This window comes from Sorghum bicolor, chromosome 1 (genome assembly GCF_000003195.3).
Source record: "Sorghum bicolor cultivar BTx623 chromosome 1, Sorghum_bicolor_NCBIv3, whole genome shotgun sequence".
In the NCBI taxonomy this organism is placed as follows: Eukaryota; Viridiplantae; Streptophyta; class Magnoliopsida; order Poales; family Poaceae; genus Sorghum; species Sorghum bicolor.
In genome coordinates this window covers 54,913,960-54,985,205 of record NC_012870.2, presented here as the reverse complement: position 1 = coordinate 54,985,205, position 71,246 = coordinate 54,913,960, and the positions used below count along the sequence as shown (strand labels likewise).

Here is a 71,246-nt window from a genome sequence, read left to right as displayed (position 1 = left end):
CGAGCTTCATCTTGAGTTCTCGCAACTGCGCGAGCTGCGCGGTTCTGTCTTCCTGTGGAGGGGGGTCGACCTGTCCGCCGTTCCCAGGCGTCCTGGGGTCTTCTCGTGCCGCGGGGGCTCGACCGCCCGCAGCAGCATCCTGTGTCTCGTCGGTAGTTTCTACCGCCCCGTCGATGTGATAGCATTCCCTCGTAGGGTCGTAGCTATCAGTCTCGGAGTCGGAGTCTGGTTTGGCAGTGTAGAAACACCCATGTCCCTCCTCCAGCAATCGCTGTCTGAGGGAGGTGACCGTGTATCGTCCAGGGCCTAGACGACGGAGGCCTCGTACCTGGGAAAGGTCCGGCTGCTCGTACGCCAGCCGCCGCGCGTCAGAGCCGCGCGGGGGGACCATTGGTCTTTCAACGCTCGTCTGGGCGTTTGGGCATATCGCCCTAGCGAGCGACGCCGCGGCGTTGTCCAATCCGAACGGTAGTGCCGTTCTTGGAGCGAACAACCCGTGTGGAAGTAGCCTAGCAGCGGTGGGGGAGAACGCACGAGACGCGTCCCCTCCCGTCGTTGTGCAGTGCTGAGCCGTCGCGCTTGATGCCCCGTCGCACGGTGCTGCCGACCTGTGGCCCGCTTCCTGCCTTGCACGAGTTGTCGGTCGTGATGAGGCAGAGGGGCCACGGTGATGCTGTCCGCGCCTCTTCTTAGGCGGGGAGGCGTGGTGGTGTGGACGTCTCGGGGCCCCCGATCGTGCTGGCGCAACGCGGGCTCCTCCTGGTCTTCTGACTGAGAGCAAGATCATGTCGTAACCGGAGCCCGTAGACATGAACTCGAGACTCCCGAACCAAATCACCGTGGAGCGCGGAATCGGCGAGGCGAGAGTAGCCATCTGGAAAGAAGTGGGAAGTCGATGGAAAAAACACGCAGGACCCCTACCTGGCGCGCCAACTGTCGGTGTTTTCCCCACGGGGGGTCACACCAACGAGTAAATTTGTATGCGTGCTCCCTTTCCCAGATGGTGATGCAAGAAGGCACAGGGATTTATCCTGGTTCGGGCAAGAGAAGGCCCTACGTCCAGCCAGGGGGGAGAGTTTGTATTATCTTGCACCTAAGTGCTTGTACAGGGGCGAATACAAGCGTGGTATGAAGTGTGGAGCTCTACTACGTATGAGCGTGGTGTTCTGTCCGTTGTTCTATCCCTGAGTCCCTCCTTTTATAGTTCCAAGGAGAGACCCAGGGTACATGTATAGGTGTCAGAATAGGGGTCGACAGCTGCATGGAGCGCTGACCTACTCGAGGCGTCCGTACTGGCATAGCCTCGAGCCGTCCCGTCTGGGTAGCCTGGTGATGATTACGCGTGCCCCTGCGTTCTGCCCTGCGCGCCGTCTTGTGTTTGTTTAGCGGTCGCACGCTTGTACGGTATGGCAGCGGATCCGGCGGGATGGTTATGGCGGGGTCAGTCGACGCCCGACTCGTCTCCAAGAAGGAGCCTGGTGAAGTCGAGGGTCGGTCGCCGTACGAGGTGTCGATATCTGGAGCGCTGACCTTGGGTGTCTCGAGGGGGTCCCGATTAGACGTCCCATCCTTGTTTCCTGCGTCCTGACACGCCCTGGGTCGTTCGGTGGGAAGGCTACAAAAAGAACGATGGGACGGAAGCCGGTTCCCTATCACGCCTCCCGTGACCCGTGTGTTAGGTGAGGAAGCGTCAGGTGCATTAAATACCCTGGCTCTCGTGCGCGCGTCAGGCGGCGGACAGTGTCCTTGCGCTCGACGCCTCTCGGTTCGCTCGAGCCCGCTTCCGTGTTCGACGGCAGTTATCGCTCGAGCCCAGATCGATTCGCTCGACGCTATTTCCGTCTTCGAGGCTGCGGCCGTCGATGGCCGCACGTGTGTGCGGACGGAGCGTCGAATCGAGGGGCTAGTTTTATGTACGGATGGTCTCGTTATACGCATTGGTGAGGGTACCCCTTGTTGATACCCTCGACACCTTCTAAGGTTAAATCTGGTGGTATTTTGGTAAGAGTTAAGATTGAGTTTTATGATGTTGGCTCTTTCCAACAAGGGGAATACATGCTTTAGATGAATCTATGGGATAAGCAAAATAAAAGAAAATGGAATCTCCTGATTGTTTATGGTGCTGCTCATGATGATAGTAAAATGGAATTTCTATTTGAACTCTCTTCCTTTTGTTCCAGAAATACATAACCTATTGTAATTGAAGGTGATTTTAATATCATGAAATATGCTAATGAAAGAAATAGGCCACATGGAGTGAATAGGTTCTCTATCCTATTCAATTCCTTGATTGAGTTTTATGAGCTCAAAGAAATTGTGATGACTAGGGGTTTATATACTTGGTCAAATAACCAGGATGATCCTACATTGGAAAAATTAGATAGAATCTTGGTATCTAGAGATTGGGAAGACATTTTTCCCACAGTCATGGTAAAATACTTCCTAGAGAGGTATCTTATCATAATCCTTTAATACTCCCCTCTCGCTCTTAAAAAACCATTGAAATTCATTCAATTTAAATTTGAACTCAGTTGGCTTGACAATCCTGATTTCTTAACTATTGTGGAAAAGATTTAGTCTAAACCTTGTGTGCAAAATCTTCTCTTGATAAAATTCAACCAAAATTAAAGTTGTTTAAGCAGTACTTTAAAGGTGCGGTTCAATTTACAAGGGGAGTTGAGGAAACAAAGGAAAAACATCAGTGAGCAGATGGATGATTCAGAAGAAATTGAGGAAACATGGGACCTCACCCCTGGTCAAATGACAGAAAAAATGCAGCTGACTAAGGAATCTTTACAGCTGTTAGATCAAGAAGAGACCTATTGGATGAATAGATGTAATTAGCAATGGCTCTTGAAAGGTGATAGCAACACCAAATACTTTCATAATATAGCTAATGGAAGAAAAAGGAAAAATATTGTCTTATTCTTTGAGAGTGATGGTGTGTGAAAGCCCAAGTTTGGTTTTGGTAATTAATGACACCAAGTTGCTAATGCCTTGTGTTTAAGTGATTTGAGTTAGGCATAGCAACACATGTGATGAAGGAGCATGGTGGCATGGAAAGGTGGCCACATGATTACAAAGAAATGAAACATGAAGTGGAGATCATGGTGATAGACGAGGAGCAAAGTTATCAAGGCAAAGGTATAAACATAGGGTTTTACTTTTGCCGATCTAAGATGAGTAGAGAAGTGATTGACCGGGTTTAGGATAGATAGCCGACTATCAAGAGGGAAAATCACGGTCATCTCTCGAATCAAGTGCTACTAGGTCTACATCTTGAGCATATGTATTAGGATCTAGTAAAGTGCTAACTTAACTCCTTTGGAAAAATGTTTGTGAAAAGCTAACACACATGCACTTTGGTGGTGGACACTTGTTGGTGTTAGCAATTTTGCAAAGGAGGTGGGGTTCTTAGGGTTGAGAGGGGTTTGGGTTCCTCTCTCCCTCCCGCCGAGCTTGCGAGGCGGGATTCGGCGTTTTTGAGAAAAATAAGTGTATATTTTCTATTGCGCCGATGGGAACTTTGGAGATGTCGCGGGAGTGTTTTCTCACTGAGAAACACTCACCGGACGCTGAGTGCGGAGGCACCGGACGCTGGCCTCAGAGTCCGGTGTGCTTGACCCTGCTAGGGTTGAGCACCGGACGCACTCTAAGAGCGTCTGGTGGTTAGCGTCCGGTGTGCGGGTGTTTTGCGACCCTCTCTGCGCATGGGTCCGGTGAGCACCGGACGCTACCGGTGCTTAGCGTCCGGTGACCCGCAGGTTTGCGGAACTCTCTGCGCATGAGTCCGGTGTTCCGCAGGTGACCGTTAGGATCTGACACGCGAGATTCAGGACGGACACGTGGCCAACTCTAGTGCACTGGACGCAGGGAGTCGAGCGTCCGGTGCTCACTTAGTAGCGTCCGGTGCCCCCGTTTTCAGCCCAATGAAAGTGGCCAACGGCTAGTTTCTTTGAGGGGCCTATAAATAGTTGGTGACCGACTTTGGGAGGTTCTCTCTTGCACATTTGATTACTTGAGGCATACATTGAGCTAGAGAACAGTCTCTACACTCATCTCCTTACTTGTTTGCTAATCCTAGTGAGATTGAGTGAGATTCAAGTGCATTTCTTTGAGAGTTGCATTTAGTGGCACTTGATTCTTGAGTTTGCTGCGAATTTCTTATTACTCTTGGGTGTTTCCCGACGCCCTAGACGGCTTGGAGCAGCGGTGGTGTTGAGCTCGTGATTGGAGATTGTTTCGAGCCTCAGCAAGTGATTTGTGAGGGGTTCTTGAGCCTTCCCCGTGGGAGATCGCAATTGGCTACTCTAGTGGATTGCTTGTGGCTTGGAGGATCCCCATCTTGTGAGTGGATGTGCGGCACCCACTGAGGGTTTGGCTTTGGAGTGCCAATTAGCTCGTGATCCATCAAGTGGGTGTATCGCCACAACGAGGGCTAGCTTGCCGGGAAGCAAGTGAACCTCGATAAAAAATCTTGTGTCATCTCTTGCCGAGGATTCTCTTGTAATTGTGAGTGATTGGTTGGATATATCTCATCTCTACAATGTTGGTATAACAATCTCTCTCCACTCCTTTACTTACTTGTATAACTTGCTAGTTGTTTAGTTTAGTCTTCTTGTTTAGGAGTGTAGCAAGTTGGTAGTTGTGCTTTCGTGTTGTTTTTTGTGTTTAGCTCTCTTGCTAGACTTGTGTAGGTGGCTTGCTTAGCTTAGTTGTGCTAGTGCTAGAATAGCTTTGCCTTTTGTTTTACTAATCAACTTGTCTAGTCGAAGTTCGTAGAATTTTTAAATAGGCTATTCACCCCCCCTCTAGCCATTTGGACCTTTCAGTGTGACAATTGAGGGAGATGATAACTACTAAAACATGCTACTAAGTATTATATAGAACTGTTTGGTCCTGCTAAAGATCATAATATTCACATTGATAATAGTCTATGGGCATTTCTAATCTAAAATCTCTAAGTATTGCACTAAGAGTGAGATGGCCATGGCTCAAAAAGTCTAAACCTAATAAACCCTAGGCATATTTGCCACTGCACATTAGCAAGGATGATGAATGTCTCCTTTCTCTGGCCATTATTACTAAAATTGGTGATGGTGTGAAAGCATCTAGGCCCCTAATGAATTTTGGTGATTAATGACAATGTTGATTACTATGACTAACGTGTGTTTTGTAGAGGCAAAATCATTTGAGTTAAGTCATGGTAATGGTGATCGATGGACTAGGACATTCATGCCGACTTAATGATGGAAATTGTTTCGGTTTTCAAAGGATGGTTCGACATCGTCAATACTAGACTAGGTCTAAGTGCCATATGGTGTTGAAGGGCACTTAGAGTAGTTTAGCACTTTGTTTTTCCTTTAACCATACTATTAAGGGGGGCATTGAGCGGGTAGCTTGACCTAGACAAGGCTTTAGGTTTAGGAGTGGTGCACACTTGGTAAACCTAGCACTAGGCAGCTCTAAGGAAGTCCTTAGATCGAGACAACCAAACTTTGTTTTGGAAAGTTCGCGATTCGATGAAGTTTTGGTAGAAAACCCGCACCGGATGCTGGCACCGGACGCAGGAGTGCTACTGCTGGCGTGTCCGGTGTGTTGACTTTGAGTCAGCGCGCCAAGTGTCTAGGGTTAGGCACCAGACGCACGCACCGGACCCGACGGGGTGCGTCCGGTCCCTTACCCAGAGAGGTTTACAAACCAACTTCTCGCCGGACGCGGTCTGGATGGGACACCGGACCCTGGTTGGTGCATCTGGTGTCATTGAGGAAGCATCGGACGCTCTGCGAAGTGCGTCCGGTGCAACATCAAGCGCGTCTGGTGCACTCATTTTCTATGGAATTTGAGTAGCCGGCCCTTAGACTTGATGGGGAGTATTTATACAATTATACTCCTCCACCTCGTCCATGGGAGGTCTCTTACCCATTTGATCAGCTGAGAATCACCTTGTGGTGCAAGAGAGAAGCAAGAGCCTAGGAAAGGATTTAGAATTGAGCTATTTCTTGAGTGAATCCTTCTCTAATGAGTTCTAAGAGTTCAAGTGTGCATCAACCACTCTCTAGAGCCTTGTTTGGGTCAAATGAGAGTTCTTTGCTTATTACTCTTGGTGATCGCCATCACCTAGACGGTTCGGTGGTGATTGGAGGCACAAAGACCGTCCGGAGTTCTTGTGGGTGGCTCGTGTCAAGCTTGTGAGCGGTTTTGGGCGATTCACCACGATGGAGTGTTGAAGAATCAGCCCGTAGAGAGCACTTGGTCCTTGCATGGACTAAGGGGGAGCAAGGCCCCTACATGGGTGCTCCAACAAGGACTAGTGGAGAGTCTCTCCGATACCTCGGCAAAACATCACCACATCTTTCTAGCTCTCATCCTTTACATTCTAGCATTTACTTTGAGTACTTTACATTCCTAGAATTGCCCTGCTAGAATAGGATTGGAACTAGGTTGCAAAAACTTTTATCCGATAGCTCTCTAGAGCACACTTAGGCACAAAGGTTGAATTGGAGCTTATAGGTTGCTTAAATTTTTAGAGAAGCCCAATTCACCCTCCCTTTTGGGCATCTTGATTCACCAATACCCTTTTTTGGAAGGAAAAATGGTTGGCTGGTAAGAGTGTTTAGGATCTTGCACCCAATCTATATGCTCTTGTACCAAAAAGAAAGGCAAGCAAGCGCACTATGATGACTGCTCTTGATGAGATAAAATGGACAGAAGATATCTAGGGGAAATATCTGTGCAAAATTTAATGGAATACTTTGATTTATGGAATACGCTAGAATATATAATTCTATAGGATGGGATTCATGATAGGCATATTTGGAGGCTTTCTGCCTCAAGTAAATATACAGCTAAATCAGCCTATGGTGCACTTTTTGAGTGAGCCCTTAGTTTTGCCCCATATGAGCGCATTTAGAAATCTTGGGTGACCTCTAAGTGTCATTTCTTCATGTGGCTAGTTGCTCCCAATCGCTGTTGGACAGCAGACAGGTTGTCTCGAAGAGGTCTCCTCATCTAGACCATTGGCTGCTATGTGATCAGGAAGAGAACATCTAGCACTTTCTCTATGTGTGTGTGTGTGTGTTTGTAAGACAATTCTAGTATGTCATCCTACATAGCTTAGATTGGCAGCATTAACCCCGCAGTCAGATGTTTTTGAAGGGTCGAGATGGTAGACTAGAGGAGGGTGAATAGTCCTTTCTAAAACTTTAACAAGCTAGCTAACCGAAACAAATGTGGAATTAAAACTATCGGTCTAGCCAAGACTACACCCCTCTATCTAAGTTTTATAGCACCTTGTAAAAGATCCTAAACAAACAAACAAGGTGCTACCTTAGCAAGAGCTCGCCTAACTAATTCTAGGAGCAAGGTCACACAAACCTATGCCATTAGTACTTTGCAAACCAAGGGAGCTCCTACACAACTAGTAAGCAAAAGCACAAAGCTTCTAAGCTCACTAGCAAAGCTCAATAACAAGGCAACTAATGCCAAATTAGAGAGCAACTTACTTAGCTACCCAAACTAAGCAAAGTGACTAACAAGGTTACACAAACTAAATTAGCCACACAAGGGAACTACTTCTAGCTACACAAGCAAGAAGGTAACTAGCAAGCTACACAAGCTAACTAATTACAGGAGCAACTACACAAGCACAAGTATATAAAGAATGTAAATACAAGCTCGTGTATAGTGAATGCAAACCATCGAGAAGAGTAGACGATATTAACACGATGGTTTTTACCGAGGTTCACTTGGTTGCCACCAAACTACGTCCTCATTGTGGCGATTCACCCACTTGATGGATCACGAGCTAATTGGCAATCCAAAGCCAAACCCTCAGCGGGTGCCGCACATCCACTCTCAAGATGGGGATCCTCCAAACCACAAGCAATCCACTAGAGTTGCTCTTCGTGATCCCCGCGGGGTGAGCACCGTACCCCTCACAATCTCTTCTCCGGAGCACCGCACATTCTTCTTGTGTGCTTCGACGGAGTCACAAGCCACCAAGCCGTCTAGGAGGTGGCAACCTCCAAGAGTAACAAGAACTACCGGCTTGCAACACGAACACCTAGTGCCACTCGATGTAATCTCTCAATGCAACACACTAGAATCACTCACTCGCTATTGATTCGCACTCTTACAAGCACAAGTGAGTTGGAGGCTTTCCTAGCACTCCCCAAGCAAGGACACTAAGTCCCAAGGGTGCCAAGCATCAGCCAAGGCCGGCCACCACTTCTATTTATAGCCCCAAGGGCTGAAATAGCCATTGCCCCTTCACTGGGCAAAACTCGTGGGCACCGGACGTGCAAACAGTGAGCCACCGGACGCGCAACCCCAGCATCTGATGCTCACGAAGCAGCCACATGTCACTAGCCATTTGAACTCGACCATTGCCGCCAACGGCTAACACGCGTGCGAGCCTGACATAGTAGCACCGGACACGTCTGGTGCACACCGGACCCGTACGCAGAGAGCAACGCAAACTCTTAGGGGCACCAGGCGCATCCGATGCAACCTCACTAGATGCTCAAACCTAGCATCCGATGCTCAGCAGTCAGAATACTCTCGCTGGCATACTTGTTGTCGTCAGCTTCACCGAACGTGCAAACAGTGCCCGCCCTGTGTCCGATGTGAGCGTCTGATGCTCACTCTACGCCCGTGCTAGAGACTGATAGTACACCAGACGCTCTAGTCCAGCGTCCGATGCTACCAACACCAGTGTCCAGTGAGTATTTCTCAGCCAAAAACACTCCCATGACTTCTCTAAACTTTCCATCGGCACAATAGAAAATATGCATTTCATTTTCTCAAAAGCAATGAATCCCCAAACCCCTCTCTACCCTAGGAACTCCACCTTCTTTGCAAATGTGCTAACACCACCAAGTGTACACCACCATGTGTAAGTGTGTTAGCATTTCAAAAATATTTTGTCAAAGGAGTTAGCCTCTCAACTTGCCATGCCACTCGATCCTAACATGTATGTAAAGTTAGATCGCTCAAGTGGCACCAGATGACCGATATGCAAACAAGTTTGCCCGTCTTGGTAGTGTGGTCATCTATCCTAAATCCAGTCATAAACTTCTCTACACACATATGACTAGTGAAATGGAAATGCCCTAGGTTATACCTTTGCCTTTCGCATTCCATTCCATCTCCTCTGATGTTGATGCAACACATGCACCAACTAACCACCAAATGATATGATCCACTTCATATCATCACGTGACCATATTGGTTCATCGATCTTGACCTCACTTGCTCTTCACCATTGCCTCGGTCCATCGGCGCCAAGTCTTGCTCAAGCTTCACCGTCACACGCGGTCCCTCGCTTTAAAGCCTCCGACTTGCCCTTCACTCTTGCAACCGGTCCATCGAGCCAAGCCTCATCTTGATCTTCTCCACCTTGGTCACATGACTCCATGTCATGTCTCATATGCAATAAGCTCCTCCATCATCACATATTCACCTGTGGACTAATCTTCTGTGTATCTCACATAAACACTATTAGTCCACCTAAATTGTCACTCAATTACCAAAACCAAACAAGGACCTTTTAGTTTCATCCTTTGATGATTTGTGGAACAAGGCGATCTTGATAGTAAGTGAAGATGCATGAAAGGGACTGAATTCTCTCATTATCCTAGGAGTCTAGACCATCTGGAAACATCAAAAGAAATATGTCTTCAATGGACCTACCCCTAGAATATCTACAGCGTTGAATGTTGCTCGGGAGGAAGCCCTTCTTTGGTCTATGGCTGGTGCTAAGGGACTGTCCCTAGCACATAGCTCTTGATGATGTTTAAGGGTCTCTAGTCATGTCTATCATCTCATTTATAGGTGATTAGTTCGGGTCAGAAGTTTGTGAGTGGAGGTGTGTTAGTGTTTGTTTGTTTGTTTGTTTGTGTGTTTTGGTCTCTGTACGACTCTTTTCTCTTCTATTAATACAATGATGCACAGTTCTCCTAGTCTATTGGCTGATCTAGAGATGGTATCGAGGATGAAAATTACTTGTTAACTAAACTCTTCTCTGAACTTGAAATCAGCAAAGCTTTGTTCTAAATGGAAAAGAACAAAGCAGTAGGGCCAGACAAGATACCCATTGAATTTTATCAAACTTGTTGGCATATTGTTAAAGATGATATTGTCCAACTCTTTTGTGACTTCTATGAAAAGAAAATTGACATCAGTCAAATTAACTATGATATTATTACCTACCTGCCCAAAGTCACTAATGCTTCTAAAATTTAGTAGTTCAGGCCCATTTGCCTTCTCAATTGCCTATATAAGCTTATTACTAAAACTCTAACACTGAGGTTGGAAAAAGTGGCAGGTAAACTGATACATCAAAACCAAACAGCTTTCATGAAAGGTCAAAATATTATGAATGGTGTGATGGTGATACATGAGATGCTTCATGAAACAAAATGAAGGAAATAAACGAGATTGGTTCTTAAGCTAGAATTCAAAAGAGCGTATGACATAGTTAAATGAAAATTTCTTTTTGAATGTCTAGTAGCAAGGGGCTTTTGTCCCAAATGGTGTGAATGGATTGAACAAGTGTAGCTGGGGGGTAGTTAGTGTGAAACTAAACAATCTAATTGGTCCATACATCAAAAGTTTCAAAGGTGTTAGAAAAGGAGATCCTTTGTCCCCAATTTTGTTTAACTTTGTAGCAGATGGCCTTCCTAGGATGATACATAAAGCCCAAGCAAATAATATTTTTACTGGTTTGGTGGACCATATCATTGATAGGGGTGTTGCTATGTTACAATATGTTGATGACACGATAATCTGTCTAAAACATGGGATTGAAGGAGCTAGAAACATGGAAATTTTGCTATATATGTATGAGCTAATGACTAGTCCCAAAATTAACTTTTATAAAAGTGAGGTGTTGACTACTAATGATGAAGGGAACTATGCCAATGTATATGCTAAGATTTTCAACTATCAAGTTGGGTCTTTTCCCATTAAATACCTCGAGGTACCAGTCAGCCCAAGTCGACCTCATATGGTAGATTGGCTCCTTTTTTATTAAAAAAGGTGACAAAAAAGCTTTAGATCTGAAAAGGGGGGGCTTATGTCTATTGTTGGAAGAACAATTCTGATCACTGCTAGCTCGAGCAATATTTTTGTGTATCATATGTCCATATATCTTCTTCCCGAAACAATTCTAGATAAATTAGATAAGACAAGAAGAACCTTCTTTTGGTAGGAGAAGGTAAAAAGAGAAATAACACTTGATTAGATGGACTAAGATTTGTTAACACAAGAAAAAGGGGGGACTAGGGATTAAAGATCTCAAGAAAATGAACATCAGTCTCCTGACAAAGTGGTGGCGAAAATTAACAATGATGATTTATGGCAAGACATTGTTAAGTTCAAATACATTAAAAATATCCCATTTGTACTATGAAACATAGACAGAATGACTCTGTAATCTGGTATGACCTATTAAAAGCTAAAGATGTATATTTACAAGGGAGGAAGCTATTGTTCATGATGGTCGGGCAAATCTGTTTTGGAAGGACTCCTATGTATTTGATAAACCTCTTAGTCTCTTGTTCCCTATTCTGTCTAAATTGTGTACACAACGTGACATTTTGGTGGCTCAGGTGAAATAGAACTCAGTTAGTTTTACAAGATGGATAGTTGATGACCTAAGAACTGGGTGGGAAAATATTATGAATAAGGTTGATGAAATCAATTTATCCAATGGGATGGATTATGTTGTTTGGAAGTTTGATAAGAATGGTATATTCTCAGTGAAATCTATATATAATGCTTTAACCATATATGATGCTGGCTCATATTTCAAAAAGATCTGGAAAGGCAAAATTTCTATGGCTTGTTGCAAATAATGCAATTCTTAGAGCAAGTTTAATAATACAGCCCACTTGCTGACTATAAGGTTTCTTACAGCCTTCTTCCAGCCCACCCATACAATAGTTAGCTATTCACTATTAATACATGGTCCACTTATCTCTCTCACAAAGTTTCTTGGTTATTGTGTCTAAGCTGGCTGTAAGCTTACAGCCTGCTTCTCCTCTCTCTTCTCCCTTCTCTCCTCCACATCAGCATTTAGCCAGCTTACAGCCCACCATGATACTTGCTCTTACCAAGGATAATATGCTTCACCATAATTGGCAAGGTGACTCTATGTGTTTATTTTGTGATCAAGATGAATCTGTCACTCACCTTCTATTCTAGTTTAGTATGGCCAAAGCTGTATGGGCTATTGTCGCCTACTGTCTTGGGGCCTCAAATGTTCCTTAAAACTTTCATCAGTGCTGGTCATGGTGTGAGGCATGGCTGCCCCTTGGACAAACTTTTTATGCTATTGTTATAGCGGCGATATGTTGGGCCATAGGAAAACGCGGAATAGTATTTACTTTCAGGGCAAAGTTGTGACGAGTCCTATAAATATTATCTGCTATGCTTGTTCACTTATGGCCTATTGGGTAAGAATCTTTGGTGAAGAGGAGAAAGAAACACCGGTGAATGGTGCCAAGGCAATGCTTCAGATTGCGCTACAACTGGTGAATGAGATCCAGAGCTCCAGGAAGCGGGCTCTGGCGGAGGATGCCAAGGATGATGATCATGAGGAATGAAGAAGCAACCATCTTGGTCTTTCAGTTGCCTGGTACTCTGATCTTTGTGCAGCAGATGGTGGTGTGGTTAGGACTAGATGGGTAGTAAGCTGTCTTTCTATCATTCTCGTCTTTTCTAAAAACTCTGTGTCGGTTTCTGTTGAAGTTTCAATGGAAATAGGGAGATACCTTGTATAGGGAAAAAAACAACGATAGGCCAGATTAAGCTGTCTTTCTGTCATTCTGGTCTTTTCTGAAAACTATGTATCCAAACGATATTTCTATCGAAGTTTCAATAGAAATTTGTATCAGAAAAAAAAAAAACAACAATAGGCCAGATTGACCATGGTAGAGGACACATGGGACGGAGCGGTAAACGGTGACACCACCGCCATGGCCATGGGATGCCACGCTGGATGCGTAGGAGTAGTAGGACCATAGGCTAGGCAATTGTTAGGGTAAGATGCCGTGGTAACAAAGACCTTGTTTTAGTTCGTGAAAATTTTTAGATTTAGCTGCTATAGTGTTTTTGTTTGTATTTGGTAATTATTGTTTAATTATGGACTAACTAGATTTAAAAAATTTATCTTGTAAATTATAAATAAATTATATAATTAGTTATTTTTTATCTTTATTTAATGCTCTATGTATACCTTTAAAGATTCGATGTGACGAAATTTTTTTAAAAAAAAATAGAACTGAACAAGGTCAAAGATTGTACCGTCAGTAGGAAATAGTGGAGGATAAAGGACAAGGTAGGAGGGTGAGAGCTGAGAAGACCGCTGAGAGCCAAGTCAAGAAAGGGGGATAGTTAGTTCAGTCAGCGTCTGAGACAAATATCTTCGTCGTCCTCAGAGCATCCCTAATCCAAGGAAATTAAAATACCCTGCGTGGACAAGCGTCCATCCATGCTACGTATTTAACTGACGGGCAAATGGCAATGCTATGGTACAACTGTTACCTACTAAGAGGTAATAGTTCAAAGTAATCTGAGCCATTGGTTTATTAGATTTTAAATTAGTTAAATAAATTTAATACTAAAGAAAAGAAAAAAATCTGCCAGAATCCCATAATCACAGGGATGGAAACCCTTCCATCAGGATTTTACACAGCCTTTTTTTTCTTTTCTTTTCTTTTTTTGGTTTGTGCTTGGTGCACAACGCACATGTGCAGCAGCACGAAGCGGGTCTTTTTTTCATGCGCGCTGGTCTATTTATGTACGGAAAAGGTTCTTATATATATTCTAATTTATTTTTGACAAATAATTACATATGAAAAAAAATAGTCACGTTGCATAAGGCCAGTCTCAATGTAAGATTTCACCTCCCAGTTTCTAAGATACGAAACAAAATATGAAATTAGTCTCTCTCTCAATGCACACTTTCATATCATAGTTTTATGGGTTATTTTATCCTTTTTTAGTCCCACTGGTCACCTATATTCTCTCTTCCCCACCGTAACCGCACCCACCATAGACGAGTTCGTGATCGCGACCGGATGCTTACCACGGCAGGCGCGCCATGACCGCGGTGTTCGGTGGAGCAGCACCCATGAAGGCCAGAGCTTGTGATTTTGCGGCTGGCGAGCAGCATGTGATTCTATGGCCGGCGGAGCAGCAACCATGGCAGCAAGAGCCACGACCGCGGCATCCGGTGGAGCAGCAATCTGTGATTTTGCGACCGGCGGAGCAGCAACCACGGCAGCCGGAGCCAGCAATTTCGCGGCCGCGCGGAGCTCGCTCATGACAGGATTTCGCGACTGCGCGGAGCTTGTCCGCGACTGAGGATTTCGCAAACTGCGATGGAGGATTTCACGGCCGTGCGGAGCTTGCCCGCGACGGAGGATTTCGCGGGCGTGTGGAGCTCGCTAGCAACGGAGGCCGGCGCTCGACCAGCGACGGAGGTGGTCGCCTGTGACGGAGGCGCTTGGTTGAAAGGATCAAGATGCCCAAGAGGGGGGGTGAATTGGGCTTCTCTAAAAATTTAAGCAACCTATAAGCTCCAATTCAACCCCTTGTGCCTAGTGTGACTTAGAGAGCTACCGGATAAAATGGTTTGCAACCTAGTTCCAATCCTATTCTAGCATGGCAATTCTAAGAATGTAAAAGCACAAAGTAAATGCTAGAAAGTAAAGGAGTAGTGGAAGAAAGTGCTCGGCTATGTTTTGCCGAGGTATCGGAGACTCGCCACTCTCCACTAGTCCTCGTTGGAGCACCCGCGCAAGGGTCTTGCTCCCCCTTGGTCCGCGCAAGGACCAATGCTCTCTACGGGCTGATTCTTCGACACTCCGTCGCGGTGAATTGCCCAAAACCGCTCACAAGCTTGACACGAGCCACCCACAAGAACTCCGGGCGGTCTTCGTGCCTCCAATCACCACCGAACCGTCTAGGTGATGGCGATCACCAAGAGTAACAAGCAAAGAACTCTCACTTGACCCAAACAAGGCTCTAGAGAGTGGTGGATGCACACTTGACTCTTGGAACTCACTAGAGAAGGATTCTCTCAAGAATTCACTCAAAACTCAATCCTCTCTAGGCTCTTGCAACTCTCTTGCTCCACAACAGGTTTCTCTGATGTTCAAATGGGCAAGACACCTCTCATGGACGAGGTGGAGGAGTATAAATACTATCCACGAAGTCCAAAGGTCGGCCAACCGTTTTCCACTGAAAACGGGGTCACCGGACGCACATTATGTTGCATCGGATGCACTGCACAGAGCGTCCGGTGCTTCATAACGGCTAACTGTACTTCTCTCTGACAGGTCACCGGACGCTAACTTCAAGCGTCCGGTGCACCATCCGGTGCTCGGGGAAACATTACATGCTCCCTGCGTATGGGACCGGACGCTACCTGGCGCGTCTGGTGCTCGGGGAAGGCTTGCAACCTCCCTGGGTGTGGGACCGGACGCTACCCGGTGCGTCCGGTGCTAGCGTCCGGTGCCTCTTTGGACACCCAAACTTCGTCGAAGCGCGATCGCTCCAAAACGAAGTTGGTTCCTCTCGATCTAAGAACTATCTCTGAGCTGCCTAGTGCTAGGTTTACCAAGTGTGCACCACACCTAAACCTAAAGCCTTGCCTAAGTCAAGCTACTAGATCAAAGCCCCTCTTAATAGTACGGTCAAAGGAAAACAAAGTCCTAAACTACTCTAAGTGCCCTTCTTCACCATATGGCACTTAGACCTAGTCTAGTCTTGACGATGTCCATCCATCCTTTGAAAACCGAAACGATTTCCACTATTAAGTAGGCATGTACGTCCCTGTCCATCGAGTACCTATTTACCATGACCTTACCTATGACTTTGCCTCTGCAAAACACACGTTAGTCATAGTAATCAATAATGTCATTAATCACCGAAATCACTAGGGGCCTAGATGCTCTTTCAATCTCCCCCTTTTTGGTGATTGATGACAATCCTTGAGTATGAAAAGAGTTGAGGTTTTTAAAGTGACTTGGTTTCAATAAGCATAATACAATTAGAACAACGGGATTAGTCATGCTTATATCAACCAAGTCCAATACCCTGCATCCAAATATGTGACAGATATACGACAGGATATAAACATAAGGCTCATAAGTACATTGGAGTAAAACGCGGAAGCAAAGGTAATATGAGCCAAAGCACATGACATTAAGATATCACATTAAGCACAAGTCATGTCTCACAACCATAGTATCTCACACAAGTGCAATGCATAAAAGTAAACATGATGCATGATAAAGTAGCACACATAAAAAGTATCTCAAAAGAATAAAACTCCTAAACACCCTCACCCTCTCTAGCTCCCCCTAACTCCTAACTCTCATACGCACTCTCTCCCCCTTTGGCATCAAGCGCCAAAAACCTAAGAAGTCGGTGGAGGAGGCGGAGCAGTGGAGTCCCTCGGCACGGCCACGAAGCGAGCTGCATCATCTGAACTGTCGGCCGTCGAGGCAGAGGAGGTGGAGTGGCCCTCTGAAGCTGCAGGAGCTGGTGAAGCTGTCCGAGTCTGCTCTGGAGCTATCACAGGCTGTGCTGGCTGCTCGAGTCCGACTGACGAAGCAGGCACGGGCTCAGTCACGGTAGCTGTCGTCTCTGGAACGGTGGAAGACGGTGCAAGCTGCTCGGACGACGCTACAGACGACGACAGAAGCTCTGTAGTGGTAACTGGCGCCGTAAAGACTGCAGGAGCCTGCAGAGGAGGAGGCGTAGGGTCACCAGTCACAGCACTGTAGGTGAAGCTGAGGTGCGGATCTGTCTGCGAGTCCCACACAAGCTGTGACGCTGACGCTGACTGAGGAGTGAAGCCTGAGCGGAGAGGAGTAAACTGAGGTACCTGCTCAAAGCCTGAAGAGATAGCACTCTGAGAGACCTGGTGCTGTGGCGTCGAAAACGGCTGACTCTGAGCTGGTAGCTGGAGAGGCTGCTGAGACTGGCTCTGAGTCTGAGGCGCTGGAGTAGGTGGCCTGACAGTCGACGTGCCTGGGAGCTAAATCTGCGGTAGCTGAATCCCGGAGGCGGCCATGAGAGCGGCCATCATCGCTGTCTGCTGGGCCTGGAAAGCAAGCTGCTGCTCCTGAAAGGTGAGAAGCTGACGCTGGAGCTCATCCTGCCTGGCCTGCATGGCTGCATTGATGGCAGCTTGATCCCTGTCTCGCCTCGCCTGCTCCTCAGCTGCACGGCGCTGATCTGCCCTCATCCCCTCTAAGATAGCAAGAAGGGCGGGGTCTGAAGCACTCGAAGAACCGCCTGCCTCGTGGTCGTGTGCTCTGGGAGGGAGATCTGTCACTGGCGGCTGATAGTCATCATCTGAACTATCTGAGGCGAAATCAAACTCTACCTCTGCCTCTGCATCGGCGAAAGCTCCAATCGCGATGTCCTGCTGCTCCTCTGTCTCTGGTACTGTTGCTGTACTGCGAGTGCCCCTAGGAGAAGGTGGGGGCACCGGTCCACGTGGAGCACGAGGAGGAGGTGCAGCGCGAAGGTCGTGGTGCACTCTCAACATCTGCCTGGGGTCGTAGTGGGGGAAGACGGTGTCTGACTCTGTCAACTCCCTCTGCAAGTGAGCTTGCAGGGGCAGTGGCCTAGCACGAAGTATAAGCAAGGTGATCCAATGTGCGTAGGGCAACTGACGCCGGCCCCTGAAGCTCTCTGAGATGGTGTCCTCTATCTCTGAGACAATTAGATCCCATAGGTCAAACTGTGTCTGAGTGATGAGGTGAGCAACGAGCCACTGCTGAATACAAGTGAATCCATCTCTGTAGCCTGTCCTGGGGAGAAGAGTCTTCCTCAACACAAAGTCGAGGATCCTAGCTGGGCGTGTCAAATCTCCCACTGTCCTGCTGGAACCCTCCCCAAAAGGTGGACGGAAACAGGGAGCCACGAAGTCAACCGGTGGTATCTCACCACCGTGAGGACGACGAGGGGGCTCGATGTTCCCGTAGCACAACCGGTGAATCCTGGTGGGAGAGGCTCGCAGCCCAAGCACTTCTCTGGCCCTCTGAGCTGTCACTCTGTAGTCTGTGCCTGCCAGTGCGTAGTGGATGTAATTGTGATCTGGAGAAACCCACACTGACGCATAGAACTCTCTGACCCACTGCTCACAGTAAGTGTCGAGGAGTGCTAGTAACTCTGGAAGTCCGTGGAGGTAGGTGAAATACTGACGAATGTCTGCTCCAACCACGTTCCCCATTATCTCTAGGTCTATCACTCTGTGCTCCCTGAACTGTGCCTGAGAGCGAACCAGTGCCTCGTGGATGTCCTCCTGGACGACTGTGTAGAACCTGGCACCGGCTCTGGGATCCCTGGCAGCTGGAAACCAGGTGGAAAACGGAACGAACCTCAGCTGCTGGATTTCTCTAGCTCACACAAAAGTGAGATCCCTGTGGATCCTGACTGGCCTCGGTCAAGAAGCTGGAGTGCCTCTATCTGGTGTAGCACGAGCAGTGGAGCTGGACTGACCCTGCGTACCAGTCCGAGGAGTGGCCTGGGTACGAGCGCGAGTCGACCTCCGGAGGGGCTGCTCCTGCTCCTGCTCCTGTGCTGGACCCTCTGCCTGGGTCTCTGTCTCAGTGTCTGGATCCTCCTGAGCCGGATCCCTAACCACGAGCCTGACAAACAACCGACTGACAACGGAGAACAAATCGAATCCAGGGACGAGTCGCGTTCCGGATTAAAGAATGCAATTGGAAACCTCCGGAGAACACTGATCCAATCCTCAAGGTGCTGCAAAGTTGAGACGATCGAGATCAAGATCAAAATCTCAATTGAATCCTTTTGCACATAAGAACAAGCACGTTGGGGGCATAGATCAAAAACTCACCCAAACCCTAGATTTTTTGCGAGATTGAGGATCACGCGAGAGAAGGAGGTAGAGGAGAGCCTCTGCTGCGGATCTGGCGTGGGGAAGAGGCCGAGGTCGCCGGAGAACGGCGAACGGACGTCGGCGGCGGCGGGTTAGGGCACGGGCTAAAACGGCGGCGCGCGGTGAGAAGGAAGAAAACTGACCCGAAGCCAGCCTCTGGGCGCGGGCTATATGCGCCCGCTGCGGGGTCACTGGACGCTCTTAATGTGGCATCGGACGCGTCCGGTGACCACCGGACTCATGCGCAGAGAAGGTTGCAAATTTGCACCGCACCGGACGATGGGCACTGGACGCTGGCTTTAGCGTCCAGTGCTTCAGGTCACGCAAGGTGAGCACCGGACGCACCTCACCGGACGCTGCAGGGATACTGTTCCTGCGTCCGGTGAGTGCAGTCTGGCACACTCACCGCACCGGACGCACGGAGGCAGCGTCCGGTGCATCGTCCGGTGCTCCTCTGAGCACTTTTTCAACGAAGCACTACGCCCGACTATGACCCAACCAAGTTCCATTTCCAAAAGCACACAAATAAACACCAAATGGAACTGGTATGAGTGACTTCTCTCAAACCCTCAAATTTTCACAAATATTTAGCCATAGGCTTAGTAGTTTTTATGAAAATACTTCGAGAAAATCACCAAGGAGCATCATATGGCCATAAAGCTAGAGGTTTTAATCATAATGAGCTTTGAATGCTCCCCCTATCTATGGACGAACACAGCGGATGCTCAATGAATAAACGAAAAGAAACGGTCAACTAACAAGCATGCACATGATATGAGTTGTAATGCAATACTTGAGAATAAACTAATGCTTGTCAAGTTTGATCCAAGGTTAAGCTTTTTCACACACACAAGGGGGTTATCTTAACTATGTTAGACAAGCCCTACATGCAAGTTGTATTTTAGTTTTAGTATGCATGATATGCAAAGCAAAAGTTATTTACAGGTTTAAACACACAACTTTTATCTTTTAGTGAAGTTGGATATGTCAAGCACATTAAGTTCATTTCTCAACATACAAAACCTAGCTTCATCTAGGGGTTTTGTGAAGATATCCGCCAATTGATTTACCGTTCCCACATTCTCTAGGGATATGTCACCTTTAGCAACATGATCCCTAAGGAAGTGGTGGCGGATGTCAATATGTTTTGTGCGGGTGTGTTGAACCGGGTTGTTTGCAAGTTTTACGGCACTTTCGTTGTCACACAACAAAGGTACTTTGTCTAGTACTACTTCATAGTCTAGCAAAGTTTGTTTCATGTAGAGTATTTGTGCACAACAAGCACCGGCGGCAATGTATTCCGCCTCGGCCGTTGACAAGGCAACACTATTTTGTTTCTTTGACATCCAAGAGACAAGTGATCTACCTAGGAAATGGCACCCTCTAGATGTGCTTTTTCTATCAATCCGGCACCCGGCATAATCCGAATCGGAATAGCCTACAAGTTGGAATCTTGCACCTTTGGGATACCACAAGCCTAGGCAAGGTGTGTATTTTAGATACCTAAGAATTCTCTTGACCGCAATCAAGTGAGATTCCATAGGCATTGCTTGATATCTTGCACACATACACACACTAAACATTATATCGGGCCTAGATGCGGTGAGGTAGAGTAGACTTCCTATCATGGAGCGATAGAGAGTCTTGTCAATAGGGTTACCTCCCTCATCCAAGTCGAGATGCCCATTTGATGCCATGGGAGTCTTGATTGGCTTGCAATCCATCATCTTGAACCTCTTGAGAAGATCTTGAGTGTACTTCTCTTGAGAGATGAAACCTCCTTCCTTCATTTGCTTGACTTGAAATCCTAGGAAGAAGGATAGCTCGCCAATCATGGACATCTCAAACTCCTTGGACATCAAATCACCAAATTCCTTGCAAAAATCTTCATTAGTAGAGCCAAAGATAATATCATCAACATAAACTTGGCAAATGAAGATTTCCCCATTCATTTTCTTGGTGAAGAGTGTTGTGTCAACTTTCCCAATCTTGAAGCCCTTCTCAATGAGGAAGTCCCTAAGCCTCTCATACCAAGCTCTAGGAGCTTGCTTGAGACCATAGAGAGCCTTAGACAACCGGTAGACATGCTTGGGGTACCTAGAGTCTTCAAAACCGGGGGGTTGCTCAACATAGACAAGCTCATTAATATAACCATTTAAAAAGGCACTTTTCACATCCATTTGAAATAACTTGATATCATGACTAGATGCATATGCAAGTAGGATACGGATTGCTTCAAGTCTTGCCACCGGTGCAAAGGTTTCACCGAAGTCAAGACCTTCCACTTGTGAAAAGCCTTTTGCCACAAGTCTTGCCTTGTTGCGCACCACTTTGCCATGATCATCCTTCTTGTTCCGGAAGACCCACTTTGTTCCAATCACTCTTGCATCTTTGGGTCGCTCTTCAAGTGTCCATACTTGATTGCGAGAGAAGTTGTTCAACTCCTCTTGCATGGCCATGATCCAATCCGCATCACGAAGAGCTTCCTCTATAGTCTTTGGTTCATCTTCAAGAGACACAAAAGCGTGATGTTCAATAAATAAAGCATGTCTAGAATGAGTAGTTACACCACGTGATGGACTCCCAATGATGAGATCTTGAGAGTGATCTTGGAGGAGATGTGATGTTCTTCTTGGTGCCACTTGAGGGGTTGGTTGGGGAGCATCAACATCTTGTGCTTGTGCCACCGCTTGCTCATGAGTGACTTGTGTGTCTTCATGAGCATCTCTCACATCCTTGTCTTCATCTTGTGGACCTTGTGAGGTGGATGGTGGCTCAATGACTTGTACATCATCATCATCTTCTTTAGGCTTGATGTCTCCCACGGGCATGTTCTTCATCGCATCCCTCAATGGTTCACCACCTACATCATCAAGATTATCACTTGCTCCTTGGGAGCCATTAGTTTCATCAAATTCAACATCAAAAGTTTCTTCAACCATGTTTGTGGCATGGTTAAAGACTCTATATGCCTTGGACTTTGATGAATAGCCAACCAAATAGCCAATGTCACATCTTCTTTGGAATTTTCCCAAGTGTTGGCGCTTCTTGTAGATGTAGCATTTGCATCCAAACACTCTAAAGAATGAGACATCGGGCTTCTTCCCATTGAGCAATTCATATGGTGTCTTCTCTAGGAACTTGTGAGGAAAGAGCCGGTTTGAAGCATAGCATGCGGTGTTGATTGCCTCGGCCCACATCTTCTCCGAAGTGTTGCACTCATCTAGCATTGTTCTTGCCAAGGTGATCAATATCTGGTTCTTTCTTTCTACAACCCCATTTTGTTGTGGTGTGTATGTTGAGGAGAACTCATGCTTGATTCCCACTTCATCACAATACTCTTCAATGTTGGTGTTGTCAAACTCTTTGCCATTATCACTTCTAATTTTCTTGATCTTCACATCAAATTGATTTTGGGCATTCTTTGCAAACTTCTTGAATATTGATGCAACTTCGGCCTTGTCTTGCAAGAAGAATGTCCAAGTGTACTGGGAGAAATCATCAACTATGACCAAGCAATATTTGTTGCCTCCAAGACTAGCATATGTGGTTGGTCCAAACAAATCCATGTGAAGTAGCTCAAGCACTCTTGAAGTAGAAAGATAGGCTTTGGTTGGATGAGTGTTTGCAACTTGTTTGCCTGCTTGACATGCACTACAAAGTTTGTCCTTTTCAAATGTCACATCCTTCAAGCCTCTAATCAATTCTTTCTTCATCAACTTCTTGAGTGTGCCCATTCCAACATGTGCTAACCTTCTATGCCACAACCACCCAAGTGAAGTCTTGGTGAATAAGCAAGTCTTGACATCAACTTCATTTGATGAGAAATCAACTACATATAAGTTGTTGTGTCGGAAGCCTTTGAATATCACTTCATTGTCATCTTCCTTGGTCACAATTACTTCCTTCTTCTTGAATAGGCATTCAAATCCAAGATCACAAAGTTGTCCAACCGAGAGCAAGTTGAAACTCAATGATTGCACATAGAGCACATTGGTGATGGAGTTGTCATTTGATATAGCAAAATTTCCTAATCCCTTGACCTTGCCTTTTGAATTGTCACCAAATGTGATCTTCTCTTGGTTGTCAACATCTTCATCAAGAGAGGTGAACATCCGGGGATCTCCGGTCATATGTTGAGTGCAACCACTATCAATTACCCAATGTGATCCACCGGTCTTGTAGTTCACCTACACACAAGAGATCAAGCTTGAGATTTAGGGACCCACATTTGCTTAGGGCCCTTGACCTTCTCTACTAGTTGCTTTGGCACCCAAATCTTCTTTGGCCTTTGCTTGTTGGGCGGCCCCATGAAGCTAACCTTGACCTTGCCACTCTTGTCTTTCCTTACAATGTAGTGAGCATTGAAGGCAAATGGTCTTGCATGCTTGGGCAAGGGTGGTGGTAGTGGTGCCTTACACTCATGAGCAAAGTGTCCTTCTAGACCACACTCAAAGCATCTCTTGGGCTTTGGCTTGCTTGGTTGATCATGAGTGGCTAGAGACTTGATGAGCTTTGTTTGATGAGCCTTGTAGCCAATCCCACTCTTGTCCATCTTCATGACGGTGTTCATGAAAAGCTCACTTTGAAGGTCCTTCTCCTTTGTGAACTTTGCTAACCCCTTGGTTAAGTGTTCCTTCTCTTTCTTGAGCTTGTTGTTCTCTTGAGTTAACTTCTTGATGATTGGGTCATTGTTGCTAGCTAACTCATCCAAGATGAATGTCTCATCCTCTTCTTGCTTGTCATACATCAAACCAAGCTTGAGATATTGATTTTCTTCTTTGAGTAACTTGTTCTCATATGCAAGCTTCTTGTCTTGATCAAGTGACTCAATCATAATGGTCTTGTGCTTGGCCTGGTCTTGCAATTCTTTCTTGAGCATGACAATTTCATCCTTGAGCTTGATAGTGTCCTCATAACTCTCGGCCACTACCACTTTCTTGCCCTTGCAATCAACGCATTTGCTTGTGCTCTCCACAAGTAAGTCATCACAAGATGTGGCTACATCAAGCTTAGCAACATTGTTAGTAGCAACATGTGTTTCATCAATTGCAAGTTCATAAGCAATCTCAAGGTTGTCATAGTTTGCTTTTAGAGTTGTTAGTTCTTCTTTCATTGCTCTATATCTAGTGATAAGCTCATCATGAACACTCTCAAGTTTATCATATTTTTCTTTGAGCTCTTTTAGAGAGAGTTTGAGCTCCTTGAGCTTAGTGGTCATGATCTCATTTTGGTCTCTAAGCTCATCACTAGACTTAAGCTTTGCTAGAAGTGTGTCATTTTCAAGTTCAAGCTTTTCATTTTCACTTCTAGTCTTTCTTATGACTTTTGTGTACTTGTTGAGCAATTTTACAAGTTCATCATAAGAAGGTGATTCATATTCACTATCACTTTCACTACTCTCATCCTCACTTTGTACCTTCCGATCACCCTTAGCCATAAGACATAGGTGAGTAGAGGATGTAGATGGTGGTGAAGATGATGGTGATGGAGCATCGATGGCAATGGCAGCAACCTTCTCATCATCACTCTCATTGCCGGAGGAGTCACCACTTGAGCTCTCAATGTCGGTGAGCCAATCACCAACAATGTAAGCCTTGCCATTCTTCTTCTTGTAGTGCTCCTTCTTCTTACCACCTTTCTTCTTGTATTGCTTCTTGTCATTCTTCTCATCATCACTTGACTCATCTTGCTCTTTGTTCTTCTTCTTGTATTTGTCCTTCTTGGGCTTTGGACATTGATGAGCAAGATGACCAAGCTCACCACAATTGTAGCAATCCATCTCGGAGATGGGCTTCCTCTTGCTACTTGTGAAGAACTTCTTCTTCTTGGAATCAAAGTTGACTCCATTCTTGTTGAGCTTCTTCAACATCTTGGTGGTTCTTCTCACCAAGAGGGCAATAGATGCATCATCATCACTTGAAGTTGATGACTCAACTTCAATCTTCTTGGCTTTGCCCTTGTGAGAAGCTTTGAGAGCCAAGTCCTTCTTCTCTTTCTTGGCCGATGATGAGCCATCTTGGGGGTTCATGTGCATGTACATCTCATGAGCATTGATCTTCCCCAATATGGCGGTTGGTGTAGCGGTGGAAAGATCGCCTTGATGAAGTACCGTTACTATGTGCCCATATTTCTCAATGGGAAGCACACATAGTATCATCCTTGCTACATCCGCCGCACTCATTTGAGTGAGCCCAAGTCCATTAAGCTCCTCTACAATGACATTCAAGCGAGAATACATTTCATTAGCATTTTCTTTAGGAAGCATCTCAAATGTATTAAGCTTGTTCATCACTAGGTGATAGCGTTCCTCGCGCTCACTCTTTGATCCCTCATGGAGCACACAAAGTTCCTTCCAAAGTTCATTGGCGGTTTTGTGGCTTCGAACGCGGTTGAACACCTCTTTGCAAAGGCCTCTAAAGATGTGGTTTTTGGCCTTCGCATTCCACTTCTCGTTTTCTTGCTCTTGTGGAGTAAGAGCGGTGGCTCTTTCCGGAGGGGCAAACCCTTCGGTCGCGGCTTTTAGGCACTTTATGTCGCATGCCTCAAGGTATGACTCCATCCGTATTTTCCAATACGGGAAGTCATCCCCATCGAACATGGGTGGCGGTCCATCCCCGTTAGACATCTTTCTCTAGGCGGTGAAGCCTAAATAATGAGCACTAGGCTCCGATACCAATTGAAAGGATCAAGATGCCCAAGAGGGGGGTGAATTGGGCTTCTCTAAAAATTTAAGCAACCTATAAGCTCCAATTCAACCCCTTGTGCCTAGTGTGACTTAGAGAGCTACCGGATAAAAAGGTTTGCAACCTAGTTCCAATCCTATTCTAGCATGGCAATTCTAAGAATGTAAAAGCACAAAGTAAATGCTAGAAAGTAAAGGAGTAGTGGAAGAAAGTGCTCGGCTATGTTTTGCCGAGGTATCGGAGAGTCGCCACTCTCCACTAGTCCTCGTTGGAGCACCCGCGCAAGGGTCTTGCTCCCCCTTGGTCTGCGCAAGGACCAATGCTCTCTACGGGCTGATTCTTCGACACTCCGTCGCGGTGAATCACCCAAAACCGCTCACAAGCTTGACACGAGCCACCCACAAGAACTCCGGGCGGTCTTCGTGCCTCCAATCACCACCGAACCGTCTAGGTGATGGCGATCACCAAGAGTAACAAGCAAAGAACTCTCACTTGACCCAAACAAGGCTCTAGAGAGTGGTGGATGCACACTTGACTCTTGGAACTCACTAGAGAAGGATTCTCTCAAGAATTCACTCAAAACTCAATCCTCTCTAGGCTCTTGCAACTCTCTTGCTCCACAACAGGTTTCTCTGATGTTCAAATGGGCAAGAGACCTCTCATGGACGAGGTGGAGGAGTATAAATACTATCCACGAAGTCCAAAGGTCGGCCAACCGTTTTCCACTGAAAACGGGGTCACCGGACGCACATTATGTTGCACCGGACGCACTGCACAGAGCGTCCGGTGCTTCATAACGGCTAACTGTACTTCTCTCTGACAGGTCACCGGACGCTAACTCCAAGCGTCCGGTGCACCGTCCGGTGCTCGGGGAAACATTACATGCTCCCTGCGCATGGGACCGGACGCTACCTGGCGCGTCCGGTGCTAGCGTCCGGTGCTCGGGGAAGGCTTGCAACCTCCCTGGGTGTGGGACCGGACGCTACTCGGTGCGTCCGGTGCTAGCGTCCGGTGCCTAACCCTAAGCACGGCACTGTTCCAACGGCTAAGGACCTCACCGGACGCACTCACAGAGCGTCCGGTGCAGCGTCTGGTGCCTCTTTGGACACCCAAACTTCGTCGAAGCGCGATCGCTCCAAAACGAAGTTGGTTCCTCTCGATCTAAGGACTATCTCTGAGCTGCCTAGTGCTAGGTTTACCAAGTGTGCACCACACCTAAACCTAAAGCTTTGCCTAAGTCAAGCTACTAGATCAAAGCCCCTCTTAATAGTACGGTCAAAGGAAAACAAAGTCCTAAACTACTCTAAGTGCCCTTCTTCACCATATGGCACTTAGACCTAGTCTAGTCTTGACGATGTCCATCCATCCTTTGAAAACCGAAACGATTTCCACTATTAAGTAGGCATGTACGTCCCTGTCCATCGAGTACCTATTTACCATGACCTTACCTATGACTTTGCCTCTGCAAAACACACGTTAGTCATAGTAATCAATAATGTCATTAATCACCGAAATCACTAGGGGCCTAGATGCTCTTTCATTGGTCCACGGTGGTGCTGCTCGCCCGCGAGGGAGGCACTCAATCTGCGGCGGGCGCAGCGAAGTTGCTCGCCCATGACATAGGCGCTCGATCCGCCATGGAGCCCATGAAACGAATCAGCCGTCTCAACGCAGGTTTCGTCCAGTTTCTAGACATTGGAAACGCCGCACACTCGTGTCGTGGGGATGAAACGTTTTTCTTCTCTCTCCTACTTGTTTCATGCAAAAACTTTCTACTCCCTTCGTACCTAGAATACATGACGACATGACGTCCTAGACCCAAGGCCAGTTTTCACAAAACTTGACGTCGGCCAGCCGCATGCTCTGTTTAGGACGTGATTGCCCCTGCCTTGAGGTTGTTGCGCTTGGCCGCTCGCCAACAGCTCGCTCGCAATTAATCGTGTCTCCTCAGTTGGCTTCGTCGCTGCCCAGTCGGCTCTCGCGTCGAGGCAGACCGCAAGCCACAACACGCTCGCCTCCTTTATCTCCTCAGCACGCTCGCTCGCCGCTCGACACAGTCTAGGCATTAGTTCGCCATCGTTCCTCGCCGCCCGTTCCTTCGCTTTGTTGCTCGCGCGCGCCATGGAGTCCGACGCCATGAAGGTTGGAAGCACCATGGAGTCCAGTGCTATGAAGGTCACTTGCGCCATGGAGGAGGCGCTGGACGATGCAGAGTTTGCAACGGACTCGGAGATGACGATGGCCTCCATCACTGCACACTCGTCTCCATCTCCTCACGCTCGTTTGCCTGCAAGGTCGTCCGGACACTCGCCGCTAGAGATGGCTCGCTTGCCTCCACGCTTGCGGCTAGCTCACCGCACGCTCGTGGATGGGTTGGACTCAGAGGCGCACGATCGACTCTATCTTCGTCGATGTGCTGGACTTGGAGGCGCAGGACTCCGTCGTGGAGTATAGGCAGCTCAAACAACGCTCTTCTTGTTCTAAACGAGCGAGCAGGCAACAAACACGCGAATGCAAAACTGCCAAGTGAAAATGCATGCGCTAATGCAAAACTGCCAAGCGAAAATGTAGGCACCAAAAACGCAAAACTTTCATCCTTGCCATGCAAAATAAAAAAGTGAGGCAGTTGGGATTCGAACCTGCAATGCAGAATTGAATCCTCTGCACACTATCCAATTGGGACGGTTAACTTTATCAAACAGAGAGCAACCGTAACTCCATTTTGGGGCAAAGAAGGAAAACTAACCCCTAATTAATTACTCCTTGGTTACCACAATCATGTCCTAAACGTCATGTTTTTTGAGTATGGACGGAGTATGTGCTGACGTGGTAGCTCATTTAATGTGCATGAAATATCCCATAAAACTCCATTGAGATTGGCCTAAGGCCAGTCTCAATGGAGTTTCATGAGAGTTTCATGCACATTAAATATGCTGATGTGGCGCTATAGTAATGAAGAGAGAGATGATAAGAGTTTCATAGGAGTAGAGAGAGTTTCATCCCCATGAAACTCCAATGCACTCTTTCCAAAATACAGATGTGTTGGAAACTGGGCATGAAACTGCCATTGAGGATGGCCTAATCAATTAAAAAATATGTTACATGTATGAAAATGATAGGTATCTAACATATTAATTAAAGTCTTGAATTTTGGTGGTCTAAAATACATGTTACACAGTAACACATTACGTAGTTAAATGTGCCTTATGCTCACTCCATTAATACTATGTTATATAATTAAGAGGACCTTCTAAACTAAAATATGTTGCACGTCAGCTAATTGAGATTGGGAACAAAGAGTTAAATACTAATTAAATTTAATGTCAAGTTGCAAAATAAAAAAATCCATATCAAGTAGATCATGCATGCATCAATTAGATCTAGAAAGAAGATTTTTATACCTAAAGCTTTCTGTAATTATCCTATTTACCAAACAAAAAATTAAATAAATATAAGTTTCACATATGACCTTTTTGGAAGTAACAGATGATTCTAGCCATCTGATTTCATTAAATGAGCGGTTGATAGTTATTTGGGTGTACCTAGTAGAGCAGCTAAACTAAACAGGGGCGGTACTGCATCTGCATGCATCAGGCCCAAGCTCCTTTTTTAAAACATTAGGCAGTGGCTTCCGATCTTCTGATTAAGGCCTTGTTTGATACACCCAAAAACCCAAAATTTTACAAGATTCACCATCACATCGAATCTTGCGGCACATGCATTAAACATTAAATATAGATAAAAAATAACTAACTGCACAGTTTACCTGTAAATCAATAGACGAATCTTTTAAGCCTAGTTGCTCCATGATTAGATAATGTTTGTCAAATAAAAATGAAAGTGCTACAGTGTCAAAATCCAAAAAGTTTTTGGATTAAACAAGACCTAAAGCTCCGTGTCTCCCTTCTTACTCGCTTTATTTATGTGGTGTGTGTGCGTCCATCCTCTCCTCTGAACAGAGACAGCGCATCCTATCTCCAATATTGCATTGGCTTTTATTTCTTGCCTATCACTTGCACTGCACTGTTGCATCATGCATGTGACAATCCTAAGGCCTTGTTTAGATTCGAATTTTTTTTTTAATTTTGATACTATAGCACTTTTATTTTTATTTGGCAAACATTGTCCAATCACGCGTCTCGTGATTTACAGATAAACTGTACAATTAGTTTTTGTTTTCATCTATATTTAATACTTTATGCATGTACCGCAAGATTCGATGCAACAGAAAATCTTGAAAATTATTTTGTTTTTGGGTGAACTAAACAAGGCCTAAGCCGAACCTCTTCCTCTTTCGTGAAGGATATATTACCATTGGATCACTTTGTTAGACCTCATTCGTCTTAGCAGAACAGCCGGAACGTGGCCTGTTCCACCCAGATCGAATAGGCCCGGTTCAAAATTAGGCTAGACCAAGAGTAGTCATTCGGTTAGATATGGCCTAGAACTCCCCCCAAATTAAGAGCCTGCTTATGTGTCTCTTCACATATTTGCATTTCAACAACACATATCCTCCGAGCTATTTATCCAACAGGCTTGTTGCAAATGGTCTGCAACGTAGTTTGCCGCGTTGCATGGATGCTCATTTATTTTTAGAATTGGATTTCAATGTACAGTTATTTGGTAAACTTTAGTTGTGATAGGATGATGTGTCATAGTCTGTGATAATTTGAATTGTTTCATTTTCTCTTGTTCGTTTCATCTTTAAACCATGGGGATTGAGGAGGATTGAAGAGGATTTTGACTTGTATCTAATCGCCCTCGATCTCTCCTAATCCCCATGGATTTGGAGTAAAACGAACGGGCCTTTAGAGGGGATGAAGTCAAAAACTTTTTTCCATTGTTGAAAATAGAAGACATGTCCTCCATCTTCATCCATATGACAACATTCAGATTAGGACACAAGGTATCATTGACCATTTTGTGACGGCCAGTATTTATATATATAACTTATCGCTCACACGAACTCTTGTTGCATGGAGGCTTTCTTTTCGTCTGAGCTACTTACCGTACAAATCCAGAATCTCACAACAAACATGCATCCAACCAAGGCCTTGTTTAGTTCCCAAAAGTTTTTAAGATTTCCCGTTACATCAAATCTTATGGCACATGTATGGAGTATTAAATGTAGACGAAAACAAATACTAATTACATAGTTTATCTATAATTCGCCAGATGGATGATGCGAACTTGGGCTTTGGCACTTCGCTTAGCCAGGCCGTCAAAAAAACTGAGATTAACGCATGTTTCGCTGGAGCCAGGAGATAGAGCATGTTTTACACTAGGCTGACCTGGTTCACGAATGGGCCTAGTAGTAGGATATTAAACATGTGAGGTTGCAGCCCAGGAGCGTAGGGACACCCAAGGGCTCCACATCAAACAAGCCCTAGTTGGATCTAGACTTGGGCCTTGTTCAGTTGAGGAAAAATTTTGGTTTTGGCTACTGTAGCACTTTCGTTTGTTTGTGACAAATATTATCTAATCATAGACTAAATAGTGTATCTCTCACCCAGTCATACTCTTTCTGTACATGAAAACAAACTCGGATATGCAATCAAACACGGTCACCTGTACCATTTAGACCAGACTCTGGCTGGCCAGGCCAGCCTGAGCACTAATATCAAACAGGCCCAGTAGCTGAAGCTACTGACAAGATAATCTCCATATATACTTTGATTGCTCGTTCGATACAAATTAGGAACGATCGCGCAAAATCATTGTGGGTTAACACTTTAATGTGTCCCTAAAACGACGGAAGGATCCAGCCTGAGAACTCCATGTAAACTCCATCTTAATAACTTTATAAAGTTTTTATACAAAATTGCTTAAAAAAACTGTCCTGTTCCCAATAAAGCACTATATATATCTATCAATCAGTGTTATCCGCATCCGAATATCCCTTTGATTACCAAAAAGACTGCCTGCCAAAATTCATCTGCTGCAGATTGCATAGAAGTTGACCATCCATGCTGATGTTAGCACCTTTGTTTAGCGAAGATGTCAGTACCTTTTCTTTTCTTCCTTTTCTTAGGAATTTATACGCCCAACGAGAAAAAAAGAACATATCATATGACCATTATTATTCACTGTGATGCTTGTGTTCGTCCAAACTGGGCGGCGACAATGGTGGAACAGCAGTTACATCAGTATCCCTGAAGACAAGATCAACGGATTGCAATATCTTTCTAGCAGATGCCTTAGAATCAGTAGCTCTGACCACTCTTGTCAAGTTCCCAGGTGTGGTAACATTTTGGCTCTGCGCATTGGTTTTCTTGGGTGAGAGTTTGGCATTCACAGCAGGTTGGCCAGCTGCAATGGCTGAAGTGAAGACACCAGATTCGCGCAGACTCTGAACAATTGACTGGCAAAGGAAAGAGAACTACTGTTAAGAATTAAATAACACAGAAAATGATAGTGACTTCACACGCATGTTACCCACCATTGGGGTGTATATGCGAGTCAGCACTCCTTTCCTCAGAAGCTTTAAGTTCAGCTGTTTATCGTTCCACACAACACGTTCATTGTACCTAGCCAAAAGAGAAACAAGAAACATTACAACAACAGTAGCAAACCAAACACTAAAATCCATTTCACTGTAGAGAAAAATAGATGTAACCCCACAATTTTAATGCATTCAACTGGCATCAAGAGGCAGCTGGAAGGAAAAGTGTGTGTAAATATTTTTCTATTCAAAAACCTAATAAGACCTTTGGCCTTGAGTTTTGAGCCAAACCTTCTCAACTCTCAAGCTGGTCCAGACTTGGGCCATGTTTTTCTGGTCAGGGATTTGAGGACTGTCTGGGTCTGAAAACCCCATGTGATTTCATTACTATCTTGACCCTATAGGTTGCAATTTGGGAATCGTTATGCATCCACTTGTTACAATGTGCTTGAAGTTAGCAGGTTATTTCATTGTTCATGAATGAGTAACCACCATACCAAATGATGGTTGTATACTAGTATAGTATAGGTATACATAGACTATACCTGAGGAAGAAGACATGAGATGGAATAAAAAAACTATTTCATAACCTTCTAAAACCCTAAATCCTGTTTGATAGGGGGGTGGGGGATATGTACAGTGTGATACCTTTTATGAGGACATTTTCGACTTGAATAAACCCTTAAGAAATAATCTCTAAAATTAAGGAAACTAATCTCCAACACAGACTAAACCTCTTATAAAAAATAATTCAAATACTAAAACTGTTAGTATATCTAACTTCCATGTTCCAATCAATCAAGTGCCATTCTGAACAGAGTGAACAGCACTGCAACATCTCTAAAGCATTACACAATCACAAAACAAATAAGCAAAGAAAATTACCAGCGAAGCATTTCTTCTTCACTAGCAGTTGATGCAATTATAAAAGCCTGCATAGCAAATGTTTAAATTAGTGGTAGAAGAGACAGTAGCTAGCATTGTCATCCAGTGGAAGCACCAAGAACAGCATATATTTCTTGAGCTTCAGAATTACATATAAAAGCATCTTCACTTACTGCTCTGTCAAAATCCAACATGAAACATCTCTTAACATCTTCTTTTGTAGGCTTGCATCCACAGCGATCGCGTCTAGATGTCAAATCTGAAAATTTAGTGTATGTATAGTGCAGAACTGCAGCCTCCTCCAACTTGATCTCACTGTTAGTGATGTGGCAAAATATTGTAAGAATAACTCTATTCTGAGATGTACTCCCACCAAGCACAAATAATTTACACATTGGATATCAACAGGTCTCCAGATTGAACTTATTGAGACAGATAAGGTTTTCATGTTCTAGATCTCAAATGATGTCTTAATAATAATTTAGTGCGCAAGAACTTGTGGCCAGAGGTAGTACTGATGATTTGATGAACATATATGATAATGTCAAATTGTATGTTGTCAAACTGTCCTTACTTTGGGCTCTTTGCATAATTATGCCACCTGTGTGCGCCATTAGGACGGAGATGGTCTTCAATTCGTGCAGCTGATTTTCCATTACCGTAAGTGAGAAAATAATTAGGATTTCCACGTGTCGCTTCCTTATACATGCCAAAGTAAGTATCTTTAGGGAGATGATCATAATTCTTCTTGAACATAGATACCTGGTAAGATATTGCCATGCAAAAAAGATTCGTCATGATAAGGTCATTATTCAGTGGTACTGCTCGCCTACTACGGTAGTTGATGTAGGTTCGTAAGTTACAACTGGTGCAGTAGATGAGATATTTCCCTCGCTAAAAATGATAACAAAAGATATCATATAATATAGATAAACACATCTACACAATGTGTGATCTCATCAGAATCTCTTGATCAGCTGTTGTTCTTGGGCATGCTAGGGCATCATGACTTGTTGCCCACGTCCTCTATTTTGCCTCTTTTCTTTTTCATGACTAGATAACTGACACCGACCATGTGTTGTAATAGACCTAAGATAATAATACTAGAAGATCAAAGCTTCAAAACAAACTGTGTGATTTTCCCTGCAGAAATCTAGTGGGCTGGTGCTTCAAAGAAACTTCAAAGTAGTACTAAAGAAGTGAACAAAGCAACCATGGAAAATTACAACGCACAAATAATTATCCTTGAATCCAAATATATCTTATAAAACTCGCATCCTATATCCGTACCCACAATTGTGGACACTTACTTTTTTTTTATTTTTATTGTTTCAAAAAAATAGTGAAGTGCCCACAATTAGAGGAATAAAGTTTCTCACAGTTTTCTACATGTGATTGTCAGAATGAAAAGAAAATGAATGCATAACTTCATGTTGTATAGAAGTTTCACGATAAGTAGAGGTGCTATTCTCAGATGCACAGAGTTGTGTTAACATGTGGTTTGGAAACAAAACAATGGTATATTGGTTGGCGTTTAAGGGGTGAAAAGAAAAGAAAGAAAAAGGCTTACTTCGCTGAATGGATCTTTTATATTGTCGTGCTCAACACTGCTTTCCTGAAGACATTTAAGTTAATTAGTCATTGAAATTTTGTGTACAGACAGACATATGAGTAGCAGTCCAAAACTCGATTCTTGGCTCTCTTTTTTTTACTTACATAGTTTGGAAAAATAACCATGTCAACATCACGAGGGACCTCAGCTAACAAACGTCTAACAGAATACTCAGCAGCTCCACCAGGATAGAGCAACTCATCAGTGTCTAGATGTATGATCCAATCCATGCCACCATCCTTCAACAAATAGCATTATCCTTAGTGTATGAAATGCCTAAAGAAAAAGTCTCAAAGAAAAACTAGGAACCTACATTGTTGTGTAGCAGTCCCAGTGACTAGCTAAAGCTACAAATGAAAAGCTCAATCATTCATATAACAGAATAAACAGCAGATATAACAGACAAGAGACATACCCGAGCCATTACAATAGCCATCTCCATGTTGAGTGATTGCTTCACAAAGAGTTCATAGTTGCAAGGTTTGTAGAAAAATCCTGAAAGCCAAGTCTCGTTCCAGATTCGACTTGAGCCCAAGCAATAAAATAATCAGGAAGGCAATAGAGATGAATGATAGAAACTCTATCAAAGAACATGCCAAGCCAGACAATTATGCCATTCTATGTCCTAAAAGTGGGTTTACTAGTAGGCATGGAAAAATTCCCCCTTCATCCATCATTGTCAATGGTTGGATGCAGTCTGACTTAATTTTGTCTGGCTACACCAGGAACCATGTGCTTTTGGTTCTCACTTTCAAAATTGAAACCAAATACAGAAATCATTATGTGGTTATTTTTTGTAGGATTTATGTGGTTTTTAGCAGAAAGGAAATGGCACACAAGAAAAGTTGCTATCGAAAACAGGGGGCTGGGAAGACGAAACTGACCTCCGTGCCTGCCGCTCTTCAAGATCCTTGGTTCTGTACACCACTTTTACCCCCTTCCGTAATCAATCAATCGAGAAGACAAAAAAAAGGCACTAAAATTAGTGCTGGAACAGCGGAACTGGAAAGGATCAAGAATACAAACGCACAGAGAATTCTACCACCCACAGGAATTGACTCGAGGACTCCCGCGACATTGGGTTTGGCCGCCTTGCCCTCCACGAAGAGCAGGAACTGCGCGACTCCGACGACCTTGTGATAGAAGAGCCAGGGCAGGATCTGCTCGAGCCCCGCGGAGGTGCTGGTCTGCACGCACACCTTGGGCTGGAGATGTTCCTCTACAGAAGCCATGGTCTGGATGGCAGCGGCGCCGGAGTCGGAGGGGAAGGACCAGCCGCGGAGGTGGGGGAAAGAGGGGGCGGAGGATCCCACGAGCACATCGCGGCAGTCGGACGAAGGGAGGGACGGTGGGGTGGGCTCGGCCATGCCGGGGAAGGCGTGGGAGGGCCAGCGCGTGGTCGGGTCATCGACGCCGCCGCCGCGCCACTGGAGCACGAAAGCCAGCGCGGCGAGCGTGAGCGGGAGGACTGTCAGGAGAAGGAGTAGCTGGCGCCACGCGGCGCCGCCGCCGGAGGGCGCCTGCGCCGGCGGCATCGAGGACGCCGATCTGTCGAGGCCGGTGCCGGTTGTGGTGGGTTTTCCGTTCGTTCCGCGTTCCCTCCCCCACTTTGGGCCGTTCGATTTGGGGGGATTAATAAACTTTTCGGGCGTGTTTGGATCCTTTCTCCAGGGACTGTAGCAGTCTTGCCCGGCGAGGATAGACGCAAGGCAACACCTTTGGTTTGGCTCGCTCCTGACAGAGAGCCGGATGGGCTCGCCAGAGCTGGCGAGTTTCTCGGTTCCTACGCCGGCACCGGCACGGCACGGCTAGGCTAGACAGCGCTAGAGTCAAAACATCGTCTCCTCTCCTCTGCTACAGCCTACAGCTATACATGGCCCTTTTTCACAAGGGGTTCCCACCCTGGAATTCGTGATTTTGATTGAGTATTGTTTTAACTTTCATGAAATTGCATTCAAACATTTCTATATTATTAACACCTTTTTACTATTACAGTAATCACAACGTGATTGAAAAAGGAGGTCACCGACACTAAAATACCCCTTATAGATTTGAATACTATTAGAGTAATCACAGTGTGCTTGAAAAGTACTGATATAGTTAGCTAGCTATTAGCAGGTTATTAGCAGAGACTGTTTGGATCCATCTACTAATTTATTGCTAATATAGGTGGTTCACACTTTTGTCACCTATTTGCATACATACTAGCGGTAGCGGGATCAGTGTTAGCAGCTCCTAATAGTTAGTTGGTCTATATTGGACTACTAGTGTTAATTTTAGTTGCTAACTATTAGAAGTAGTAGATCCAAACAGACCATAAACTATTATAACACTAGTCCACAAGGCAATCCATATCAAAAAGGTACTAATTATTGATCATCCACAAGTAGTAGGAAATAATTCTTCCTCTATCCACAGTTGCATCCAGCAAGCTAGAGGAGAGTGAAGGCAGCAAATGCTCTTTTTTCATGGGCTAACAAATATTTTCTTTATCATGCAAGCACACTAGAGAAAGGAAAGGAACTTTCAGAAAAAAAAATGGGACAACTGAAGAATTCAGCGTGACTGTAAAGCCGATTGTAAAACAAATCGTAATGATACTGTGCGGACGTCGGCTCGGACACCGCGTATATGGACCTGCGGCCCAAGAACATATACCACCAACGCCTCGTTATTTCCGTTCACCTCTACACATATCACCGCTCGCTGCTCTTGGCACTTACGCTCGTTGCTGCGCTCGCTGCTACTCTCTAGGACAGACGACACCCTCGCATCGAGGTTGCTGCCACACCTTCTGTTTGCGCTCCCTTTCTTCCTCCTTCTCTCAGCAACCTCCCTCGGATACGAGGGCGGCGGCTCCGACAAGGTAGGTTGGTTCTTCTCTAGATCTGAGCCTCCTCCTCATCCTTCTCCTTCTCCTCCTCATATGGATCTCGCCCCTATCCTCCTCATCCTCATCCTCCTCCTCTAGATCTAAGGGACACTCCTCTTCCTCCTCCTCCTATGGATCTGAGCCCTCGTCCTCATCATCTTCATCCTCCTCCTCTAGATCTGAGGGACATAGTGGTGGCTAGAGGTCTGGTGAACTCCTCCTTCCTCCAGTGAGCTCGAAGGTGATGGGTCAGGGTTGGAGCAGAGCTCATCGCCTTGCTACTTTTGCACGTCCTTTTTTGTTTGTTTTTCCATGTTGCAATGGTTCTTTTTAGATATTGTGATAGATGATTTTCGAATGTTACAATGAGATTCTTGGGTTGTTGCAACAGATGATTTTTCGAATATTTTCTCTCCATTTTTCATGGGCGAATTTTGTGATGTTGCAATACTACCATTTGAGATGGTGCAACATATGTTGCAGTCCATGTTTATTCGATGTTGCAGTACATATTTTTTCGATGCTGCAGTACTTTATTTTTGAAATTGCAGCATATATTTTTTGATGTTGCACTACATATTTTTGTGATGTTGCAGTACATGTTTTTCGATGTTGCACTACATATTTTTGCGATGTTGTAATTTTTATATTTTTGATGTTGCACTTGCGAACAGATTGCGTTAGGAACAGGGGACAGGGGCGCGATGGGGAACGGGACCCAATGAAGGAACAGGGCGCGGTGGAGGACGGGGTGCCGTGGAAGAACTGGATGCAATGGAGAAACGGGGAGGGAGAACGCGGTGGGAACCGGGAATAAGGGCACCGTGGAGAACAGAGTTGGGAGCGGAGGTGGAAAACAAGATGCGGTGAAGGAACGGGACACAGTGAAAGAGCGCTACCTGGGACGTGCGTACGGACGCTCCCTACTTTGTTTTCTTTTTTCCATGTCATGCGGATGGGAGCCTCAGCGTCAGGACGCGCTGCTAGCACCGGACGTCCGGGCGCTAGCAATACCGTAGGTGTTGATCGGATCAGGAACAGCTCAAGGTGTTAAGACTTAAGAATATAATAAACCTTCACTTTGAAAGTATAATTATTTCCTTTTTTACCTTAAGTATAATTCTTTCCCTTTTTATTTTCAATAAACGTGAGATTTTAAGTCCTATAACCGTAAGATTTTAAGTCCTTTTTGCGCATGATCTTACTCACCTTGAAAGTATAATTCTTTCCCTTTTTATTTTCCATAACCGTGAGATTTTAAGTCTTTTTGAGCATGATCTCACTCACCTTGAAAGTATAATTCTTTCTCTTTTTATTTTCCATAACCGTGAGATCTTAAGTCCTTTTTGCGCATGATCTCGCTGTCACAACTAGACTGCTATGTGAATTTTCCCAAAATATTATAACAATAACCTTTTTCAGTACTTTTGTCGATAAATTTCCGTTTTCTGGTTACTCTGGAAGTCTAGGTTGCTGATCAACTTAACACTGTAATTTTTCATGCAACCTTGTGTCGACCGTCGAACGGAGACAAAGGTTGGCATCCCAAAGGCCCTCAAATTCCTGCACGTACGGCAGGATGGTACTACGATTTTGTTAAGGCTGGAAGTTGATCAACGGCAGGATGGCTCAAACGACTCTTCCATCCGTACCCAAGTCGTAATAACTAGTCGTACCCATAGCAGGATTGACCTGATGCACTTAGAACTTCCATGCAATACATGAGAATTGAGATTCAACTTTGCACTTGTCTTTACATTCAAGATCACCGTACAGACTAGAATAACAAAGCACACAGGGTGGAAGTGGAACCATCGAATTGTACTTCTATTACATCCTCAAGGTCAGGGCTGCTCAAAATCACTCCTCTTCTTCGTCCATGTCATTTTCACTAACTAGATGACCAAGGGAAACTTTAGCTTTTTTTGCTCCCGGCGAGCTCGACGCACCAGACCCTTCACTTTTCCGCTTGTCGCCCTGCCCTGCATCCTCCCCCTCTTTCATAACCTCACCTGAAGACTTGCTGTCACCCTCTTTCTCGGCAGAATCATCCTTCTTCTCTGATGGTAGTTCGGCTCCCTTCTTCATGGACTGCTCGCACTCCTTCAGGAACGCACGCACTTCATCATCCTCAGCGACATGTAGAGCTGTCTGGCCACCTTTAGTCTTTGTTGTGACGTCAATGCCTCTCTTCACAAGGTACTTCACAAGATCTAGGTGGGAATTCTGCGCAGCAAAGTGCAGTGCTGTGAAGCCTTTCCGATTCTTTGCTTTCACAGAGGCCCCAGATGCCAGAAGCTCACGGGCCACTTCTACATGGCCTTTCTGGGAAGCAAAATGAATCGCCGCTGTGTCGTCCATTGCTGCAGCTCCCACATCAGCTTTGTGCTTGCAAAGGCATCTCACAACATCAACATGCCCAGCCCATGCAGCCAGGTGGAGTCTGAATGAAGAAATAACTTGTGTCAAGGAGACAGTAAAATTCAGAGAAAAAGTGACATAGAATTCTACTGCAACAACATCACATCTGCTCACCGACAAACTACTCTGCCTCTATCTTTGAGACCATTAATTCACCATGAATGATATAATACACCAAGAATGTTAAAAATTTATTCGAATGAATGCTAATAGAATGTTCAGCAAGCTCAACATCATATACTGTATTTTCAAATAATTGTCCAGTCAACCCCTTTCCAAAAAGATGAAGCCACGAGTAAAGACAACGACATGTTGCCCTGAATTAGCCAAAAAAACACAGGAACTAGATCTAGTAGATTAACAAGTTTGTTGCAGGCTAGTTTGAGAAGGAAGAGTTTATGAGTCCCTTAGTACTAGGGATAGATAATTATCAGAATACATGCTGCAAGAAAGGGGCAAAAAAATGAATTCAATGTTACATGACAAAGCACACCATCTGTCAGCATTTAAAATTCTGGGTGTAAATATGTTCCACTAAAGCAAGATTATCACTATGCAGAGATAAACAGAAGGCATTGATTGGATATGTTAGGGAGGTATCAGTTTGCCCCAACTCAAACGATTCATAGATGCAGCAACAATGAAAAAAAATTACACTGGGAGGAGATGAGCACCAGATTCGGCCTTAACCTCTTAGAACTTAAACTCAGGTTGGGTTGGGGGTGGTACAGAGCATTGGCCTTAGGGGTTTCAATGAGGTCCAGTTTGTAAACTGGAGAATTCTAACTCTGCCTGCAAATATTACAGGCTTCCGGCCTACGAAATGTTGAAGACATTCAATTCACTACAAGCTAGCGAAATATTATAGTATGCTCAACAGTAGTTGTTGTGTGAAATAACAAGGGGCAATGATATACAATGGCTTGTACTGTCCATGAATAAGCAGAAAATTAAGGGATATGAATTAGCAGAAAAATGAAGGGATGGGTATATAGCTTTATGGATGAGACGATGCACCACGTAATTTAGGCCTTGTTTACTTCCACCCAAAATACCAAAAGTTTTCAAGATTTTTCGTCACATCGAATCTTTAAACGCATGCATGAAGTATTAAATATAGACGAAAATAAAAACTAATTACACAGTTTGGTCGAAATTGACGAGATAAATCTTTTGAACCTAGTTAGTCCATGGTTAGACAATAATTACCACAAACAAACGAAAGTGCTACAGTGTTGCGAAATATTTCCCTTCGCGAACTAAACAAGGCCTTATATGTAATGGAGGGAGGAGAGGTCCAGACGCTGGATGAACAGAATTTCTGCAGTGTTGAAGGCAAGTTCATTTTGTGAAAGAAAAAGGCAGTGGCAAGTCAGCTGCAACAACAAAAATAACAAATGCCGAATTATCTCCATCAAGAGAGGCAGCAGGCGCAATTCGCAGGCTTGTTGAATTAGGGTTTAGTGACCAAGGCCCAATGGCACACATATACTAGTTATATATCCACTCTTAATAAAAGAATTAAAGATGCTAATGATCCGTAATGCAAGGCACGGCTACTCGGCGCCTTCTCTGCTAATAAGATAGTGAGGGAAGGAGGGAGGGAAAGGGGGATTTGCAGGGATGGTGGTTCATACGGTGTGCGTGAGAGGCGGTCCCTTGAGTTGACGGCGAGAGGGTTGGACTCGCACAACGACTCCACCGCTGCCGCATCACCAGACCTTGCGGCCTTGTGCAGAGGAAGATCTTCTTCCTCATCTCGCCCACGCCCTCGCCCTCTTCCGCCTCCGCGGCCGCCGCCGCCGTGACGCCGCCCCATCAGTCTCGCGAATCGGTCAGGTAACTGGATCCATGACTTGGACTGTAGCAGAAATGGGGAATAGACCTCAGGCGGCCCAGACCTGCAGCATCTGAAATGGGCCTCATCTTTTTTAAGTGGATTTCGGCCTTATCCCTGATATTGATACCCGATAGGGGTAAATTAGGCTTTTTGTTTTATTGGACAACAACTTTTTTAGATATTTTTCCTAAAAAATTATGCAATTAAAAACCTTAAATCCGGTTGAATCTTAGAAAATTTACATGACTTTCTAGTGTCATTTGTGGAAGAGGTATGGTAGCTAAAAAAATCTATTGTCGAACACCCCTAAATTTGCAACACTTTCTTTTTTGGGTGGTAAAAAATCACTACCTCCATCTCAAAAATAGATGCAATGCTAAACTAGTCAAAGCCAAACTAAAGTTTGACTAAGTTTAATCTTAGAAATATCATCAATACCTATAATGCCAAATTGATATAACTATAAAAATGTATTTCACAAGAAATTTAATTATACTTGTTTAGTATGACAAATATAAATATCTTGATTCTAGAATGCCTTTTTTTAGAGAGAGAGAGAGAGAGAGTGAAATATTATCATCAGTTTTTGTTGTTTGTTTTGAAATACCAAAGGCCTCTTGAAGAAAATTCGAGTGAATTGTTCGTTGTCGCCATCTCATGTAGGGATGCTTGATAGACTACGAGCCTTTGGATTTGGATTAAGGCTCCTGAATTAGGTGTAGAGAGGGAAAAATGCCTAGACAGTAGACACCTAGTAGATGGACCTTCCATTTTGAATCTAGAGTTTTCTATCTTTGACTTATTTTTTTGTTTTACTCTTTATTTCGTTTTTTTTTTGTGATTCTTGTGTAGAAAAACAAAATGAAAGGGATTGTCCACTCTACCATTTAACTAGTTGAACCACATATTTTTCTTGGGAAAATGATAATCCCTTTTATTCCCATAAGAGAAGATTAATGAAATTGTTAATGAGGCGATTCTTAAATGGCGAAACCCACAGGTTTCTACAAGTAATTCAGCTTAACGAGTGATGTACGCATGTGCTTTTTTTTACAGCGACTATTATATTAAAATATGAGAAGCACAGTACAACGGATTGCAAATTGCTTCATGACTCATGAGGAGTATTGAATTCTCAATTTCTGCAATGAAATTCCAAGTCAAAGTCTTCGGTATCCTCCGTCCCGGCAGCCATGGCCCATGGTACCCAACTTGAACTGTTCCTTGTCTCGGGAATAACTAACGCCTTGGCCTTTCACAAAAAAAAACAAAAAATTTTCAAGATTCTCAGTCACATCAAATCTTATGGCACATGCATGAAGTATTAAATATAAACGAAAACAAAAACTAATTGCATTTAGTTATAAATCGCGAGATGAATCTTTTAATCCTAGTTAGTCCATGATTGGATAATATTTGTCACAAACAAACGAAAGTGCTACAGTACCGAAATCCGAAATATTTTCGGAACTAAACAAGACCTTGGTGAAATTTTTTGACTTTGTCTATTTTAGCCCTTTTATTTATATATGACAATTATTATTCAATTATAGAGTAACTAAGTTTAAAAAATTTATCTCGTAAATTACAAGTAAACTGTGTAATTAATTTTTATTTTTATTTATATTTAATGCTTTATGTATGATATAAAGATTCGATTTGATGAAAAATCTTGAAAATTTTTTAAACTAAAGCAAGTGAACGAAAAAAAAAAAGCCCCGAGTCTCCACCCACAGGCCACAGTCCGATCCCGACCCATTAGTGGTCCCACATGGCATGACATGTGGATTGCAGCTGGGACACGCCATGAGCAGCACTGGAATAAAGAAACGGAATACGTCCATTCCAAAGTTTATTTGCAGCGGCGACTGGAAACTCAAACTATGACCGATTTGCTACTAGTCTTTGAAAGAAATCAGTCGGCTGCATCATCCCAACCCCGACCCCAATTCAATCCCCCATAGATGATGTGACGCTGCAATGAGACCAGGATTGAATTGATCGGCTATTTCCACGCGACACCAGCAGCAAAGGAGAGTCGTCGTCGTCGTCTTGGCTGCAGCAGGGCACGGCCATGGCCTCCCTCTCCCGCCTCCTCTGCCTCCTCCTCCTCCTCCTCGTGCCGCCTCTCGCCGCCGCTCAGCAGCTGCCGTCCACTTTCTCCGCAAGCAACTTGACCTGGAGCCCCACCGAGAGCAACCGCAACCTCCTCTCTGGCGACTTCGCCGCCGGATTCGTGCCGTCGGCCTCCGCTAAGGGCCGCTACCGCTTCGCCGTCTGGGTCGTCGGCTCCAACTCCACCAACAACGCCGTCATATGGTACGCCCATGACCTCCGCAGCTACTCCCCCCACGAGGGCGACGTCAACTCCACGCTCGCCATCGACGCGGCGGGCCAGCTCTCCTGGACCGCCGGCGGGAGCAACAACGCTACCACCATCTGGTCGCTCCAGCCCACCGCCAATACCACCACCACTCCGGCGGTGCTGCAGCTCAACGTTACGGGGAGCCTAGTCTACGCCGCCGCCGCCTGGTCGAGCTTCGCCGAGCCCACCGACACGCTGATGCCGGGGCAGGCCATACCGGAAGGCAACTTCACCACAACGCTCCAGTCCGACAACGGCCGCTACAGGCTCGTCAACTCCGCCACGCTGCAGTTCAACAATTCCAAGATGTACGCCAACATCAGCAGCGGCGGCAACGCTCTGCTCAACCTCACCGCCGACGGCAGGCTCCAGTTCAGCGGCTCTGAGCTCATCGCGTCCGACCAAGGCACCACCAACCGGGTGCGTCGGCTCACGCTGGACGACGACGGCAACCTGCGCCTCTACAGCCTGGTGCCCAAGACCCGGACGTGGCTCGTGGTGTGGCAGGTCGTGCAGGAGCTCTGCACCATCCGGGGCACCTGCGCCGGCGGCAGGATCTGCGTCCCCGTCGGCGCCGACAGCACGAGCTGCGTCTGCCCGCCGGGCTACCGCAACGGCAGCCTGACGGACGCCTGCACGCCCAAGAAAAACTACAGCGGCAGGGGCGACGACGACAAGTTCGTGCGGATGGACTTCGTCTCCTTCTCCGGTGGCGCCAGCACCACGGCGTCGGACCAGGGGCCGCTGATGACCAAGCTGACGCCGCAGAACCTGGCGGACTGCGAGAGACTCTGCCGGGGTAACTCCAGCTGCGTGGCGTTCGGGTACAAGTTCGGCGGCGACCGGACGTGCCTCCAGTTCACGGGGCTCTCGGACGGGTACTGGTCCCCGGCGACGGAGATGTCGACGTACCTGCGCGTGGCGGCGACGGACAACGACAGCAACCCGTTCACGGGGATGACGAGCATGATCGAGACGGTCTGCCCCGTGCGGCTGGCGCTGCCGGTGCCGCCAAAGCAGGCGCGGACGACGATCCGGAACGTGGCCATCATCACGGCGCTGTTCGCGGTGGAGCTGCTGGCCGGGGTGCTGTCGTTCTGGGCGTTCCTGCGCAAGTACTCGCAGTACCGGGAGATGGCGCGCACGCTGGGGCTGGAGTACCTCCCCGCCGGCGGTCCCCGGCGGTTCTCGCACGCGGAGCTGAAGCAGGCGACCAAGGACTTCTCCGACGTGGTGGGGCGCGGCGCGTACGGGACCGTGTTCCGCGGCGAGCTCCCCGACCGCCGCGCCGTGGCGGTGAAGCAGCTCCACGGCGTGGGCGGCGGCGAGGCGGAGTTCTGGGCGGAGGTGACCATCATCGCCCGGATGCACCACCTCAACCTGGTGCGCATGTGGGGGTTCTGCGCCGACAAGGACCAGCGGATGCTGGTGTACGAGTACGTCCCCAACGGGTCGCTGGACAAGTACCTGTTCGCCGGCGGCGGGGGTGGGGGCGGCGAGCAGGGGGAGCAGGATTCGTCGTCGTCTGAACAGCAGCCGCTGCTGGACCTCCACACCCGGTACCGCATCGCCCTGGGAGTTGCCCGCGCCATAGCGTACCTCCACGAGGAGTGCCTGGAGTGGGTGCTCCACTGCGACATCAAGCCGGAGAACATCCTGCTTGAAGACGACTTCTGCCCCAAGGTGTCCGACTTCGGGCTGTCGAAGCTGACGAGCAAGAAGGAGAAGGTGACCATGTCTCGCATCCGGGGCACCCGCGGGTACATGGCGCCGGAGTGGGTGATCCACCGGGAGCCCATCACGGCGAAGGCCGACGTGTACAGCTTCGGGATGGTGCTGCTGGAGGTCGTCTCCGGCCGCCGGAACTACGGGTTCCGGCAGGAGTCGGTGGGCAGCGAGGACTGGTACTTCCCCAAGTGGGCGTACGAGAAGGTGTACGTGGAGCGGCGCATCGACGACATCCTGGACCCGCGCATCGCCGCCTCCTACGACGACGCCGCCAGCGTCGCCACCGTGGAGCGCATGGTCAAGACGGCCATGTGGTGCCTGCAGGACCGCGCCGAGATGCGCCCGTCCATGGGGAAAGTGGCCAAGATGCTCGAGGGCTCCGTCGAGATCACCGACCCCGTCAAGCCCACAATCTTCTGCGTCCAGGACGACTGACTGACTAGTTATTTTTTACTATTTATCTGTCGCTTCTTTATTCCATTTCCAGAAGATGTGAATTCCCGGTGCCGTCTGCCGTCCCGTCCATAGAAATTCCATCAATTCCAGTAGTAGAATATTTACTGCTACAGTAGTTATTAGTACTCCACTGCTACTGCCGCAACCGCAAGGCAGCAATTGCTCTTCTTTCTTTTTGGTCAACAGAGCAAAAGCTCTACTAATCGTTAAGTATGAGTTTGATAAATGGATGGATTGATGATTGATGTCATGTGATCGAGAAGCTGCCTGGAATCTACTACTACCTGCAATTTGCAATAATCTGGTCCTCGGTCGTCTGGCCTCTGAATTTCTAGGCCCAAACGTGTTCCGTGCTGCTTTACCAGTCAAACACGGATGACGTGGAATACTGTGCAGCGTTGACTTTTAGTCACCCTCCTCACCCCAGCTGCTACAAAAAGTCGACAATTCAACACGACTGACTGACCTATTGCTTATCTACAGTAATTTTAACAAGTCAGAAACCGGTTACGAAAGCTCAACTTTTAACAAGAAAGTCTCAACTCTTTTTTTTAAAAAAAAAATTCCGAGTACTTTTTAGTTTTTAGCAACAAGATGAACCACATGGGATTCGCATGCGAGCATGTTCCCGCTGGACCCCATGAAGCACATGTACACGATGATTAGAGGATTGAAGTACAAAATATCCGTATTTCAATAAGCATGCTGTTTCCATTAACTGTGCCTGAAGCAGTATAATGGGCTGCTTAGAGCATCTCCAACAACTTGGTAAAATTCACTTGTCAAATCTTGAGTTATAGCAAGTTGCTAATTTATTTAGGAAAAGAAAAAAGGATGTGTCTCCAATAAGTTGTTATTCTCACTCGGTAACAATAGAGGATGACAGATGGGACCTGCTCACTTGGTAAAAGAATGTGTCTCCAACAAGTTGTGCTCGGGATAGCAACTTGGGATAGCAACTTGACAAATCTCGGCAGTAGAAACCTCTGGATAACAACTTGGGAAATTTAGCAAGTTGAGATAATGAGTTATTGGAGGAGGATTTTTATGCTTTTAGCAAATTTGGTAGGATAGCATGTTGAAATACTAAGTTGTTGGAGATGCTCTTAATCGAGTGCATACTACACAGCCTAGCAGCGCGCTCTCTGTACCAATGAATTGAATTGTTGGAGTGTTATTTCTTATGTTGGAATTTCTTGGAGCATCTGTGAAGCGCCCCTGGTAAACCAGGAACTCAAATGTGATACAATACTAGTCCCAGGAGGCTAGTAACACATTTATTACATCAGATAAGTTTCAGCGCAGTAGTCTTGGAAAGCGTGGACAAGGAAGGCACGCTATAATAATAAGACACCAAAATACAACACCGGTCCAAAGGACCCAGAAACAAACGATATCGCCATCGAACATCTGACGAGTCCCAATGCCACAGGCTTAGTTGGGTGCAGACACGACCTTACTCGAACGCCACTTCGGGATCAAAGTCCGGATCTTCCTCTGTTTAATAAAGCAAGGGTGAGTACAAAGTACTCAGCAAATCCAACCTTACCCTACGGAAGGGGATAACAGTATATATGCATATGGATAGATCAAGGATGAGGCTTAGTTTTATTTGCATAAAGCTATCTTTTTACACATGCAAGGTTTCATTTCACAAATACTGTTGTAAAAGACCTCTTTTTCCACATATGATAGTATTTCTAAAAATGGGGGTTTGATCACAATTTTAAGTGTTGTTGAACCCTTGTTCCCACAACACAATGGCAGTCAACCATTTATTTCCAAAATCACACTCACTCTCATGTTTTCACTCATCCCAACCCATCTAGTTGTTGAAACCAAACCATAACCCGTCCGAGACCGCGGACACGGCTATCCAGATAGATTTACACTCTGCAGAGGTTGTACACTTTTCCCACAAGTAGGATACCATAACTTACACCGTCGTGCAAGCACAGATCCATCAAAGTCATTACCCTCCATAACTAAGTAATGGCGCTCACCACGGGAACACTAAGGCCACATCTCATGATACCACAATAATTCACAAAGCTCTTTTCATATATTTCCACAATTTCACATACATCACTTAGTGTCCCGTTGCACACCTGCTTCCAGGTGATTGCCATACTAACTAGAGGGATTTAGACTAAGCCTCTCCCATGCAAGGCGAGTGGTTGTACGATAAATGAGTTAGGCAAGATGAATCATCAACTCAGTCCTTAATCGAGACAAGGCGGATATCTTCACGCTTAACCTCACAAGGTATAAACCACAACACCAGGGCATCTCCAAAAGAGATCCCATCCGCCCCATCTCCATAGTAATCACATCTATAACTTGTTCATTAACCCTTTCATAATACCCACAATTTATTTTCACCACTCACACCTTTTACTTTTAAAATCATTATATTTGAAAAATATAGCGATGAGTATCCAGGATGAGTAACAAGTCCTAAGCATACTAAATAATAATATTTCTGTCATAGCATATTATTTGTTCCTAGGTTCGAACAAGACAATTACCGGGTAATATCAATTCAAGGATGGTTATTCAACAGGTTTTAACTAAGCAGCGAAAATACTTCGTACATATATCGTACATGCAATATTTAAAACGGCTTCTACGGGTTGTGTTTAAAAATAGGATCAATATGCATCAAAGGGGATCGGTTGGACTTGCCTCCGTCGGCGTCCTCAGCAAACTCTTGCTGACAGTCCGAGTCCTCGGCGTCAAACTCGCGGTACTCGTCTCCAACGTTCTCGTTTTCCGGCTCGTTCACTCCGTCAGCTAAAATACGTGACGAACGACACAGACAACAGGCACAGATAAATAATCATATAAATTCAAATGAGCTCCAAAAATCATGAAATTAATATGGGAGGTAGATCATGATTTTAGATGAATTTAGGAAAAAGAATTATTAAAATCAGAGTTAGCATGTGGCATTTGTGAAATGGTCGGAATTTAATCATGCGAAAAAGGCTAACGATGATTAAGGAATGGATGCTTCACGTGGGCATTTGTTTGGCTGGTAGTGCATGTTGCATGCATGCATGTACTATTTGGAGTTAATGCTTGGCGCACACATGCATGGTTAGAGAGAAATTAGCAGGGGTCATTAGAACTCTTCTGTATGTCATGGTTCTATTCGTGGAGTTCTTGGCAGTGAACCGGTACAGACAAATACATGGAAAAATACAGAAAAATACTACAGAAAGACAGAGAAGAGCAAGGAGATGCTCATGAGCTGCTCACCTCGTCTTGCGACGACAGTCGAGCTCGGCTTGTGCGTATGGCCGTATATGGTATACGCGAAGTGAGAGCGAGTGAGTGAGTGAGTGAGTGAGTGAACGTGTTTCTCGGGTGGTGAGAGTGAGCACCCGAGAGTGCCTTTTTATAGGCCAGAGTGCTCAGCTCGTGGCCATTAGAATTGCTACTGTAGTGCATGGCTACACAGGACGACAGGACGGTGGACGGTGCCTAATTTTCATGCAAAGGACGATGTCCCATTTGCATGCACGTTGCATGCAAATGGACGGTGCCTAATCACCGTGTCCTTGCATGCAGGTGCATGCAAATGGTCGGTGGCATGTCCTGCATGCATACATGAGATATATATTCGTGTAGGTGCACTGCTATGTTTTCTCGCATGTAAGCTTGCTGGTACTTGCTATTATTTGTGCGCGAAAAATAAATATGGATGGATTAGATGGAGATACTATAGCGCTCAAATTATTTTATAGTTTCTGAAATATATTTTGAAAATAATTTTTAATGCGAGTGATTTTTGAATGCGAATTTTTGGGATGTTACAAACCTACCCCACTTAAAAGAAATCTCGTCCTCGAGATTCGGCTGGGTCCTAAATAGATGGGGAAACTCTTTTCTCAGGGCATCTTCTCTTTCCCATGTTGCTTCTGCTTCAGTGTGTCTACTCCATTGAACACGATAAATTCGGACTGTTGTCGTTCGAGTTTGCTTGGTGACTGTATCTAGGATTTTTATTGGCACTTCTTGATATCTTAGGTCATCTTGTAAATTAACTGTATCTGGCGATATTTGTTCCTCTGGTACTCTGAGACATTTCTTCAATTGGGAGACATGAAACACATTGTGTATATCTGACATTTCTTCAGGTAGCCGAACACGATAGGCTACAGCTCCAATCCTCTGTAATACTTGATATGGTCCAATATACCGTGGTGCTAGCTTGCCTCTAACTTGGAACCTTCGAGTTCCTCGAATAGGAGAGACTTTGACATACACAAAATCTCCAACTGCAAAACTTAACTCTCTCCTTCTTTTATCAGAATAGCTCTTTTGACGTGATTGTGCCTCTTTCAATTTTTCTCTGATTTCAGCTACACGATCTTCTGCTTCTTTTATAAGGGCTGGTCCAAGCAAGGTTCGTTCTCCAACTTCTGACCACATCAATGGGGTTCTACATTTTCTTCCATACAGAGCCTCAAAAGGTGACATGCCCAAACTAGCTTGGTAACTGTTATTATAGGAGAACTCTGCATAAGTTAGGCTTTTCTCCCAATCTTTACCATATGTGAGCACACATGCTCTTAGCATATCTTCCATAATCTGATTTACTCTTTCAGTCTGGCCATCTGTTTGAGGATGATAAGCTGAGCTAAAATCTAGATTGGTTCCCATAGCTTCATGCAAACTTTTCCAGAACTTAGAGGTAAATTGGGTACCTCGGTCAGATACAATCCTACTTGGCACACCATGCAATTTTACTATGTTATCCACATATAACTGGGCCAATTTGTCTCCACTATACTTGGTGCGCACAGGTATGAAGTGAGCAACCTTGGTAAGGCGGTCCACTATTACCCATATTGAATCATTTCCTTTCAGAGTTTTGGGTAATCCATTCACAAAATCCATGCCTATCTCATCCCATTTCCAAACAGGAATAGGCAATGGCTGGAGCAAGCCTGCTGGTTTCTGATGCTCTGCTTTAACCCTTTGGCATACATCACATTGTGCAACAAATCGTGCCACATCAGCTTTCATGCCATTCCACCAATATCTTTCTTTTAAGTCCATATACATCTTGGTGGCACCAGGGTGGATAGAATAAGCTGAGTTATGGGCTTCATCAAGGATTAATTCTTGAAACTTTCCCTCCTTGGGCACACAAATCCTGTTTTTATACCACAATACTCCTTTGTTATCCACTCTAAAGTATGGAGCTTTATTTTCTCCAGTTTGCTCACGAATCTTCATTAGATCCTTATCCTTATGTTGTGTCTGCTTGATTTCTTCCACAAGAGTTGGCTGCACCATTAGACTGCCATTTTGAGGTTGGCGTACTATATGCATGTTCAACCGTGCTATCTCTTCTTGTAGGTGAGTGTTCTTAGGCACCAACTGCTGACCATATGACCTTCTGCTTAGGGCATCTGCTACCACGTTGGCCTTTCCTGGGTGGTAATGAATCTCAAGGTTATAGTCCTTGATTAATTCTAACCATCTTCTTTGCCTTAGGTTCAAGTCTGACTGTGTGAAGATGTACTTCAAACTCTTGTGATCAGTGTAGATTTCACACTTGTTTCCAATGAGGTAGTGCCTCCAAATCTTGAGAGCATGTACTATTGCTGCTAACTCCAAATCATGGGTAGGGTAATTTTGCTCATGAGGTCTAAGCTGACGGGATGCATAAGCAACCACTTTTCCTCCTTGCATGAGAACACATCCTAAACCTTGTCTTGATGCATCACAGTATATGATGAAATCTTGGTGAATGTCTGGCAAAGTTAACACTGGTGCTGTTGTCAGTCTCTTCTTCAACTCTTGGAAACTCTTCTCACATGATTCTATCTAAGTGAATTTCTTATCCTTCCTAAGAAGCTCTGTCATGGGTCTGGCTATCTTGGAAAATCCTTCTATAAACCTTCGATAATATCCAGCTAATCCAAGAAAACTTCGAACCTCACTCACATTGGTGGGTTGCTGCCAATGGGAGACAGCTTCTACTTTCTCAGGGTCAACTGCAACTCCTTCAGCTGTCAAGATATGGCCTAGAAATGCAACCTTCTCAAGCCAAAATTCACACTTGCTGAATTTAGCATACAACTTGTGTCTTCTTAGCTTTTCCAACACTACTCTCAAGTGTTGCCCATGTTCTTCAGCACTCTTAGAGTAGATAAGTATGTCATCAATGAAGACTACAACAAACTTATCTAACTCTTCCATGAATACCTTATTCATGAGGTTCATGAAATAGGCAGGGGCATTGGTTAACCCAAAGGACATCACTGTAAACTCATATTGTCCATATCTGGTTACAAAAGCTGTCTTGGGAACATCACTATTCTTGATCTTGAGCTGGTGATAACCCGATCTCAAATCAATCTTAGAGAAATACTTGGCTCCTTTAAGCTGATCAAAAAGGTCATCTATCCTTGGCAGGGGATACTTATTCTTGATGGTGACTTCATTTAGGGACCTATAATCCACACACATCCTCATACTTCCATCTTTCTTCTTTACAAACAAGACTGGGGCTCCCCATGGTGAAGAACTAGGTCTAATATAACCTTTCTGCTGCAAGTCTCTTAGCTGCTCTTTCAGTTCAGCTAACTCTGCCGGAGCCATTCTGTAAGGTCTCCTGGCTATGGGGGCAGTCCCGGGGATAAGATCAATGATGAACTCTATATCCCTGTCTGGTGGCATTCCAGATAGTTCCTCAGGGAATACATCAGGGTATTCTTGCACTATTGGCACTTCCTCTATGGTCCTTGCATCCAAGTTGAAGACCATTGGATTAACTTTAGACCCTCGGGTTTGGCATTTCACTTTAATCCCTTCATGGTCAACTAATGATACTTCCTTGGTTGCACAACTAATAATTCCATTATGTCTGGTTAACCAATCCATTCCAAGGATAACATCTATTCCTTTAGACTTGAGCACTACTAAGTCTGGTAAGAAAACTACCCCACTTAGAATGATCCTTACATTTGAACAACCTAGATGACATTTGATGTCAGACCCAGGTGTTCGGGTTATTAGGGGTAACTTTAGTAGTACTGTGGGTATTTGATGCTTCTCAACAAAACTTGATGATATGAATGAATGTGATGCTCCAGAATCAAATGATACTGTTGCAAGTACTGAATCGACTAAGAACTCACCAAGTACCACTCCTGAAGCAGTCTGAGCATCCTGAGCATGAATATGGTTGACACGGGCTCTACCATAGGATTGTTGAGGTTGCTTCATCATCTGGCTATTATTGTTGGTGTTGCTATTGTTGCGAGGGAAACCACGGTTGACTCCAGACACTGCAGGTCTTGGTCCATTAACGGTGTGGGACTGAGTGGACACTGCTGGTGGGTTGTTCTTGTAGGGATAGTTGGCAATGTAGTGTCCAGTCTCATGGCAATTAAAGCAAGTTCTAACATTGTTTGTGACTTGACCAGTGCTGTTCTGTTGAGTCTTGCCATAAGTTTGATTCTGATAGGTTGTCTTGGGCTGATATGATGACTGCATTTGGTTATTGGAGACACTAGCAGGAGAGCGAAACTGCATTGGGGCTTGAGTTCGCTGGCTTGGTTGGCTAAAGGTTTTCAGCCTCTGGGATCTAGCACCATCTTGAACCTTGCGCTCCAGAAATTTGCGCTTGTTTTCTTCCTTTCTTCAGTCTTGGCCACATCAGTCAGAATGGTCCTATTCATCAATGTGTTGAAATCTGGATAGATCTGTGGGGTCATGAGGGTTCTGAGCTCACAGGTCAATCCTTCTATGAACTTTGTCTGTTTCTTGGCATCAGTGTTGACCAACTCTGGGGCATAGCGAGACAACTCAGTGAATTGGAAGATGCATTCACTCAGGGTTTTATTTCCTTGCTTCAAGTTGCGAAATTCATCAGCTTTCAGCTTCATGATCCCATCTGGAATGTGGTACCGACGGAATTCATCCACAAATTCTTCCCATGTGATCGTGTTGGCATTGTCCACAGCTCCACTATAGGCTTCCCACCAAGAAAGGGCAATTCCTGTCAGCTGATGAGATGCTAGCAGAACTCTATCCCTTCCATCACAGTGGATTGTGTCCAACTTTCTTTCAATCACCTTAAGCCAATCATCTGCTTCCATGGGGTTGTCAGATCCAGTAAAGGTAGGTGGCTTAAGCCTCATGAACTCAGTCATCTTGTCTTGGACTCCGGCTCCACGGTTGTTCCTAGGGCGGTTCATGCCTTGAGCCAAGGTCTCCAGAAGGCGAGTCTGAGTTGCCATGACTTGTGCCAAGTCAATTACTGGAGGAGGGGGCAAGTCATCTCCTTCATTATGGTTCCTAGTCTGACTCACTTCATCTTCATGAATACCATCCACATTTGCATTGGCTTGACTTCCATTTGGATTTTGGCTTTGTCTACTAGCTGCACGACCACTTGGTTGAGAGCGGGTAGCTGGTTTGGGAGGCATCTGTTGGTTAAGATGAGAAAGCATTAGATAAGGGTTAGATCTATTGAGTGATGTTGTTTTTGTTAAGGCGTTATATTTTAAAAAGGTGCAAGTCTTAAGACTTGCTATCCCATAAGGGAACAACATAGAGCACTCAATTATTTAGCACAACCAACAAAGCACAAATATATATTTTGAATAAGAGGGCGGTTTACAACATAGTAATGGAGGAAATAAGCGTACTACAATACGGTTCATCTACTTTGGGGGTTGAACAAAAGTGAACTAAACTTCACTTTCCCAAGACATAAGGAGGAACTAGGTGCTACTATTCTTCAACTTCTTCGGACAGAACGACTTCATTCCCTTGGTGTTGAGGAGGATCATGCTTCCGGCATTTGTGGTTCTTCTTTTGGACTAAGAGGTGGGTCACTGTCTTCTTTTGGTGCTGGCTGGGTGAGGAGGGGAAGTCCTTCTTCCTTAGTGGACTCCAACTCTAAAGCTTCATGAGAGGCTTCTGTGGGTGGGGGAGCTGATGGCCCTTCTACGTCCATCTTTCTTTTGGTTTTTAGGGACATGATTGGGATTCCTTCTAGGATTACGGGGTTTTGGTCTTCCACTGCTAACATCCTTCTTTTGATCCTGGTGATAAGGTAGGCATCCTTCAACTCCTGAGCATGGCGGTCTTTAGCTGCCTTCAAGACTTCAGCAATGGCGATTTCACGACTCTCGGCTGCAGCTGCTTGGGCCTGAGCTTCTGCAAGCTGCACATGGAGCTTTCTAACTATGATCTCGGCTTCCTCCGCACGATGGATGCACTTTCTTAACTCTGAGGCCTGCTCATCATATTGCTTATCTAGAGCAAGAAGGTACGTGGTCATGAATACCACAGTTGGGTCATCTTCAAGTGAGTAACGTCCTTGCAAGAGCTCCATGCGGGTCCTCCAAACTGGTCGGTCTTTTTCATCGGGTGGAAAGAACCTCATGGGTGTACGGGTGATGGGCTTCTCGTAGATCTGGCATAGGTACCTCAAGGCTTTGCGGGCGACGGCTTGATATGTATCTGCAAACCGAAATCCGGTCGCAGTCATGCTCCAAGCTTCAGCTATATTAGGGAAGTCCTCACTTTTCCCAATATAAACGGTAACTTCACACCGCTCGGTCTCATGCTCTTCATATTCTCTGCCTTCATATTCTGGGTGATCCTTGATTCCAAGTTTCTGCATGGTAGCATACAAGAGCTTGGGAAAGCCTTCTACACTTAGACAGTAACTGCTAGTCCAAACACCTTCTGCCATATGAGAGAAATAGATGAGAGTAAATTTTTTTTTTCAAATAGAGGGAAGAGGGTAAGAACTTTTGTAAAATATGTTTCTTTAGTAAAATACTGGTCCAGAAAAGCCTAAGGTCGCGTCCTACAGCCAACTACGGCTCTGATACCACCTGAAGCGCCCCTGGTAAACCAGGAACTCAAATGTGATACAATACTAGTCCCAGGAGGCTAGTAACACATTTATTACATCAGATAAGTTTCAGCGCAGTAGTCTTGGAAAGCGTGGACAAGGAAGGCACGCTATAATAATAAGACACCAAAATACAACACCGGTCCAAAGGACCCAGAAACAAACGATATCGCCATCGAACATCTGACGAGTCCCAATGCCACAGGCTTAGTTGGGTGCAGACACGACCTTACTCGAACGCCACTTCAGGATCAAAGTCCGGATCTTCCTCTATTTAATAAAGCAAGGGTGAGTACAAAGTACTCAGCAAATCCAACCTTACCCTACGGAAGGGGATAACAGTATATATGCATATGGATAGATCAAGGATGAGGCTTAGTTTTATTTGCATAAAGCTATCTTTTTACACATGCAAGGTTTCATTTCACAAATACTGTTGTAAAAGACCTCTTTTTCCACATATGATAGTATTTCTAAAAATGGGGGTTTGATCACAATTTTAAGTGTTGTTGAACCCTTGTTCCCACAACACAATGGCAGTCAACCATTTATTTCCAAAATCACACTCACTCTCATGTTTTCACTCATCCTAACCCATCTAGTTGTTGAAACCAAACCATAACCCGTCCGAGACCGCGGACACGGCTATCCAGATAGATTTACACTCTGCAGAGGTTGTACACTTTTCCCACAAGTAGGATACCATAACTTACACCGTCGTGCAAGCACAGATCCATCAAAGTCATTACCCTCCATAGCTAAGTAATGGCGCTCACCACGGGAACACTAAGGCCACATCTCATGATACCACAATAATTCACAAAGCTCTTTTCATATATTTCCACAATTTCACATACATCACTTAGTGTCCCGTTGCACACCTGCTTCCAGGTGATTGCCATACTAACTAGAGGGATTTAGACTAAGCCTCTCCCATGCAAGGCGAGTGGTTGTACGATAAATGAGTTAGGCAAGATGAATCATCAACTCAGTCCTTAATCGAGACAAGGCGGATATCTTCACGCTTAACCTCACAAGGTATAAACCACAACACCAGGGCATCTCCAAAAGAGATCCCATCCGCCCCATCTCCATAGTAATCACATCTATAACTTGTTCATTAACCCTTTCATAATACCCACAATTTATTTTCACCACTCACACCTTTTACTTTTAAAATCATTATATTTGAAAAATATAGCGATGAGTATCCAGGATGAGTAACAAGTCCTAAGCATACTAAATAATAATATTTCTGTCATAGCATATTATTTGTTCCTAGGTTCGAACAAGACAATTACCGGGTAATATCAATTCAAGGATGGTTATTCAACAGGTTTTAACTAAGCAGCGAAAATACTTCGTACATATATCGTACATGCAATATTTAAAACGGCTTCTACGGGTTGTGTTTAAAAATAGGATCAATATGCATCAAAGGGGATCGGTTGGACTTGCCTCCGTCGGCGTCCTCAGCAAACTCTTGCTGACAGTCCGAGTCCTCGGCGTCAAACTCGCGGTACTCGTCTCCAACGTTCTCGTTTTCCGGCTCGTTCACTCCGTCAGCTAAAATACGTGACGAACGACACAGACAACAGGCACAGATAAATAATCATATAAATTCAAATGAGCTCCAAAAATCATGAAATTAATATGGGAGGTAGATCATGATTTTAGATGAATTTAGGAAAAAGAATTATTAAAATCAGAGTTAGCATGTGGCATTTGTGAAATGGTCGGAATTTAATCATGCGAAAAAGGCTAACGATGATTAAGGAATGGATGCTTCACGTGGGCATTTGTTTGGCTGGTAGTGCATGTTGCATGCATGCATGTACTATTTGGAGTTAATGCTTGGCCCACACATGCATGGTTAGAGAGAAATTAGCAGGGGTCATTAGAACTCTTCTGTATGTCATGATTCTATTCGTGGAGTTCTTGGCAGTGAACCGGTACAGACAAATACATGGAAAAATACAGAAAAATACTACAGAAAGACAGAGAAGAGCAAGGAGATGCTCATGAGCTGCTCACCTCGTCTTGCGACGACAGTCGAGCTCGGCTTGTGCGTATGGCCGTATATGGTATACGCGAAGTGAGAGCGAGTGAGTGAGTGAGTGAGTGAACGTGTTTCTCGGGTGGTGAGAGTGAGCACCCGAGAGTGCCTTTTTATAGGCCAGAGTGCTCAGCTCGTGGCCATTAGAATTGCTACTGTAGTGCATGGCTACACAGGACGACAGGACGGTGGACGGTGCCTAATTTTCATGCAAAGGACGATGTCCCATTTGCATGCACGTTGCATGCAAATGGACGGTGCCTAATCACCATGTCCTTGCATGCAGGTGCATGCAAATGGTCGGTGGCATGTCCTGCATGCATGCATGAGATATATATTCGTGTAGGTGCACTGCTATGTTTTCTCGCATGTAAGCTTGCTGGTACTTGTTATTATTTGTGCGCGAAAAATAAATATGGATGGATTAGATGGAGATACTATAGAGCTCAAATTATTTTATAGTTTCTGAAATATATTTTGAAAATAATTTTTAATGCGAGTGATTTTTGAATGCGAATTTTTGGGATGTTACAATCTGCAGACGATGTTTTTTTAAAAAACATCAGCCCATCTTTATTTGTTCATAAGCAATTATATCACAAACTCTGTCAAGCGGAGAAAGTAATCAGACGTGTGTACCAAAAGAAAGACTAACTAAACTTCTAACTAAGGCGTTGTTTAGTTCGTAAAATTTTTTTGGACTTGGCTACTGTAGTATTTCGTTTTATTTGGCAATCAATGTCCAACCATGGACTAATTAGGCTCAAAAATTCATCTCGCAAATTATATACAAACTGTGTAATTAATTTTTTTATCTATATTTAATGCTCCATGCATGCATCGACAAAAAAGAAATTTTTTAGAAACTAAACAAAGCCTAACAATAACAAATTGACATCATGATTGGATTGACTCTTTCATGTACAAACTCCACCTTACTGAAGCTCTCTCTTCTCGACTTGATCTCCAAGATGACTGTTCCATATCCCCTGAATCTGCACACGATGAGCTTGTTCACTTGGCAGAAAAATTATGACTAAAAATATTATTATTAATTTATTATAAGAAAAAAACGCTGCTAGATGGCTAGCTCGAGCGAACAGGGTCATGGATAATTGGCTCAGGCCAAGCCTTAGTGCTCCGTAGGCCCATGTAGCACTTCGTGGGCCATTTAATGCTTAGATGGGGATATACTGATTGATTCATTAAGCCACTTAATGGAGAGTTTTATATACCAGTTTTTAACCCATCTAATTTTGAAAACTGTGCAAAAGAGTTTTTTTAGATAAAGGATATGTCATACCCGGCTTCATCTATCGACGGATAGAATCAAGCCAATTATTACAAGGCTGTAACATAGCAAGTTTACAGCCGAACAAAAGAATAACCGAAACGCCGATAAAGTTTTGACTAAGCATGACCAATATGTCTAGAAGATAACCACCCATTGGAACTAAAGAATTGCAAAGCTGACGACTCTAGAAGCTGCCCAACAAGGATCAGCTGATTCCGTAGATCATCATGCCGCTGCAATCTTGCCCATTGTCGAAGCCAGTGTGTTTCTCTGAAAAGAACCTGCAAAAAGAATTTTGGTCTACATTTGTCAAAAACTACCTCATTTCTTGTTATCCAAACTTCCCAACAAAGCACAGAGGCTGCAGATAATAACAATGAATTATACTTTTTGTTCGTTGTTTTTGACCACCTATTAAAAAGGTCAAAAATATCTCGTGGGGGCGAAATTCCAAAAAGTAAATGTACAGCGCGCCACAAGAATTTGGCATAAAAACAATCTAAAAAAATATGTTTAATGGTTTCTGGAAGATGACAAAAGCAACACGTGCTATCACCATTCCAGTTTCGTCTAACTAGATTATCCTTAGTTAGAATCACACCTTTTTTTAGATACCACAGAAAAACTTTAATTTTCATAGGAATTTTAATTTTCCAAATATCTTGTGACACTCTAACCCATTGTTAATTAACGCAGCATATATGGAATTCACCGTAAAACATCCTGATGCATTCAACCCCCAAACAAAATCATCTCTTTCCTCCGGTGAGTTAACATCATGTAAAGAAGTGACAATTCTATGTCAGTCCCTTCAGTTCACACCCACTAAGTTTCTGCGAAAAGAAATATTAAATGGAGATGACCTAAGGACTTGTTGCACAGAGTCTTGATTTTTTCTTACTATGTTAAACAACGCAGGAAACCTATCTTTAAGAGGTTTATTTCCCAATCAATTGTCAAACCAAAATCTGGTTTGTGATCCATCTTTCACCTTAAACAAACCATAACCGATGAAAGGGTCTTTAACATTCATTAGACTTTTCCAGAAATGAGAGTCCGTTGGTTTTTTGACTCAACTCCCTTGAGTCTTGTCTTTGATGTATTTATTTCTCAAAAGTTCCTGCCACATGCCATCTTCATTCAATAACTTAAAGAGCCATTTACTTAGTAAGCACTTGTTTTGAATATCCAGATTCTGTATACCTAAACCGCCCTGATATTTAGGTTGACACAATATTTCCCATTTGGCCAATCTATATTTCCGTTTGTGTTGGTCGTTTTGCCAGTAAAAACATGATCTAAAGCAATCTATTTTTTCTACGCCTCTCGGGATTTCGAAAAAGGACATCATAAACATCGGTAAACTAGACAAGACTGAGTTTATCAAAACCAAACGCCCCCTACCGAGAGCATTTTGCCTTTCCAACCACTCAGTCTCTTTTCAATTCTGCTCTCAGTTATCAGCCAATCTTTATTGTTTAGTTTTCTGGTATTCATGGGTAAGCCAAGGTAACGAAAGGGGAACTTATCAATCTCACAGCCAAACAGCTACGAATAAAACACTTCATGATCTTTGGCTTTGCCAAAACAAAATATTTCGCTTTTGTGAAAATTTATTTTAAGCCCCGATAGTTGTTCAAAGGTGCTAAGCAATAATTTCATATTTATCGCCTTTTCAACATCATGGCTCAAACAAATCACTGTGTCATCCGCATACTGAAGAATAGATAAACCATCTTGGATTAGATTAGGAATGACCCCTTCCACTTGGCCTGCTTCCTTTGCTCTAGCAATTAGTATGGCTAGCATGTCAGCCACTATATTAAATAGTATGGGTGACATAGGATCACCTTGCCGTAAGCCTTTTCTTGTCTGAAAGTAGAAACCTAATTGATCATTGACCTTACTATTAACATTGCCTCCCTGAGTGAATTTTTCCACCCATGTACACCATTTTTGTGAGAACCCTTTCATCGTTAACGTTTGTTGGAGAAAGCTCCATTTCACCTTATCATATGCCTTTTCAAAGTCTATTTTAAAAATAACCCCATCCTGTTTTTTCGAATGGAGTTCATGTAACGTTTCATGGAGAATTACTGCACCTTCCATGATATTTCTTCCTGGGAGAAAAGCTGTCTGTGTTGGTCTAATTATCTTTTGGGCTATGTTAGATAATCTGTTGGTTTTATGGAGATGAAACTCTCTCTGCTACTATGAAACTCTTATCATCTTTCACTTCATTAATATAGTGTCACATCAACATATTTAATGTCCATAAAACTCTAATGAAATCACATTGAGACTGACATTAGGGTTGGGCTACGAAATGCTTTGCAATAGCCAAGCGAGAATTCATACATGGTGTGTAGATGTGTCTCGTAACTCTATATGTGGCAATGGACTATACATGGCCATCGGGCCGTGCCGTGCCGTGCCTACCTCGGGCCGCGCCGTGCCGTCGTGCCGACCGGGCCATGCCATCACCGTGCCTCGTGCCGGGGGTATGGCCCAAGGCACGGCCCACGGGCCATCGGGCCGGCCCGAAGGCACGGCCGGCCACCGGGCCAAGGTCGTGCCAGGTTAGTAGCAAGCCTATATTTTCTTTTTTTTGTTTAGAATTAGCAGGCTACATTTCTTAATAGGCCAATTTTGTTTAGAATTAGGCCAATCAGGATGGATGGATGGACTAACAGACCTACATTTTCTCTTTTTTAGATTTAAAAAACTATATTTTTTACTGGGCCATTAAGCACCGGGCCGTCGGGCCGTGCCTGAGCCGTGCCACGGGCCACGGTGGCGGCCCAGGCACGGCCCGGTCCCTCGGGCCGTGCCGTGCCGTGCCCGGTAGTTGTCGGGCTGTGCCGTGCCTGGGCCGGGCCAAAATGTCGGGCCGCGGGCCGGGCCAACGGGCCACGGGCTGCATGGCCAACTATACAATGGACCGAGGTATGTCTCAGATATTTTTGAGACCAATTCAACAATTAGTTTTAGTAGAGACTCTCCAATCTCGTTGTTATGCTTTTCCAGCTTGTGGTGTGCTGTTTAGAGAAGAAAAAGTTTCTTATGTCCATCATTTGTCTGAGTTGATGTTGTCCATTCTCCACACTCTTGTACTAGGTATGCACATAATTTTGCTCGCATTGGTTTGAATTGTGACATGGAATGATTGCATGATTTGGATTGATCTTCTCTTAGAGTATGTAAAAACCTTGGATGCTCATGATGTAAATAAACCTTCTATTTCAAAAAATTACATGTAAACTATTCAAACTATTCTCGAGTTCTGATCCCGATCCCTAAACTATAAAAAATATATAATGTTTTTATTGCCATCAGTAAAATATGTCTATGATACGTTCTTTGTTGTTTAAGTTTTATCTAAGTCAAATATCTCTAGTTTTGGTCAAGTTTATATAAAATACAAAACAGAACAACACTAATGCCAAATAATTGCACTATTTTATTGTGAATTTAGTTATACTAATTTGACATTGTAGATGTTAGAGTATTTTTCTATAAACTTGACCAGAATTACAGAAGTTTGACTTATAAAATAGTACCCTACATCATGAATAGATGCTAAGAGTAACTTGTATTATAAATCAGAATTCCTTCCACAACTATTGTCCCCGAGCAATACATTTATCTTGCAATGCAATGCTTGAAATTTGGAGCTGCTATGCACGCCGTCAAAGGGGGTCACCAGAAACCCACCGCTCAAACATAGCATAACATTGCCTTGGCATGTACTCTGGAGCAGTATGTCCACCACCCTACACAAACCATAATATATATACAGCGTAATGTGTCGAGAATAATATCAGACAACAATGGTCACATTGACATAAGGAAACAAGAAAAAAAATTCACATTGAATGATAACTGGCCGTGCCTTCTTACCTTTACGGTTGCAAAGGTGAGGTTATTTGAGTATGACCTTGTAAATCTGCATAAATAAATTGTATATATCTAAATCATTAAATTAACATTACTTTAGGGCATGTTAACTATCTGCACTTGTTTTGTTTTTCTTCTCATAATAAAATCATCAAAATGGTTTGATGTTCGGAGTAGTCTGCCTGAATGTAATTGTGTCTCTAGACCGATTAATATGATAATCATGGACTCACCCTGCAACTTGGCCGTCGACAAACCATGGCCTCCACTCATCCACGATGGAGAAATTAAGAGTCTTAATCCAGGCTTGTGTGCCGACAAAAGGTATGACCATATCATGATCACCGTTATAAACTAGACTTCTGTAGCCCTTAGTGGTCACATCCAGATGGTACTTCACCGTGCTTGGAATATCATTAGTGTAAGGTATCTCGTAGCTGCACCTTGACCACGCAGGAACTGTTCCCTGTGTTAATAGAGTTGTCATGTTATATTTTCTGGTTATCATATATAACCCGAAGGGATGACATTTCTGTTTGAAATAATGTCTAAGAATCATGGTAGACAGGTTATCGATGAGCGGTAGTACATCGAAACAGCTTTCAGTCATAAACAGATTTAGAGTATAAGAGAGGAGAGATTGGCTGCATATGTTTAGAATCATGTTTAAGCTGTCAAACCTTGTGAATGCCAAGAGCCTCTCTTACTGAGTCATTGTTTGCCCATATGTAGGACATTATGTATCCTGCTGTCTGCCAAGAGAATCATTTTGAAATGTCAGACAAGAGGAAGAGCTTCTCTTGAAAGTTGCACATAAGCTAAAAGGTGCTTAGTACTAACTCTGCACTGCAGCGAAATCTCAGACAAGTGAAGCTCTGCCTCTCCAGTGTACACTGGGAGCTGGAGCATCTCCTGTGCACCTGAATTCAACTTCAGCTTCGGCATCTTGTGAGGCTGAGGACTCGCGAAAGCACATAGCGGCTCCAGAACATGATTCGGGCAGATGCCTTTGATGCACTTGAAAAAGAAACCGTTTAATTTGTGAGTCAGTGTGTGCCAGTATATCATTGGAGAACAGTGATCAGAAGTGTCATGCTTGGAAACAAGAATTGGGTAATACTGTGGTTAAATACGTGCCTCATCTATGGCGCCAAGGCTATTTATGCACTCAGTGCTTTGGTATCTGCTGTCACCAACACTACAGCTCTTCTTGTATGCCTGAAAATACCAAGACGCAGGTAAATTAATAGCAATTAAACAGAGACAAAACTACTGTCTATTTACCATTGTAACTACCATGCTGAAAATTCATTTAATTGCTACTACCATTGAGTAGTATTTAACTGAAGTATAGTTTCACACTTGAGATCGTACAAAGATCCAACTAGTAAAGCTGTGTTAAGTCTGAAACACACACACCAACCATTTGGTGTTGTTCAACTATCCATCATCACTCACCTCATATATTTCGTCCGATATGAGACCCATCCCGTGAGCGAATGGAATTTTGGATGGACCATCAAAGTTGAAATCTGTGACTGCATTACCTACGAGGTAGCCCTGAACATGATACGCCAAAAACATTCTGAAATATCAAAACCATTATATGGAGAGCTATTATATTATATATGCTCAGCCAACGGTGCAATTCTCAGACCTTTAAATTGAGATTTGGTTGACTCCCATCTTCTTTACCTGGAAAAGTAACCGTCTAGGTAAGTTATAAGTTGAGTAGAAATGATAACAGAGACCTGAAGGCATGAGAAGTTACCTCTGGCAATTTCCGATGTAACAGTTGGCACTATCATACCAGAGTAGGAATCACCTCCGATGTAAAGAGGATTTGACAAGAACTGTGGAAACTTATCAAACCACTGCAAATCAATTAGTTTAGTTAAAAATACATGGATGCTTATCAATTAAGGTTTCTGATAACTGAAATTTGACTTTAACTACAGGAGACAGCGACCTTTTTGAGGAAGATGACGATTTGGCTGACAGCTTTGGTATCAGTTGATTCGTAGCCTTTCCCCGTGTCAGAATACGAAAATCCAGAGCCAACCGGAGAATCAAGAAAAATGACATTGCTCACCTGGATTGCGCAAAAGCAGAATTGAAGGAATATTGGAATAATGACAAGTTGCGTTTTTGTCAGGTGCATGGATGCTTGAGAGAGACCAAGTATTAACCTTGGTCCATGAATCTTGATTATACACCAACTTAGGCAAACCATCAACATAGCCGTTAAGGTCGAAACTGAGAGGGCCTGCAAATTATAGATATTTATTAGTAGTAATATAATAATGTTTCTGTAGTCCTTGACGACATTAGGGTACCGAAAAGTTTAAAGTTACACCAAACAACATATGATACCTCCCAAAATCAAAACCATAATTTGGTGGTAGCTTCCAAGACCAAGCTAGGATCCTATAAAAACTCGTAATACTAAATATAATGTGCAAACATGGCGTTGTCCTTTGTTTTTTGGACTGAAGGAACAAGGCAATCATAACAAGTACCAAGGCATGACGGTAGGAAAATCCAAATGGCAACACATCGTACTATCTATTGTATAGATGGGAAATACAAGCTGGGCATAATATATTTCCCCATTTATTTATACTGAAGAAGAAACAAGGGGCACGCCAATGCTTCCATTGAATGGCACAGCATGGCTACGCACATGACACATGCACGTCATATGGCTGGGTTGTTGAGAGGAACTGATGAGGAAACTAGAATTGTGTTGGCACACGGCATGATGGATGGATGGCAGCGATCGAGGTGAAGGAAACGAAGGAAGAGCAGAACGCATACCGATCTCGTAGGCAAGAGCTGTGAGGACGGAGCATCCAGGGCCGCCTGTGAGCCAGAGAATGAGAGGGTCCTCGCCGGGGCTGCGCTCCGAGCCGACGAAGTAGTAGAAGAGGTGGACGCCATTGCTGTCGTCCACCTCCACATACCTGTAATATATATGGCAGAGACCAGCAGGAAGAACGTACACAAATCAAGCTGATTGTTGCATCATCCATGCCATGCGTGTGCAGGAGAGCAGGAAACTAACTGAACAACCAATTGGTATGATATACTAGATACTAGGGGCCTGGATGGAGTAGTACCCTGTCTGGAGGTGGAAGGGGAGCGGCCCCTGGAAGCCAGGGAGATGGGTGATGACGCCGCCGCCGCCGCTGCTGCTGCTGTTGGAGATCAGAAGATTCAGAGGGCGCGACGACGACGCAGAGCAGCAGAGGCAGAGCAAGCAGAAGAAGATAGCGGCGAGCCTTGGTGTTGTCATTTCGGAACCAGCCGTGCCCAACTGGTGGAGTGGAGGCCCCGCCCGACTCTCGTTCTGCTATCTATTCTATATATATAGTTGCGCGTGCGTTTCTCTCTCTGTCTCTCCTATTTTATTTCTTGCTTGCGTGTTTTTTTCTACATATATATATATATATATAAATATATATATACATACGCATGTAGTATTTTTTGCTTGCTGAATTCTTCCGCTCGGTCCATTCCATCCTCTTGTTGCCTTTTTTTTTTTTTTTTTTTTTTTTTTTTTTTTTTTTTTGGTCCCAGTTTGCTCTGCTTCGTCCCTGTTGCTGTTGCTCTCCCTTTGAGACTTTGATGAGAGGAAGAGGCGAAGGCGTCTCCTCCTTGCTGCTTGTTGGTATGTGGCAGCTGACGGCAGGATGGGCTACATGTGATAAGGACAAAGAGTTTAGCATATCCCGTAGGAAAATCAATCCGTGAAGGGTCCCTTTCAGCCCTACGAACCGTGCCAATAAAGACTTGTCCTGCTGATCGAGCCTAGCTAGTTGTTTTTTTTTCTTGATTGACTGATCAATCCTAGTTCATTTCATTACCGGATTACACTGCATGCACATCGTGGACGCCATATTATAAGTATATAACTAATGAGTCACTCGCGACTTTGGGTCGTGCTACATGAAGACAGGTCGTGGCGCAACCGCGAAAAATTTTAGACTAAGCATGTTAGTTTAAGTTTATATATCGAATTTGTTAGTCATTTAATAATATTTTTTTTTCTTACAATAAATCAGCGAACAATACTTTTCACTATGATTTTTCTATCAGATGAACAAGCTCCTAACATGATACGGGCGTAAGAGTTATGCAGTCCCTAAGATCTTGACACGTAGTACAATTAGTATTTTAATTAGGCCATATACGTAGACCGGCAAAAAAAATAGCATATAAGTATGTCTATAAAATACTAGAATATCGTCCAATCACTACCGGAATCCGGCTCTTTGCCGAGTGTCTAGTGGTTTGCCGAGTGTTTTTTTTCGGGCACTCGGCAAAGAGCTTCTTTGCCGAGTGCTAAAGAAAAAACGCTCGGCAAAAAAAACACTCGGCCAAGAGGGTCTTTGCCGAGTGTTTTTTTACACTCGGCAAAGAACCCTCTTTGCCGAGTGTTTTTTTTTGACACTCGGCAAAGACCCTCTTTGCCGAGTGCAAAAAAAGAAATACTTGACAAAGAAAATTTCAAATCAAAATTTGAAGCCATAAACAAATTCAAATCAAAAAGTTTTGAACTACAAAGTTGTATAACTTCTCAATATCTATAATCTTTATTTTGGCCATTTCTTCATTTGGTAAAGTGAAAATAAATTTGTTCACAAATTTTATCTCTCTCTTATAGTTCCTAGAACTACAAGAGAGATATATAAGATTTGTGAAAAATATTAGAATTACCGTGTCAGATGAGCAAATGATCAAACAACCAAAATAAACTTTATAAATTTTGACAAGTTATGAAATTTTATAGTTGACAATTTTTTCATTTGAGTTTATCTTATCATTTAAAACTGCGTCTTTATTTGAAAATTTTTAATTTTAATTTTCTGAAATTACCTCGGATGAAAAAACTGACTAAATAAACTTTGTAGGTCTCGAAAAGTTATGAAACTTTATAGTTGATAACTTTTTGATTTGAAATCATGTTGTCATGCAAAAACTACGTTTAAATTTTGAAAATTTGAAATTCAAATTTTGTAAACGACCTCGGATGGAGAAACTTTCTAAATGAAAATTATAGATCTCAAAAAGTTATGAAACTTTGTAGTTGACAACTTTTTGATTTGAAATCGTTTAGAGGCTCAAATAATCAATTTACATATGATTTAGTATGATACATGAGGAACCAAAACGTAATGTAATCACAACTGATGGTGTAGTGTAGTGGTGAAGGAGGGAGGCTTGCAGCCTATTTGTGGATTTTGTAGAAAAAAAGCTGAAAAAAAACGTGGAGGGTGCGCTAGCTGATGGGTAGCCCTTCCAAAAAAAAACAATTTTTTTCTATTTTTTCGGCTTTTTTTTTATTTTATCTTTGCCTAGTGTCGGCACTCGGCAAAGCCTTTGCCGAGTGCCCGATAAAAAACACTCAGCAAAGACCTCTTTGCCGGCCAGAATTTTGCCGTGTGCTTTTGCCGAGTGTGGCACTCGGCAAAGGCTTTGCCGAGTGTATTTGGGCCTTTGCCGAGTGTTTTTGACACTCGGCAAAGCCTCTGTCTCCCGTAGTGAATTTTACTATCCTATATCTCCTGCAATTTTGGAATGCAAATTATTGTCATTAAATGGTACACGCAATTTTTTTTAACTTTATTAGTGGATGAAAAAAGGAAAGATATTTTAAAGACTCTACTTAAGCAGGCACGTCATGACGGGCCGGCATATGATAGTTTGTGCTTGTGCCAAAGTAAAGACTTATTGTGCTATACCGACATGGCCCTACATGCCTCGCCTATCTAGAAGTTACATGAAACAGATTTTTTTGTTTAAAAATTTCAAGCCTTTGCATTTTTTTTGTAGTCCCAGGATATCGAAAGGGAATTTCCATTTAGAAATTTCAAGCCGTTGCATGTTTTTAGTAGTCCTAGGATACCTCGGGTTATCATGTTAACTCTTACATTCAGATGATTTAAAATTCATGCAAAACATTTATATTAAAATATAATACAAAACATCAAAGTTACACTCGATCGAGTCTAATATATAGACTAGGGAGCAAGTCTGGGTTTCCTAAATCTCGGGCTCTGAGGAAAAACTCGCCGACGCCGCCGTTCCCGCTCAAGTAGCAGCCGCCTCCGGCCGCTGCGCTTGCCCCACCGCAGCTCTTCAACTGGGTGGGATGCTTCACGGACATGGGTGATCTGGGCGGTCTCGCCGATTCCATGATCGCCGGAATTGCATACTCAATCTTTCGCGCCGGCTGACAAACTCTCCCACGATGGAGGGAAGGTTGTGGAAGCTGAGATCCTCCGCAAGTATGGTCTTCCGGTTTGTCCCGTCCCTCCATCACCCCACTTCTTTTCTCATTCTTTCTGCTGGCCGGTGCAAGTTTAAGTTGGACGAACGTTCGGCATCCCTAATCGTCCAATCTGTTATCGGAGGTACTGCTGAATTGTTCAATGTTCGGTCTTTGGGAGATCGTGTGTTCCAGTTCTCTATTTCTTCTCAGGTTGTTTGTTTCCACATCTACAAGCTTCGATCCTTTGAAGGTTCGAGTTTCCAGATTTTCTTCAATCTCTGGCACAATGGTGGCCCTCGCTACCAGGAAGAATTTGCACGTTGGTCTACTGAAGAGAAAGCCAAATGGACCACTGTCAGCCGTAATAAGCATCAGCCCCCGGAACGTCCGCCGCCGCGCACTGGACATCAACCCCTGGTACGTCCGCCGCCGCTCACCGGAGCTAACTCCGTTCCAGTTCGTGCGCCTGCTCGTGGAAGGCCCTATATTTTTTCGAATTCGGGTGTTAATGCTCATAAGTCACCTTTATTCGCAATAAATCTGCTAATTTAGCTGCTCTTAATTCGGAGCTTAATGCCAATATCCACAAGTTTAAATATGCTGGAATTTTGGGGGCCAAACCAAATCATCAGTTATCTGGGCCTTTGGTCTGCTCTCGCTGTCTGGCCCATGATCATCAACGGCCTTCCTGCCGCAACCCGTTACGGTGCCATAGTTGTTTCCGTTTTGGACACTCCTTTGGAAACTGCGTTTTCCCGCCTCGATTAATGCCCCCTGCTCTGGTTCAGCGGCAGCGTAATTCCTTCCCTTCCTGGAAACATCGCCCTACCAAATCTATGACTGATGGGGCCAGTGCCCCTGCTTCTCCCAAGCCCTGCTGTGCACCCATGAAAGGTCCAAATGGCTAGAGGGGGGGGTGAATAGCCTATTTAAAATTTCTACAAACTTCACTAAGCAAGTGAGTTAGTAAAACAAATGGCGAAGCAATTCTAGCACTAGCTCAACTAAGCTATGCAAGCCACCTATACAAACTAGTACAAGGCTAAACACTAAAGCACAACAACAAGAGAACTAAGCTAAACAAGCTACACAACTAGCAAGGTAAGCAAGTATGTAAAGAGAGGAGAGTGATTGTTATACCGATGTTGTAGAGATGAGATATATCCAATCAATCACGTACACAATCACAAGAGAGACCTCGGCAAGAAATGACACAAGATTTTTTACCGAGGTTCACTTGCTTCCCGGCAAGCTACTCCTCGTTGTGGCGATACACCCACTTGATGGATCACGAGCTAATTGGCAATCCAAAGCGAAACCCTCAGCGGGTGCCGCATATCCACTCACAAGATGGGGATCCTCCAAGCCACGAGCAATCCACTAGAGTAGCCAATTGCGATCTCCCGCGGGGAAGGCTCAAGAACCCCTCACAAATCACTTGGTGAGGCTCGAAACAATCTCCAATCACGAGCTCAACACCACCGCTGCTCCAAGCCGTCTAGGGCGTCGGGAAACACCCAAGAGTAACAAGAAATCCGCAGCAAACTCAAGAATCAAGTGCCACTAAATGCAACTCTCAAAGCAATGCACTTGAATCT

The 71,246-nt window shown here is 44.4% G+C and overlaps 4 protein-coding genes and 1 long non-coding RNA gene across 6 annotated transcripts; 2 read left to right on the top strand and 3 right to left on the bottom strand.

Moving 5' to 3' along the window:
* On the bottom strand, window positions 31,235–36,189 carry LOC8055112 (glycosyltransferase-like At2g41451). Its single transcript, XM_002464808.2, has 10 exons — window positions 35,603–36,189; window positions 35,438–35,490; window positions 34,969–35,077; window positions 34,658–34,792; window positions 34,512–34,556; window positions 33,516–33,703; window positions 33,115–33,256; window positions 32,942–32,988; window positions 32,054–32,141; window positions 31,235–31,975 (listed from the first exon to the last, which is right to left on the bottom strand). The coding sequence occupies exons 1-10, from the start codon at window positions 36,086–36,088 to the stop codon at window positions 31,694–31,696; spliced, it is 1,575 nt and encodes a 524-aa protein (XP_002464853.1). The 5' UTR covers window positions 36,089–36,189; the 3' UTR covers window positions 31,235–31,693.
* LOC110433009 lies at window positions 37,266–38,488 on the top strand. The gene is made up of 3 exons (XR_002450373.1): window positions 37,266–37,419; window positions 37,603–37,666; window positions 38,100–38,488. It is a non-coding gene; the product is annotated as an uncharacterized LOC110433009 (long non-coding RNA).
* LOC8086272 (receptor-interacting serine/threonine-protein kinase 4) lies at window positions 39,119–41,743 on the bottom strand. Its single transcript, XM_002464807.2, has 2 exons — window positions 41,484–41,743; window positions 39,119–39,868 (listed from the first exon to the last, which is right to left on the bottom strand). Exons 1-2 carry the CDS (start codon window positions 41,663–41,665, stop codon window positions 39,286–39,288), a joined length of 765 nt encoding a protein of 254 aa, XP_002464852.1. The 5' UTR covers window positions 41,666–41,743; the 3' UTR covers window positions 39,119–39,285.
* Window positions 43,542–46,485, top strand: LOC8086271 (G-type lectin S-receptor-like serine/threonine-protein kinase At1g34300). The gene has a single exon (XM_021451215.1). The coding sequence runs from the start codon at window positions 43,761–43,763 to the stop codon at window positions 46,212–46,214; it is 2,454 nt and encodes an 817-aa protein (XP_021306890.1). The 5' UTR covers window positions 43,542–43,760; the 3' UTR covers window positions 46,215–46,485.
* LOC110433344 (serine carboxypeptidase-like 18) lies at window positions 62,976–66,731 on the bottom strand. 2 transcript variants are annotated; one of them, XM_021455245.1, is made up of 13 exons: window positions 66,494–66,731; window positions 66,192–66,337; window positions 65,564–65,640; window positions 65,344–65,466; window positions 65,146–65,248; window positions 65,032–65,069; window positions 64,833–64,934; window positions 64,512–64,592; window positions 64,215–64,391; window positions 64,055–64,126; window positions 63,608–63,840; window positions 63,378–63,423; window positions 62,976–63,250 (listed from the first exon to the last, which is right to left on the bottom strand). In XM_021455245.1, the coding sequence occupies exons 1-13, from the start codon at window positions 66,667–66,669 to the stop codon at window positions 63,167–63,169; spliced, it is 1,458 nt and encodes a 485-aa protein (XP_021310920.1). In that variant the 5' UTR covers window positions 66,670–66,731; the 3' UTR covers window positions 62,976–63,166. The 2 variants fall into 2 exon arrangements, with proteins under 2 accessions (XP_021310920.1, XP_021310918.1); XM_021455243.1 differs by lacking the exon at window positions 63,378–63,423.

Bases quoted from the DNA above. Each gene is read 5' to 3' on its own strand.
- LOC8055112 (XM_002464808.2), bottom strand. From the start codon at position 36,088: ATGCCGCCGGCGCAGGCGCCCTCCGGCGGCGGCGCCGCGTGGCGCCAG. The intron at 34,557-34,657 runs GTAAGTAAAAAA...AAATGTCTTCAG, and splicing joins TGGTTATTTTTCCAAACTAT to GAAAGCAGTGTTGAGCACGA. The intron at 31,976-32,053 runs GTGGGTAACATG...TTCCTTTGCCAG, and splicing joins CTCGCATATACACCCCAATG to TCAATTGTTCAGAGTCTGCG.
- LOC8086272 (XM_002464807.2), bottom strand. From the start codon at position 41,665: ATGGGGCGGCGTCACGGCGGCGGCGGCCGCGGAGGCGGAAGAGGGCGA. The intron at 39,869-41,483 runs GTATGAACCACC...TTCTTCATTCAG, and splicing joins GACCGCCTCTCACGCACACC to ACTCCACCTGGCTGCATGGG.
- LOC8086271 (XM_021451215.1), top strand. From the start codon at position 43,761: ATGGCCTCCCTCTCCCGCCTCCTCTGCCTCCTCCTCCTCCTCCTCGTG.
- LOC110433344 (XM_021455243.1), bottom strand. From the start codon at position 66,669: ATGACAACACCAAGGCTCGCCGCTATCTTCTTCTGCTTGCTCTGCCTC. The intron at 64,392-64,511 runs GCACGTATTTAA...TTCTTTTTCAAG, and splicing joins GCCTTGGCGCCATAGATGAG to TGCATCAAAGGCATCTGCCC. The intron at 63,841-64,054 runs GTTTGACAGCTT...CTATTAACACAG, and splicing joins AGGCTCTTGGCATTCACAAG to GGAACAGTTCCTGCGTGGTC.